General features: G+C 34.3%; 3 protein-coding genes across 3 annotated transcripts; 2 read left to right on the top strand and 1 right to left on the bottom strand.

The window, feature by feature from the left end:
• The first annotated feature begins 28,552 nt into the window (after window positions 1-28,552).
• Window positions 28,553-29,650, top strand: LOC110699777. Its single transcript, XM_021877293.1, has one exon. It carries the CDS (start codon window positions 28,553-28,555, stop codon window positions 29,648-29,650), a length of 1,098 nt encoding a protein of 365 aa, XP_021732985.1.
• Window positions 29,651-31,004: 1,354 nt separating this feature from the next.
• On the top strand, window positions 31,005-31,672 carry LOC110699776. Its single transcript, XM_021877292.1, has 2 exons — window positions 31,005-31,539; window positions 31,659-31,672. The coding sequence occupies exons 1-2, from the start codon at window positions 31,005-31,007 to the stop codon at window positions 31,670-31,672; spliced, it is 549 nt and encodes a 182-aa protein (XP_021732984.1).
• A 22,471-nt stretch (window positions 31,673-54,143) lies between these two features.
• Window positions 54,144-59,417, bottom strand: LOC110699592 (inorganic pyrophosphatase 1-like). The gene is made up of 4 exons (XM_021877094.1): window positions 59,161-59,417; window positions 58,597-58,718; window positions 56,568-56,775; window positions 54,144-54,893 (listed from the first exon to the last, which is right to left on the bottom strand). Exons 1-4 carry the CDS (start codon window positions 59,314-59,316, stop codon window positions 54,525-54,527), a joined length of 855 nt encoding a protein of 284 aa, XP_021732786.1. The 5' UTR covers window positions 59,317-59,417; the 3' UTR covers window positions 54,144-54,524.
• Between the last annotated feature and the right edge of the window lie 9,106 nt (window positions 59,418-68,523).

Here is a 68,523-nt window from a genome sequence, read left to right as displayed (position 1 = left end):
GTTGAATGGGGTTTGAAAAGATCTTTCCAACGATACATTATAAGCCCGAATTCAACTTAAAACGAATAAGTCATGGCCAAAATACTAAACCAAGGCCAAACTGAGCCTAGGTCCACCTTGCCTACGACCTAATGATCATGTGAGGGTCCAAATACCTTAATCCCAATCCTAAACCAATTAGGATTCATTAGGAACTTCTAGAAGCTTCTAGAAGGTTCTAATCTATCCTTTTTGAAAGATAAAGATCAAAGAGTTTGAAATTGAATAAAACTCCTTTTTTTGAAAGTCCTTGTTCTATTCGAATTCAAAGATGTTCAGATAAGATTTTTGTGCCTCATAATTTTTATCCAAGTATTAGATGGTTGGATAGCCCTTGAAATTATCTTTCCAATGATATATCATAATCCCAATTCTGAGCTATAAAAAAAAGTATGATTAAAATACCAAACTCTATCCAAAACTGACACCGTTCCACTATTTCGGCCATATCTTTTAATCTACAAAAGATATCAATCTGATTCCAATTGAGTTGGAAAGTAGACTTTTGAGCTTTTCAACGATATATATTATTTATCTTTTCCGATTTCTGGATCAAAAGATATGATAAAAACAAAAACCGCAAAAACTGTTGTCCATCGAAAGAGTTTTATTCCGATTCAAATTCGGATCTTTTTCCAATCTCTCGACCCTCTTTTTTCTTATAAATAGTGATCGTTTCACCCTGTTTTCAATCATCAACAAGTTTGATCACCAACAATCATCATTTAATCCCCTCTCTCTTTAAGCTAAAAGCTTTTCTCTCTCTCTCTCTCTCTCTCTCTCTTTCTTAGCCTACCCTAAACACATCACAACACCTTTTTGACATCACACACCATACCTCCTTCACGAGCTTTGAATACTCCAAACCAAGCTCAAATTTGCCTTCGACCTCGACGTGAAAGGTTGATAGTTCTGAGGGTTTGGTCTCTAATCTATATTTCAATAATTATTTGATTTATTTGGTTTGTTTGATTTAATCTTTCTTGAAGTTACTAACGTGTGTATTGTTTTGATAGAAAGAGATACGAGGCATCAAAGTGAGTAAATCTACTATCCTTATTCTTCGATTTTGATTTTTAGTATCATGTTAGGATGCTTTTGTGATTCCTAGTATCATGCTTAGGGTGTTAGTTAATATTTTAAATATTCCTAATGTCATGCTTTTTAGTATCATGTTTAGGCTAAAGCTTTGATCTTTATTATTAGTGACATGCTAGGATTTGTTATTAATCTGTTTAGTATCATGCCTATGATCTTGCTATTAATCATGTTTGATTTGATAATGATGATGATTGTTGTGTCAATTAATTATAATGTTGCTTGATTTATTACTATTGCTTGGTCACATCCTCTTTATGCAGGTTTAAAGGGAATTTATACTTGAAATCACGCCTAATAAGATAACTAATAATTTGATTTAGGGTTAATATGATTTTAATTCAAGTGATCACCAATAATAGATCTACTTGATAATCAACCAACGTAGATTAAACAGGTTTAAGATTAATTTATTGTATGTATGTTGATCGGAAAGAGCACATGAATATCATAAGAATTAAGTAGAGGCCGATTTAGGGCGAGTTCAATCTCTTTTAGATTGGATTTGTACCATCATCCCCGAATATCCAGTCATGGTTTCGGACCGCTATGAAGTTAGCAATCTCTGATCCGTGATCGTGAATGGGGTGTAACCTTCACACCGGTGAACGATTTACAAGTTCCTAAAACTTGTTGGAGACTCTTTTATTTCTAGTTTCCTTCCCTTTGAACGCCACCATGCTTAAAAGCATGATCACAATAGGGCTCAAAGTTGGGTTTGAAATATTCCCTACGATAGTATAGTGATTTTAACATGTCTAATCGCTGTAAATTAGTAGTATATCAAACTAAATGTAGATCGCAGACATACTCTATAAAGTTAGTTGCTCACAAGTCACGAGGCACAAGCAAGTGATAAAATTGGACAATCGTCTAACTTCTAAGATAGAGAAATTAAAGTACTCTTTTTTTTTTATTTTTTTTTTAAAGAAGAGACAAAACCAGTACATTTTCGTCTAGACAAACTTTTAAACATGCTATTTTGGATAGTATACCTTTAATTAATGATCCATGAGTGATAAACCAAGCTTCTTCCTATTAAGTTAGGCTATCTTTACAAAAGTTGATAATTGCAACAAAAACAAAAACAAAAAAGTGGCAAGTTTTGAACCATGCATTTGGACATCAATTAAAACATACTCTAAATTTATTACACAATTGTTATAAAATATTGCACAAATCTCAAACATCATCAAGTGTAATTCGTGTTGAAAATTAATTTATTTATATTAGCGACAACTCAAAAGTTAAAAACAAACCATAAAAACAAATTTGGGGGAGTGTTAGATGAAGAACGACTATTTTTTATCCACCATGACATTATCTTCAACTCCTTTACCCGCTAGTGTTTTAGCCATTTTGGATCATTAGAGAACTCTGTGTGGAAATCTAAGCAATGAGACCCTTAAATAAGAAACAACATAAATTTTATTAAAAAGCAGAGGAAATAATTGGATAAATGTAGAGAATTTTTCACTAAAATAAATTAATTAATTTTTATTAGCGTATTAGACTTGTGTTGTAAAAATGAAAATTGCCAACAAGAATACCTTTTTTGTTGTCAAAGCAAGCCACCACGAATATCGAAAGATCTTCTAAGATTATATAATTCAACCAAAAATAATCAATGAGTTAAACAAGGAGATTATGACTTATATATATATATTATATTTCAATTAAGAACACCTTAAAATACATAGTTCGTATAAAATCATGACCGTAGATTAAAAATTTCAGTACCACTTGAGAATTTCCATCCTCGTATAAACTTGAGAAATTTCTATATATGTAGATGTATTTAGACTGAATAGACTACCAATCGTATTAAAATCCATAAAGTATTCTAAGTTAAGACATGGTGATCCACTATTAATAGAACGAGCTACCCATGCTAAAATGTCATCATCGGTGGCTCAAACTATCTTGTCGCAAATCGAATTAATTTGGTTATTGTAGTGACCGTTATATTGTGTGGCATATGAAAAAGTATCGGCTAAGGTTGCCTTTAGCTCCTCAACCGATAGTAATGGACCGCAAAAAACAACCATATGCATAATTAATATATATATACATATCATATTTACAATGACTTAGATTATACAAAGTTTATGGGTTAAAACAAGAAAAAAAAATCTAATAAAAATATTAAATATAAAATTAACTTACTTTCGGAGTAAGAACAGTCAATGACTATAATCGGTGTATGTTGATGTAATAACCTCTTCTTCGAGTCAGTAATTATATCGACAAAATCCGTAAGCGCTTGTTCGGAGGTAAGACACCCCTAAACTTCTATGTCTCCTAAGACAATGTCTATAAATTCAAAAGGTATAGACATTTACAAGATCTAGTCGTATTAACTAATCAAAAGAATTACCCGAGTCCACTAACTAAAGTAGATAGGGAAGTAGGGTCGAATCCACATGGAAACAATGTTCTTTTACTCCTAATTAATTAATATAATCTAAATTACCTTGTAACTAGTGTGATTTTATATGAATTAAACTAAGAGAAATAACTAAATTAAACAATTAAAACTAGGAGAATATCAATAAAATAAAGCGTAGGGCATAGGTTCACCAATAAATAATATTTCGGGATGAAGGACAACAATCAATTATCAATGCATAAATTAACCAGATTATAAAGGGCTTTCGCTACGTATTACAATCACAGAATTAACTTAGCGGTATCAAATCGCATCTCTCGAATCTTGATTTAACCATTTATAAATTAACCTGCCTATTGAAACTAAGCCTTAACAACAATTCTCATCTGTCGAATCTCGAATCAATATTGCATAAGTCATACAACTAAACCAGGCCTAATCTAATTGCATAGTATTAAATCAATCAATAGGAAATTAATTTAAAACACCAACAATCAATAATAATAAATCATCCCTTCATATTATTTACGAATCCCCAAGATCCCTATAAATAAACTACTCACACATAATTAAATCTAGACTAAGCAAAGCAATTAAAGGAAACATAATTAAATTAAAGCAATATAATTACTAGAAATAAAAGGGAAGAAATTCGTTATCGAAATAAAGGAAAAATATGAATTGCATTAACCAAAGAGTAATAATCTCGAGAGAACAAATTGCAAGGAAACTTAAACTCAAAAATTTGAAAATAACTAATGAATGACATCCTAAACTTGCTTAAAAAAAGAGTATTTAAACATAACAATGATTTCCTAAAGTAAACGAAGATAAAATCAGCTTCTAATCTCTTGAAGAAACATGCGCCTGGCAGGGCGCCTGACTGCCTGGTCGGGCGTGCCTCCGGATGCTGGTGCTTCTCCCTCGCCTGGTCGGGCGAGCCTTTAGGTGTATACTCTTCCTCTTTCTCTCGCCCGGTCGGGCGAGTCTCCGGACCTACATAAATGCTCCGGACTTGGGCCTTTCTTCAATAAAATTATTTGGCCCAATTCTCAATTCCAACCCAACTTGCTAGAGATGATTGTAAGTAATTGGTTCTTCTTCCTCGCCGAGCCCTTAATCACCGGGCTCGATTACTCTAACACGGTTCTGGGCTTCGGAAAGTGTTCATATGAATGTGCTCCATAGCTAATGCTCGTGGTGGCTCAATAATCCTCGGAAATGCCTCAAAAATCCGCAATTTCTTATAAAGTAATACTAAAGCTACGAAAACACTAGAAAACGTATATTAGTAATAAAAATAGCTCCGAAGAGCCAAAAATACTCCTGAATACGATTAAGGGATGGGGGTAAATCACTATATAAATTAGACATATCAAACTCCCCCAAGCCAAACCTTTGCTTGTCTCTAAGCAAAGTTCCCATCAATGAACAAATGAAACATACCTCACCCCAAAATCATTTAAAATCAAGTATATACGATTCAAGGCAATTCCAACAAATATGCATCAAAATCAACCAATTAAATCCATCCGACTACTAATCTTCCCTAACAATAGTCAAACAAAGTAAACCACAAGTGTATATAGAATTCATGACTAGTGCTCACACACTCTTCACTCATCTTTGTGGCGGATATAAAAGTGTATCCGATCTTTCTCCATCCAACCCCTTTTATGTGAACAATGCCCTCCCAAACTCACAACACTCATTTGTTTAAAAAGACAAGCACTTAACCTAATAGTCAACTAGGAATATGTCAAATCATTCTTCGCATTGATAAACAACTAATTTCACATCCATACAACTCTATACACAAAGGTCGGAAGGTCTTTAAAGATTGTAATATAAGGCTAGGGTGAAGGGTTGATGGATGCTAGAATGGTCGCATATTCCACACTCATTCAAACACATTTATAAACAAACATCTCACAAACCAAGAACAATGATAAGTAAGAGTTTGGTCCACAAGGAACGGGATATAATTGCTAAGGATCTTAACACACAAGCTAGTTTGAAGATTTGAGTTGATTAGGGTTCGTCGATTAGACAAACAAGCTATTGTTTCTAAATCAAGTAGTTAAAAGCACTAAGGAATGGAATCAACTGAACCATAGTAACCAAGCATATTGGGAGCAAATAAAGATAATAGATAGTAAGGACTACATGTAAGACCAACTTCATGCAATTAAGAATACAACTCAAACTCCTAAATTTAGATCCGTTATTAGTTTAGCAATAGGAGACAACAGGGAGGAGCGCCCGCTCCAACAGTGGTGCACGCTCGCTCCTCCTGCTTCAAAATGAAGGCAAATTGTTGCAGAGCAACTAGGAGCGCCTGCTCCTTACATTGTGCGCGCCCGCTCCTAGTAAAATCAGTTAATGCAGAATATGATGAGAGATGCATGAGCACCCGTTCCTTCTGGGATGCACACCCGCTCTAGGTAAGGTGAAGGAAAGGCAGGAACTCTGTCAGCTTTTGGAGCGCCCACTCCTCAAGAGGTGCACTCCCGCTCCTCCAAGAGCGGGCTTTCCCTTTTGCTTTGCTTCCTCTAAAGTCCTTCATGGTGCTCTTTTCTCTTGTCCAAACTTCACATAAACTTACAAGCATGAACATATACATACACAAAAAAGCGGCATTGCCAAAATGCATCATATACACACAAAAAGGGTTAGAAAGAGGGAAAAAGTAGGAGGAATGATAACAAAATCGGGTTAAAATCACCACAATAACTGGTCAAATAAACCACTTATCAAATCCCCCCAAGCTAGCTAATTGCTTGTCTCTAAGAAATTCACATAGCACTAAACAAGCGATAAATTAGTTCGCTCAAAGAAAAACACAGGCATAGATAAAAGAATCCTTAAGCAATAAAACTCAAGCATGAGGTGTATGCCTAAGATCAACCACGGTCAAGACTAGTTAAGGCCTATTCAAAAAATCTTACCGCATCCCCATCACAAAGTTCAAATTCCCCTTAATGGTAGTGTCTCATGACTCCTCGAAGGAGCTGGAAAAACATAGATAAAGCGAGTTTTAAACACTCGACATCTAAATGAAAAGTACCTTCTCCATATGCTTGTGAACCAACTCCCTCCACTGACAGTGACTTCAACTACTCTTATTAACAAACACAAAATTGGAAGTTTTTGACACCAAGTTAAGGCATAGAGGAAAACTACAAGAGGGCTTGCATTTGATGCCAAGTTATGAAGTAAAACATTAATAAAAAAAACCCTAAGTGCCTTAACTTGCGATTATGCATATACACCTTATGAAACAACCTTCATTAATAATAAGTGTAGTTTAGGCCGCGATCTTGGGAGTTGGAGCTCAAGTTCTCGATCTAGGTACTAATTTAAGGAGGATCCTTTGACACTCACTCAAAATGTAGATGGCTTGAAAAATATAAAACCTCACTTTTTAGGACAATGTGGGATCAAATACTACTTTTCGAGGTTCAATTTCCTTTAAGACGGGCGACACCTTCTTACCACAAACCTAGACTTTATGACTCGTACATTCGGTAAAATTATTCTCACACTAGCCTAAACTAAGCTAGCCAATTCTATGTTCAACCAAGGGCATCCAAACCATGCTCGAAATTTTATTACCAAAAGAAAGCGAGTTTTTACCACATGTAATCCAATATCATCATTGCGAACCAATCAAAAGCAAAAACAAATTTTCATTTTTCAATTTTTTTTTAAAACTAGTTAAAGAATTTTGATATTAGGGTTTTGGATTTTCAAGGGAAAAGAAAAGGGGAGATAGAAAAGGATTTGGATATTAGGGCTTTGGATTTTCAAGGGAAAAGAATCATCAACTCATCATTATCAACATCATCATCATATAAAAAAGACCAAGAGCAAACCAACCATGCATTGCACTCAACCATCAAGACAACCAACCTCAAATAGACCAAAGCTATCATAGAAAAAAGATGCTCTAATGCACACATATGATAGAGAAATAAGACAAACACATCAACATGCAATCTTTCTAGTCTAGGCGTGCCATATAATCATGAAAAGAACAACAACCAACCTAAAATAGGCACGCAATCTAGAACATATTACAACATAAAACCAACCACAAGTCCCAAAGGCTAAACTAAGCCTCACATGCCCAACACTCCACATCTAGGCTTAAACTTCTCAATACATGCACAAAAATAGCGTCACAAATAAGCACATACACTATCAAAAACCGAAAACTACCCCTATGCAAAAGGACCACAAGATCCCCCAAGCTAGACATTTGCTTACCGTTTCCAAACTAAATTATACACAATGAGAAACATCATCCCCCCAAGCTAGAAATCAACACCGGCCTCGGTGTTACAAATGATGGGAAGGGAGAAAAGGGAATAGTAAATACAAATGTCTATATATTACCCCCATCATCCCTTCTTGGAGGTGATGGAATGTAGTTATAATTCGGGTCTACATTGCCGGAATAAGAAGGGTGATCGACATAAGGAGGAAGATCATAGTTGAGACAATTTCGGTAGTGGCCGAAATTCGGCGCATTACCCTCACCCCAACCACCATCATACCCGGGTGGAGACCCGAGTATCCCTTTAAGGGGTGGTTATCAATGTCCTTGGGAGTCATATTACCACAAGTCTCGGGGACGTGGTAATAAGAAGGGCTTACCCTATAGTCACAACCCCTGGGTTGTAAATAATCATTGGGTGGATAGGATTGTAACTCCGAAATGGAGCTACGAGGCCCTTGTCAACAGGAGTAGGTGGGTTGATTATTATTCCAAGCCGGCCCTTCCTGAACGGGGCGGTTAGGATAGTTGACATAGGGAAGAAAGTCTCCCCTTTCAACTTTGTTTTGATAGGTCATTTCAGAAACATAGCTTTGGTATTCATTTTGGTTGAATGCAGTTTCTAGGTCAATGGAAGAAGAGGAAGAAGAGGTACCGGCTATGAATTGGGGGATGGTGGAAATGCTATAGCGGCAGGGCTAAGATGGTTGGTCAAGGTCGGGAACTCCTGCGGGGAGTGGTTCAATTGGCACTTGTCAAGTGTTCCCCACGGTGTTCATTACCGTGGCATTTAGAAGCATGCAATGGTGCTTACTCTTGACCAACCAACTGTATCGGGTGACACGGCCAAGGACTTCAACAAGGAAATGCATTGATGAAAGTCCACTAATATCAAGCACATTGGAGCCGTTTACCGGGACCATTTGGTCAAGGTAGTTGGTGTACCCTAACACCTTAGCAATAATCGTAATCATACCCCCACATTTTATCTCTCCTTTCAACTCCGCACTCTTCCTGCTCTGTACTCTTCCTAATTTCTATACGTCTCTTTATAAATAAATATCCCGTATTTACATTACCCTCAAGATCCCCCTCAAATCGGAAAGCTACAAAAAGGCATTTAATCTCCTTTTTAGTGAGCTTCCCTAGGTCTTGCTTCGAAAAGCAAGCATACCCCATAATTCTCATGAATATACGGAGTACGGGGTGGATAATGTGGCTAGCATAGCTAGACCGGGTAGTAAAGTTGGGATATCTTGCTATAGTGTTCTACCAAACTTGCTCTTCATAACTTGAGATGTGGAAACTGTCGGGATCATAGATTTGGTTGATGGTACGCCATGTAAATATTTCATTGATTCATGTTAAAGTTTTTACGGAGTTGAAAAGCCTAAATTTAATTTCGCACTCAAGTGGTTCCTCTTCACCATTAATTCGGCGCATAAAAATTGATGAAAGGAATTCAAGTGTGATCTATTCGTAGGTTTGTTCCCGTTTTTCAAGTAATTGTAACAATCCGAAATTGTCTGCCACACGTCGAACCCCTTCATCAACCCCTAATTTACGGCATGCATGTTGGTCATAGAAACGGGTTGGAAGAATTTTTCTTTTTAAGAGCTCGCTATGTGTTTTCTTGTGTTTGTCTGGGATTCAATTGGGGGGTGGAGGTGGATTTTGGTTTTGGCTTTGGCTTTGGTTTTCATTTGATTGGTTTTCGTTAATGCAAACGGGGGTTTCTTGTGCCTTTCTTTTCTTCGCTCCTCCAAATGATCTCAACACCATTTTAACAAATGAAGGGGATAGGCAAAGAAGATTTACACTACACCACAATCACCAAATCACACTACAAACACCTTTACTTCAAACCCCCAAATTAATCCAAGTACCTGTTTTAAGTAAGCAAATATATTCCAACGCATAAATTCCACAACCAACAAAAAAATTTCAACCAACACACAACAATATTCAATCCACAAAAATCATAATTCTCATTCGCTATACCAAGTAATCCAAATATAATTCACCACAAGCACAACTAAAATTTTCACTTAAGCATATCAACCACAATAATTCTCAAATTTTCAACAAATCATGAAGTAAATAACACAATTCATAAAAAATAAACAAGAATAAAGAAGTTGGGAGAAAAACCCTAAGGTTTGAGAGGGAATGTGAAGTAAGGAAGGAAGATTATACCAAAAAGACTATGAAAATACTTTCAATTACCCAAGTATTGCTCAAACCTTTCTTCCTTTGCTCCAATTTCTTCAAAAATTCAAGCTTTCCTAGCTTCAACAATGGTGGTGACTTAGGGTTTTGAATTTTTATGCTCAAATTTGGATGAATTTGGTATTTTTAGAAAAGGAATTTGATGTAGAGTGAGGATTTGTGAATTTTGATTGAGAGATTTGATTAGAAGATTAAGATTTTGAAGAGAGAAGTTAGAGAAAAATGGGGTTTTTAGAGTGAAAAAGTAGATGGAAAGAGGAGAGAGTATGAAATGGGGAAATGAGTGTTGAGGAGAGGAAGATAGGGTAAAAAAGGGTAAGAGAAATCTCCTTTTTTTTTACTAGATCCAGTAGGAGCAGGCGTGCAGGCTTGTAGGAGCGCCCGCTCCTACTTTTGAAGAGACTCCTAATTTCGCAACCCAGTTTAGGAGCGGGCGTGCAGGCACCTTGGAGCGCCCATTCTTATTTTTATTTTAGCTACGGAATTTTGAAGGAGCGAGAGTGCAGATCACTTGGAGCGCCCGCTCCAAATCTTGGAATAAGTTTCCGAAATTCTTTCCCAGAAATGGAGCGGGCGTGCAACTTGGTAGGAGCGCCCGCTCAAGCCTTTGAACACTATCTTGATTTCATAGCCCAGATAAGGAGCGGGCGTGCAAGCAAGCTGGAGCGCCCGCTCCAATTTCATTCACACTTCCTGTTAACTTCATTCAAAACAAAGAGCGGGCGTACAAGGCTTTTGGATCACCCGCTCTTGACCTGAGCTTTGTATTCTGGTTTCTTCTGTGTAGCTCGGAGCGGGCATGCATTACTTGAGGAGCGCCTGCTCCTACCTTTGAGAGTGTTTCGATTGTTTTGTAAAAACATGGAGCGGGTGTGCATTTGGCGAGGAGCGCCTGCTCCTTTCTGGACCTGTAGGTTCTGTTTTGGCTTTTTAGATCGGAGCGGGCGTGCATGTGTTGAGGAGCGCCCACTAGCTCCTAAGGTTTTAGGAAGTGTTTGTTTGGAGATTCTTGCTGGAGCGGGCGCGCGATGTTTTTAGAGCGTCCGCTTCTCTCTGTTTTCAACTTCCTGCTTTCTTTATTTATCTCCAAAATCCTACATTAGAAACCACAAAAACACATCTTCAACTAAAATGTTAGCAAAATCAGATCAAGCACACTCACCTCTATTTATTTTTCCACTCACTTATTTTTGTATTCTCTCTCTTTTTTTTTTTTCTTTTTTTTTTAATACTCGGGTTGCCTCCTGGAAGCGCTTCTTTAACATCAATAGCTTGACGTCCTCCACACTTAGGATGTAAGATTACATTGTTGTAACTCAATCAACCCAACATGAGCACCCTTATAGTAAAGCTTGAGGCGGTGCCCATTGACCTTGAACGGTCTCGATCCATCTAAATCTGAAATTTCAACAGCTCCATGAGGGAACACTTCTTTGACAACAAAAGGACCACTCCACCTTGACAAGAGTTTCTCGGGAAACAATTTCATTCCGGAGTTGTAGAGAAGTACCTTTTTACCTATAAGAAATGTTTTCTTTTCAATCTTTCGATCATGTCATTCCTTTGAGCGAGCCTTGTAGATGATAGCACACTCATAAGCTTCCAATCAAAGCTCTTCAAGTTCATGAAGAGCATGCCATCGTTGTTCACCCGCACTAGCCAAGTCAAAATTAATCTTCTTAATGGCCCATTGAGTACGGTGTTCAAGCTCCATTGGAAGATGACAAGACTTACCATAAACAAGTCGACATGGAGTTGTGCCTATTAGGGTCTTAAATGCCATCTATATGCCCAAAAATCATCATCAAGCTTTTTCGACCAATCTTTCCTACTTCTAGAAACCGTCTTCTCAAGGATCAACTAGATTTGACGATTAGACACTTCGACTTGTCCACTAGTTCGTGGATGATAGGTTAGACCAAACCTTTGATGAACAACATGTTTTCTCAACATCTTTTGAAAAGCATTATACACAAAATATGAACCATTATCACTAATCACCGCCCTTAGAATTCCAAATCTTGGAAATATGCTTTTCTTGAACAATTTCAATACTACCTTTTCATCATTAGTTAGTTAGGGAGGCAATGACTTTAACCCATTTTGAGACATAATCAACCGCAACAAGGATGTATTGATTCCCATGAGAAGAAGGGAATGGTCCCATAAAGTTTATACCCCATACATCAAATACCTCTAGCTCAAGGATTGGTTGTTGAGGCATCTTGTTTCGCTTGGAAATGTTGCTGGTTCGTTGACAACGGTCACAAGTCTTCGCAAACCTCCATGCATCTCTAAAGATGTGAGGCCACCAGAAACCACTTTGCAAGATTTTGTTGGTTCCCATGTGGCCTCCACAAGGGTCGAAATGACACATTTTCAACACATTTTATTTGCACCTCTTCATTCGGGACACACTTTCGAAGCAAACCATCTATTCCTCTCTGGTATAGAATGGGGTCATCCCACACATAGTATCTTGCCTCTGTTTTTAGTTTCTTCCTTTGATTGTTGGAGAAATCGAGAGGAAACTCCTCACGTGCCAAGTAGCTCACCAAGTCGGCGAACCAAAGAAGCTTTTTCTCATTTATGACATAAAACACATCATCTTTCAATTCATCACAAATGGGTACCTCAGCATCACTTACATGCACATTTTCCAAACGGGAGAGATAATCCGCCACGTACTACATTCTTGGCCCCTTTCTTATCACGAATTTCAACATCAAGTTGTTGAAGTGAAAGGACCCAACGAAGAAGTCCAGGCTTAGACTCTTTCTTAGCCACTAAGTACTTGATGGCCGCATGATCGGTTTAGACAATAGTTTTGGAACCAATGAGGTAGTTCCAAAACTTCTCAAAAGCATGTACCACACCAAGAAATTCTTTCTCCGTTGTTGTGTAGTTCCGTTGAGTTTCATTCAAGGTCTTAGACATGTAATAGACCACATGAAACTTCTTTTCAACCCTTATTCCCAAAACACCTCCAATTGCAACATCACTAACATCACACATGAGTTCAAATGCAAATCCCATCTTGGCCCTTGCACAATTAGAGAAGTGATCAAAGCCTTCTTTAGTTTGTTGAAAGCATTAAGACACTTGTCATAAAAAATAAAGTCGGCCTCCTTTTGAAGAAGAGCATTAAGAGGTCTAGCAATGAGGGAGAAATTCTTTGATAAATCTCCTATGGAAACCAGTATGCCCCAAAAAGGATCTCACTCCTCTCACATTGATTGGTGGTGGCAATTTTCGATCACTTCAACCTTTGCCTTATCAACTTCGATCCTTTTTCTTGAAATTTTGTGACCAAGGACAATTTCTTCTTCTACCATGAAGTGGAATTATTTCTCCCAATTTAGAACCAAATTGACCTTCTCACATCTTGCCAAACATTTGCCCAAATTGGACAAACAATCCTCAAATGAGAGCCCTCCAACCGAGAAATCATCCATGAATACTTTCATCTCGGCTTCAAGCATATCTCCAAATATACTCATCATACACCTTTGAAAGGTTTTTGGTGCATTATAAAGTCCGAAAGGCATCCTCCTATATGAAAAAGACCATATGGACAAGTAAAAGTTGTCTTCTCTTGGTCATCCGTGTTTATGAGGATTTGAAAAAACCCGAATAACAATCTAGAAAACAATAATACTTGTGCCTCATTAGTCTTTCAAGCATTTGGTCAATAAAAGGAAGGGGAAAATGATCACTGTCAGTGGATGTATTTAAATGTCTATAATCTATACACATCCTCAAACCAGTCACCGTTCTAGTTAGAATGAATTGACCATTCTCATTCTCAACTACAGTTATTCCCCCCTTTTTAGGGACCACATTAACGGGAGAAACCCATTTAGAACTCGAAATGGAGAAGATGATGCCCGCATCAAGGAGTTTGGTGATTTCTTTCTTCACCACCTCTCCCATTTGAGGATTAAGCTTCCTTTGCCTTTCAATGGAAGGCTTAACACCCTCCTCAAGTGCTATGTGGTGCATACATAAAGCGGGACTAATACCTTTGAGGTTATCAATGATATAGCCTAAAGCACCTTGGTGGTTTCTCAATACACCACATAACATTTGAGTTTGGCTTTCATTCAAGGAAGAATTCACAATTACCAGATAAGTTGAGTTGGGGCCTAAGAATACATACCTTAGGTGTGATGGTAGAGGTTTGATTTCTACCATTGGAACACCCTTACCTTCTCTTGTTGTAGCTACTTCTAGTGCATCATGGCTTATGATTCCCATGCAAACTTGCTCAATGCTTCCCTCCGTACTTCCTTTAAGCCTTTCTTCATACAATGCCATCTCCTTGCTTTGTTCACCTTTTTTTTTTCAATAAAACATTCTCAAGGGCATCGTTAGATGTTAGCAAGTGCTCATGCATAGAATTCACAATAGAATCTATAGAATCAATCATCATGTAGTTTTGCAAAGTTGAACATGGATATTTTATGCTTTCATTCAAATCAAATTCTATTACCTCATCTCCTACTTAAAGTGTTATCTTAGCACTTTTCACATCAATCAAAGCACTCGAAGTAGCAAGAAAAGGTCTACCAAGAATTATAGTAATGTTAACATCTTCATCCATTTCTAGAACTACAAAGTCCACCGGAATGACAAACTTCCCCACCCTTAAAGGAACATCCTCTACCTTACCCTTTGGAAATTTAATCAATCGATCAGCCAATTATAGGGTAATGTTAGTAAGCAGAAGTTCCCCTATTTCAAGTCTTTGATTAACCGAATATGTCATAACTCTAACACTATCCCCAAGATCACACAAGGCATTATCAGTTTGCATCTTATAAATAGCACAAGGGATAGAAAAGTTACCAGGATCTTTCAACTTTGGTGGCACTTTGTTCATGATTATAGCACTACAATTTTCATTGAGATTCACCGTTTCCACCAAATCACACTTTCTCCTCCCACTCAAAATATCTTTTAGGAACCTAGCATAGTTGGGCATTTGCTTAATAGCATTGGTGAAAGGAATTGAAAGGTGAAGTTGTTTCAATGTTTCAAGAAATTTTCCAAATTTTACATCAATTTTGTTTCTCACAAACTTATGGGGATATGGAAGTCTTTGCAATTTTGTAGTTTCTCTTTCTTCTTTTTTTTTTACACTCTCTTTTTATTTCTCGTTATCTTTTTTTTTTTCTCATTCTCAAAAGCTCTCTCTTCTTCATGCACAAACTCACTCTCATATGGAGGTTCACTCATGATTTCTCATGATTTATCTTGGGGACACTCTCTTCCAAAACCTTCCTACTCCTACTTGCTATAGCATTTACGGGTCTCTTTGGGTCTATCCTTTGGGGTGGAAGTTTAGAAGTGCTAGCCCCTTCCTTTAAAGCATTAGCCAATTAAGAAATTTGTGTTTCAAGCATTTTATAGGAGTCATTACTTCACTAAATTTTTTGTCACTATGGCCATGAAAGTGTTGAACATCTTTGTTTGTCTTTCTATCATTTCCTCTAAATTAGGCCTATGTGGAGGTGCTTGTGCATAATAGGTATCTTGGGGAGCTCTAGTACCTCTCACATTGGAATTAGAAGCATTTTGATTAGAGTACCCTCTATTGTTGTTATTGTTCCAATTGTTCCTAGCATTAGTGTTCCCTCCTTGGTGATATTGATTTTGATTCCCATAGTTCCCTTGACTATTATGTTTATGGTTACCATAAACACCTTGTTGGTTGTAGTTACCTTGGGAATTTTGGTCCCTTTGGTTTCCATTACCCCCTTAGTTTTGATTATGGTAATCATAATAATTATTTCTTTAATTATAGGAATTTCCCCCTTGTCCTCTTTGATTAGGTGGTAGATACCTTTGATTGTCATATCTAGGTCTATTATCATCAGAAAAAGCATTGACATATTCATTTTCAAGTTCATTACCATCCTCATATTGGGGTTGGGGTTGGGAATCATAAGTGCAAGAAGAAGTATCATGATCATAAGAGCCACAATTATCACAAAAGAGACACCCACTAGGCATGTTGTTAGAAGTAGAAGGATTAAAATTCATACCTCTCCCTTTAGATTGGGAGGGATGTTCATGGTGTGGAGAGGAAGATTCAAGCTTGGCTTTGATTGACGTCATCTCCTTGCCAAGGTTGGCGATTTGGGATGTCAAATTGTTGATAGCATTGAGGTGATCGACGGATTAAACTACATTCCCTCCTTTTCTTGAGGTATCTCTTTCTCCTTCTTGCCAATCTATATGGTGTCTCACAACATCCTCTATGATCTCTACCACTTTCTCCTCCGTTTTGTTCATTATCAGTCCACCGGCTCCCGCATCCAAACTAGACTTACCTTGGGGGCTCAAACCTCCATAGAAAATTTGAAGCACTTGGTAGGTTGGAATACCATGATGAGGACACTCCCTTTGATATTCCTTGTACCTTTTCCATGCCTCATACAAGGTTTCGCTAGCTCTTTGCTAAAGCCTTGGATCAATGTTCTTACCTCGGCCATTTTCTTTTGAGAGTAGAACCTCCCTAGAAAAGCCATGGTTACTTCATCCCAAGTTCTCAAAGAATTGGGTCTTCTTAAGCCACTCAAGTGCTCTTCCTATTAGGAGAAAGGAAAAAGCTTTAATCTCATAAACTTTTGAGAGACTCCATTCACCTTAATTGTGTTACAATACTTCTCAAACTCGTTCAAGTGTGCAAGGGGGATCTCGTGCTTTTCTCCACTAAATTGCCTCCTTTTAATCAAATTTATCATCGCAGGGTGAATCTCAAAATCATTGGTCGGGATTGTTGGAGGAACAATCCCACTTAAAGCTTTATAAGCTCCCGGAGTTCCCAACTCCTTCAAAGGTCTTTGTGGTGGTGGTGGTGGTTGGTTCACCCATTTGTTCTTGTTGTTCCCCGAAATTGAACTCCCTAGTTGGGGAAGTAGTCAAGGGCCTAGAGTCGACTCTCCTTCTTCTTCTATAAGTTCGTTCAATCTTTGGATTGTAAGGAACCAAAATCCTGTTATGGGAACTGCGCATAAACACTCAACAATTTCAATTAGTAACAAGGCTACAAGTGTAGCCAAAAAGAAACAAACTATTTTTGTTTTTTTTAAATGGTTAACTAGACTCAAGCAATCAATCAGCAATTAACAACACCGCTCCCCGGCAACGGCGTCATTTCAATAGGTTCTAAAACGGTCGCACATTCCACACTCATTCAAATACATTTATAAACAAATATCTCACAAACCAAGCACAATGATAAGTAAGAGTTTGGTCCACTAGGAAAGGATATAATTGCTAAGGATCTTAACACGCAAGCTAGTTTGAAGACTTGAGTTGATTAGGGTTCGTCGATTAGACAAACAAGCTATTGTTTCTAAATCAAGTAATTAAAAGCACTAGGGAATGAGATCCACTCAACCATAGTAACCAAGCATATTGGGAGAAAATAAATTAAAGATAATAGATAGTAAGGACTACATGTAAGACCAACTTCATGCAATTAAGAATACAACTCAAACTCCTAAACTTAGATCCCTCATTAGTTTAGCAATAGGAGATAAATAATCAAAGTTGCAATAAGAAATGACGTAATTCACATTCCCATGTCAAACTAAGGATATCATGCCATCAAGCCCAAGATTAAGGGTAGCTACTCCTATCAAGATGAACTAACAAGCAATCTCATATAATCAATTTAATCACAAATCAATCACCATTACTTCTCCCAAATTTAGTTACTTAACCATTAGGTTGAGTTTCACCCAACCCTTAGCAAAGAGGACTACTCACAACTCATTGTGAGTAACATGCAAAGTACGAAGTTAAGGTTCTAAGTAGCTCTAAAATTGGAGAAAAGTGATTTTCTAGAGATAGAACTAACATGAAACAACTAATTAACAAGATCAAGAAAGATTCAAAAAATTGCAATATGAAAATAAAAATCAGAAAATTAGCTAGAGAAAAGTGAAGAAATTACTAAGTTGAAGCTTCAATGTTGATTACAATTGCTGAAAATATGAGAATAATCCTTGAAATTTGCTTCTAAACTAAAATATGATTAATTTGAGAGTTTATAAACTAAATATGATCAATTTGAGAGTTTCTAAACTAAAATTGCCAACTAAATTAATGAACTAAGTTGCTAACTAAGAGGAAGTTGCTAAAAACTATTCTAAAACTGTTGTCTTTAAAATGAACAAAAGGGGTAGTATTTATACTCCCCGAATTACATAGGTTACTCCGTCAAAAGAAATTCGAGTTCCCAGTTAAGAGCGCCCGCTCCAGATAAACTGCGCCCGCTCCTTTGTCTTCAAATGGTGGCAGATTCAGCACAACATGGAGGAGCGCCCGCTCCAACGGTGGTGTACGCTCGCTCCTCTTGCTTCAAAATGAAGACAGATTGTAGCAAATCAACTATGAGCACCCGCTCCTTACAGAGTGCGCGTCCGCTCCTAGTAAAATCAATTAATGCAGAATGTGATGAAAGATGCAGGAGCGCCCGCTCCTTCTAGGATCCACGCCAGCTCCAGGTGAGGTGAAGGAGAGGCAGGAACTCTGTCAGCTCTTGGAGCGCGCGCTTCTCAGGAGGTGCACGCCCGCTCCTCCATGAACGGGTTATCCCTTTTGCTTTGCTTTCTCTAAAGTCCTTTATGGTGCTCTTTTCTCTTGTCCAAACTTCACCTAAACTTACAAGCATGAACATATACATACACGAAAAAGCGGCATTGCCAAAATGTATCATATACACACAAAAGAGGGGTTAGAAAGAGGGAAAAAGTAGGAGGTATGATAACAAAATCGGGTTGAAATCACCACAATATGTGGTCAAATAAACCACTTATCAAAGGTAGGACAAAATTTTGGGAAAAATGGGGGAATAAAGCTATGCCTAAGGGAGCCAAAATCTTAACAAATAAAACCAAGGTCAAAAATAAATAATGACCAAATCATCTCCAACACAACTCAACTCCACCAAAATTCACCATAACAACCAATCCAATATTTCACAAATTTTTCAACATTTACAATTTCACTCATACAAATATGATATTGTAGAACTTGAGTGAACCAAACAAACTTTGAACTTTTTTTTTATATTTTTTTTTTCAACTTGAATTTTTCTTTGAAACTTAATTTTTTATTTTCTTTTTTTTCTTGAGCACCCTTCATTTAGAACACTTAAGCTTTGACAATTTTTTTCTTTTGCTCTTTTTTCTTTTCTTTAGAAGTTCACTTTTTTTTTTCTCTTTTTTTTTTTGAACTTCTCTTTTATTTTTCACACTTTATTTTTTCAAGAATTTTTTTTTTCAACCTTCAAACTCATTAATAATAATCCACAATCATGAACCAAACAATTTCTCAAAACCCACCCACATTGTGCAATAATATAGCACCCTACAAACTCCCTCACCTCACTCACTAATAGCTTCCTCAAGCCAAGCTTAGGACTAGTAACCAATGGGGCAAGATTGGGCATGTAATGTGGCTAATAACAATAAAAAGGACACAAGCAACAACATGGGTAGCAAGAAGGGAACAAATGTATCTAAAATCGTCTGAAGGCCACCTAAAAGAATAAACGCCTTCGTCCTCCTCAATGTGCACAATATTGAGTCATACAAACATTACTCAAAGTTAAAAACCATTACTCAACTTCATTTACATACCAGGAAACTAATACACACATTTCCTCACCAAATCAACTAGTCAAGCACCAAATCCACAAACTGTTGGAAAAAGTTGACTCATATTAAGGCATCAAAGCAATCAAAGATCAAGTCATGGCTAACCTATCCACAATATCCATCATCATATACCAAGAACCAAAAAAATTTCAAAAAAGTGAATATGCATGGGGCACAAGGAAAGCATGATTTATCATTCATTGGAGCGCATTTTTGTATTTTTTATATTTTTCAATTTTTTTGTATTTTTTTTCTTTTTCCCAAAAGCAATAAAACTACACTACAAAGTAATAAAACTAATCTAAACACACCAAAAATCAAAAAGGGAGAGAAGAAATAAAAATTCGTTAACCAAAAATCTCCCCAAGCCAAAATCAGACAATGTCACAATGGAAAACTCACTTTATCTGTAGGGGATGATAATATCACCTTAATTTAGGGAGAGTTTTGACATCAATGGTTGCTCCTGCAGTTTGAAGGAAAGGTCTACCTAATATTATAGAAATTTGTGTATCTTCATCCATGTCAAGAACAACAAATCTACAAGGATAAAACAATTTACCAACTTTGATAGGGACATCCTCTAGAATACCTAAGGGGTATTTGACAGAACGGTCGGCCATTTGTAGAGTAATGTTAGTAACTTTTAAATCACCCATATTAAGCTTTGAACACATAGACGATGACATTACACTAACACTAGCACCTAAATCACATAATGCTTTATCAATGAAAAGATTACCAATATGACAAGGTATAGGAAAACTACCGGGATCCTTTAATTTTGGTGAAGATTTATTTTGTATTAATGCACTACATTCCTCAGTAAAAACTACAGTCTCTACCTCATTAAAGGCTCTCTTCCTAGTCAATATATCTTTCATAAATTTAGCATATGCGGGAACTTGTGTAATTAATTCTGTGAAAGGAACTGTTACTTACAAATTTTTGACAACCTCCAGGAACTTACCAAACTGCTTATCCAACTAACACTTGAGATGTCGATTTGGGAATGGTAATTTAATTGCAGGGCTCTGCACTTCTCCGAACTTATCTTGATTTTTACCCTGTAATTTATCATCAGAAGAGTTAGTTTTACCCTGGGGCCCTGCAGTTTTAGGAACAACAATATCTGTAATAATAAGTTCATCATCTTTAGGCATAAAAGGCCCATCGTATTTTGAACCACTTCTCAGAGTGATTGCATTCGCCTAATCTTTAGGTTGTACTGGTAGTGCTAGAAGGGCTCCCTGTTGCCGAGTTTGCAGAGTAGAGGAAATCTGCACAATTTGATTATCTATAATTTTATTATGAGCAATCAATGAGTCAATTTGCGCATCCTTACCCTGCATCTGCTTCTGCATATTGGCTAACATAGTTTTAATTTCAGATAGGGCAGGTTCAGTAGGTGGGGTTGGAGTTTGTTGTGGGGGTCTTTGATTAAGGTGTTGATAGTATTTATGTTGTTGTAGCTGTTGTCGAGCTTGTTGTTGTGTTTGTGGAGGTGGAGGGTTTAGCACATTGGTACTCCGGCAGGAAAGGTTTGGGTGGTTCTAGACCAGGATTATAAGTGTTGGAGTATGGGTTATTTTGCCTATAAGCTTGAAAGGCATTAACTTGCTCCACGGGACTCCTACAATCTTGTGCCCAATGACCTACAATACCACAATTTTCACAAAAAGTGTCAGAATTAGTAATGCTAACAGCAGAAACATTAGCAACAGAAGATGAATTAGAAGTACTGAGATTATCTAATTTCTGGCTAATAGAAGTCAATTGAGCTTGGAAATAGGATATAGAGTGGACGTGATGTTTTCCCTTATTTGCAAATCCTCTTGGATTCCCATATTGGGAATTATGTGTAGCCATGTCTTTGACAACTATGCTTGCTAAATTCTCATCCAAATTCATAAATTTTATGTTTGTTGTAGAGTCCAAAATTATTCTTAAATTATTTATAAGTCCGTTGTAGAAGGCTTGGACCAATTGCCACTGTGGTATCCCATGATGGGGGCATTCTCTCTGCATATCCTTAAACCTTTCCCAAGACTTATATAAAGACTCGTCAACATCTTGGGAAAAATTAAGGATTGAGCTTCGTAATAAAACGGTCTTCTTTGGGGGATAGTACTTATTGTAGAAAGCTAAAGCAAGAGAATTCCAATTAGTAATACCAAGTGCAGTTTTATTCAATCCATTATACCATAATTTAGCTGTAACACATATAGAAAAAGGAAAAAGAATCTCTCTGATTTGGTTATGTGTGACCCCAGCTTGTCTAATGGTGTTGTAATATTGGCAATAATCTAGAATATGAAGATTAGGATCCTCATTTTTAGTGCCACCAAATTACTTCCTCTATATCATGCTAATAAACTGGGGTTTGATCTCAAATTGCACTCCTTCGAGATAGGGTGGAGGAGCAAGGTGTGGGAAATCTGCCAAGGAAGGCTGCGAATAATCGCTGAGCTTGCGAGATGTGGTGGTGGTGGATTCTTGTCTGATTCTTGATCTGTAAATGTATATGTGTTGCTAGAATCAGATGGAGGTTCCAAAGGTATGTTACCTCCGGAATCTGGGCATACTTGTCTGTAGAGGTTCCTCTGTATATGAAAAGAGTGTTCGATTTCAGGATCAAATGAAATGTAACCTAATCTAGAACCCCTGAGCATAAGCACATAACTGAACAAACAAATATGAGAAAATGTCCCAAAGAACTTGCGTTTTCTAAGACGAAAGAAAATAATCTAGACTACAAAAATAATCAGAAATAGAAAATAAAAAAGCTTCCCAGGCAACGGTGCCAAATTTTGACAGGATCTAGTCGTATCACCTAATCAAAAGAATTACTCAAGTCCTTTAACTAAAGTAAATAGGGAAGTAGGGTCGAATCCATAGGGAAACAATATTCTTTTACTCCTAATTAATTAATATAATCTAAATTACCAAGTAACTAGTGTGATTTTATATGAATTAAACTAAGAGAAATAACTAAATTAAACAATTAAAACTAGGAGAATATCAATAAAATAAAGCTTAGAAATAAACTACTCACACGTAATTAAATCTAGACTAAGCAAAGCAATTAAAGAAAACATAATTAAATTAAAGCAATAAAATTACTAGAAATAAAAGGGAAGAAATTCATTACCGAAATAAAGGGAAAATATTAATTGCATAAACCAAAGAGTAATAATCTTGAGAGAACAAATTGCAAGGAAACTTAAACTAAAAAAATCTAAAAATAAAATTAACTAATGAATGACGTCCTAAAATTTCTTAACAAAAGAGTATTTATACTTAACAAAGATTTCCTAAAGTAAACGAAGATAAAAAAACAGCTTATAATCTCTTGAAGCAACACGCGCTCGGCAGGGCGCCTGACTGGCAGACCGGGCATGCCTCTAGATGCTAGTGCTACTCCCTCGCTCAGTCGAGCGAGCCTCCAGGTGTATACTCTTCCTCTTTCTCTCGCGCAATCGGGCGAGTCGCCGAGCCTACATAAATGCTCCGGACTTAGGCCTTTCTTCAATATAATTGCTTGGTCAATTCTCAATTCCAACCCAACTTGTTAGAGATGGTTGCAAGTAATGGGTTCTTCTTCCTCGCAGAGCCCTTAATCACCGGGCTCAATTACTCTAACACAGTCTTGGGCTTCGAAAAGTGGTCATATGAATGTGCTCCATATCCAATGCTAATGGTGGTTCAATAATCTCACGAAATGCCTAAAAAATCCGCAACTTCCTATAAAGTAATTCCAAAGCTAAAAAAACACTAGAAAACGCATATAAGTAATAAAAATAGCTCCGTACAGCCAAAAATACTCTGAAATATAACCAAGAGATGGGGGGTAAATTACTATATAAAATAGACATATCAGACATGCAATAGAATAAAACAATAAGGGGTTTTTCGGATTCTAGGCCAACCCAATGAGTACGGTCCAAAAAATATCATTGTCTATATGTGACCGTACTCAAATTGCCACTACCAAAGTGGTCTAATGTTTGTTGATAATAAAATTCTTGCAGTTGATCGGGTTGTAGGATAGATGCCACAAACCCACTTATGATGAAAAAAAAAAAGAAATTTTACTTGCGCTTCCTCCACCACTTAGTGGGAAAAAATTTGGAATTTGTAATTCAATAAAAAATAAAAATTAAAAAAAAAAACCACTACACTATGTTATCATACAGAGTATGATAGAAAGGCTAGAGATGGGGCTGTCTTTGGGATAATGCGTGTTAAAGAGATTATGTTGCTTGTATATCGTATAATGCTTGGTAGTTGAAAGTGTTTCTTTTGGTCTTGTTTAAAGGAATGTGGGCTATTAGCCTATTACGTAGGTATATATAGAGATGGATGTGTGTGTCATTATTTTATTTTTTTTACTTATATCTTAGAATTGAATGATCAATAAATTAAAAGTAACATTATTTACACAAAATAAATAAAGTAGAAATTTTTCAAGAGCATTCGGCGCACCACATAAGCAATGGTATCAATGCTACCAATTATAAATTAGATTTGTAATTTATTTTAGAATTAAAAAATTCACTCGCCACACACCAAAATGACGAATGAGATTTAAGAATTTTGCCACATAGGTAAAAACAACGAATAGTAATTTATTAGGATTTAAATTATTTAAGAAAACTAAATATTATTTTTTTTAAAAGAACTAAAAGTTATCTATGTATATTAGGATTTAAATTATTTTAAAAACTAAATATTATCACAAACGTATATATGTGGCTGGCCACACCGTGTGGCCAACCATTATGGGGGTTACTTTGTTAGTGCTATAGGGTTACTCACTCGGTCAGGGATTACTTGGTCAGGGGTTACTTGATCGATTAGGGGTTACTTGGTCTATCAAAGGTTACTAAGTCAGCCAGGGGTTACTCATTCGTCCAGAGGTTACTAAGTCGTTCAGGGGTTACTCGCTTAGGGGTAACTCGGTTGGTCAAGGGTAACTCGGTCGGCTAAGGGTTACTCGTCGGTTAGGGGTTACTTGGTCTGTGTGTCAATTGGCCACACGGTGTGGCCAACCGCACACAAAAGTTGCTGAAATATTATATTTTTGATATTAGGATTTAAATTATTTAGAAAATAAAAATTAGGCCAAATTAGAAAATAACACCCATTAAAACCCCAGATTTTGATTATAACACCAAAACATTTCGAAATTTTATTATAACACCACTTAAAATCCCAAAATTTTGGTTTCACCACCCACTAACGGATTTTTGGATGAAAACCGTTAGTGGGACCCGCCATGTACACGTGTCAGTTGTTTATTGGTTTAAAAAAAATTAAAAAAAAAAAGAAAAACCCCTAAACCCTAACCCAGCCACCAGCCCCACCGACGGCCGTCACTCCACCGCCGGAGACCCCTAGTGCCGCCGGAATCCTTTCCTTCACCGGCGAAATCACTGGCCATCAACCCCACCCACCACATCCCCTCCTTTACCGTCGAAACCACGGGGAGTTGCGGTTTAGTGTGGCGGAATTGCAGAAGGGTTGAGATGCGAGGGGTGTGCGGTGATGATGGGAGTTGCGCAGGGGAGTTGCGGTGGCAGCGACGAATTGATGTCATTGCTGGCCGACGGTCTGGAGGAGATGAAGGATGGTTTTGGTGGTTTTGTGTGTCGAATGGGCTGCGAAGGTTGTAAGTGGAGCTAGTTGTTGCGGTGGTTGAGGAAAGGTGGAGATGCGGGTTGCTCTGTTTGAACTGGGGTTGTTGCTGTGGTGATGGGGCGACGGTGGTGGTGATGTTGCGCCGGTGAAGGAAGGTGTTCCGGCGGCAGTAGGGGTCTCCGGCGGTGGAGTGACGGCCGCCGGTGGGGCTAGTGGCTGGGTTAGGGTTTAGGGGTTTTTCTCTTTTTTTTTTTAAATTTTTTTTTTAATTTTTTTTAAACCAATCAACAACTGACACGTGTACATGGCGGGCCCCACTAACGATTTTCATCCAAAAATCCGTTAGTGGGTGGTGAAACCAAAATTTTGGGATTTTAAGTGGTGTTATAATAAAATTTCGAAATGTTTTGGTGTTATAATCAAAATCGGGGGTTTTAATGGGTGTTATTTTCTAATTTGGCCTAAAAATTATCTTTTGATATTAATGATTTTATCTAAATATCCGATGAATGAGATGATATTTTCATTAAAAAATAATGCAAGAAAAAAACTTTACCTTCTTTAATTACTAGATGGAAGCCCGTACGATGCACGATTTTATATACATAACTCTCATGAAAAGATTATTTTCTTAAATTAACCCTATAATTTTTTTATTATTTTTCTTGTTAGAAAACGGATAATTTGTTTTATTTTTATGCAACTTATAATGCGACCGTAATTTACTTAATAGTTATATGAAAATTATAAGTATGATAAATATTAGAATAAAATCATAATCCTATTCGTATTTTTTTTAACCTATGATTCGTTTAACGAAAACACGTTGTTCCACTATACATATATAGTTATAAAATCACTATCTTTCTTTCACAAACAATAACTTAGACCACCATTATTCTTTTACTCCGTATCAACTTTATACAATGAAAAATTAATAAAGTAAACCCAAAACTACAAGGTTAAAATAAAGACGGTGGGAGTAATAGTAAAAGATATGACTTTATAAATTTTTAAATAGTTAAATGAAATATATATATATACTACCAAGAAAGTTGCATTACTAAAATTAATCTAATTGAATAAAATTAAATCTTTATAATGAAATTTCACTATCATATGTCCTTAATAATAGAGTTATATGTATACACTACTACAATGATTTTTACAATAATAATATAGATATTCTACCAGAAACTATAATACATAAAAAATCAAAATTATCAGAGACATCCCTTACAATCTTTAATTTTTTTCCCTACTATTGTAACATTATAGTTGACTTAGGGCCTGTTCTGATTTACTGAACTGAACTGAACTTATTGAAGTTGATGAACTGAATATTTTATGCTAGAAGGAAATTAGGAACTAAACTGAACTGAACTGAAAATAAGCTGAAGAGAACAGGCCCTTACTTTTCCAATCTACACATTTCTCTTTTAGATTTATAAGTGCTTGAAGAAATTTCTTTCAATTGGCGCGTGGACATAATCCCTTCAAATACAGAATAATTAATATTAAGTTACAATTAAGTTGTTTAACAAAATTTAATACGATAAGTAATATAATTAGATTAGGTAAAATAACACAAAATATACATCTTATAAAATAATGAATAACAATCAATTTATTTTGTTTACCATTCGAAAGCCTTGATATACTTACATTATTTTCAATATTTTTTGTTAATCAACGAATTAGACCTGAAAAAAATTCACACCATGAAAAAGTGTAGAATGTTAGAAGATAAGTCTAATAAGTGAATGCCAATTATTGATTTGATTACACAATGTTCATATAGGTCCAAACACTTGTGAACTCATATGGCTCTATGTGAGTAATTATTGTATTATTAGTGTAAATCATGGCTATAAATACAATGCCATAGAAGTAAGAATACAATGATAACACTACAACAATTTCACCCATCTTCTTTCACTCTTTTACTCCTTTTATTAATCAAAACTTTTCTATCGGAAAATTCTTTAACACGTTATCAGCACCAGTTTTCAGTCAGGTATATTTATACCTACTTCTAAAAATTTATAACAAATAATACTATCTACTTCTAAATGTTTCGAGGAGTATGCTCTATAGTTGCCCATATTTGGGATCCTCTATAACAGAAACTCAAACATTTACTATATATACCTCAAAAACAACGGTGAAAGTTCTCTTACTTGTGAATTTACTACTATCATCTTTTGTTTATTCATGTTGATGTTTCTTTGTTTGATCCATGTTGATATTACATACTCATTTTACGTAAAAATTTTCTTAGTTATTATAATTGCTAAGTAGTAGCTTTGCATGCATATTATTATTAACTAGATTAACAAAAAGATGCAGCCTTTTATACTTATTATTTTTCTTACTTTTACATACTTTTTGTGTTTCTTTCCGTTTTCGAACCCATGATCTTTTATAGATATTAGGGCTCTCGGACCACTATGGCTTGCATTCCCAGTGTGATAACCTTTTACAATTATAAATATATATATATGGACCATAATTTTATGCCAGTACGTTAGACTATTATATGATATTTTTACAGTTGTACAGAACAGTAACGGATAAACCTACCTCTATAAAAGACGGATTTTTCCCCCAATTTCACCACAAATCCCTTATCCCTTCCCACTTTTTATCCAAAAATCACCTAAAAAAAAATTTCACCCCCTTCTTCTCCGATATGTTCCCCGACGACGGCAACCAAAACACCCACAACTTCACTTTTGAGGAAGATTTAATGAAGATAAAACAATATTTCCTTCTAATTACGGTGCTTGTAATTTTATTAGTAGCAATATTAATTTTTGTCATTATGTATAAGTAAAACTCACTTATTTTGTCGTTTTAGTATATTAAAAGCTTGTTTTTGTTTTATTATGTATGTTTGTTGTTATTAATCATCATTGTATAATATTACCGTTATCATTATAATTATTGTTACTACTGTCATTGTTGTCGTTTTGCTGTTTTTTTTGCAACTAACATGATTAATTTTTGTCTAATCATATAATTACTCACAATAATAAACCAAGGGGGAGAAAAGACTATATTATTTATGGTTTATTATTATTATTAAATTTAATTATCACGTGTCTTATTAACTTAATTATAAATATGGAAGAACTAAACATGTGAGTTGTACATATAATTTGTTATTATAAACTAATTATCACGAAATTTGTTGTAGCTAAAATGGGAGACCTTATGAAAAGACAGTTCAGCATCTTAGATTTATCTAGAAAGAAATTTCTGGAATGGAAAGTGGACGCAATGATGAATTTGAAAGCTCAAGGCTTGGAGCACACTGTTAAAGAAAATAAAAGTCCCTCTGGTCAAACAACTGATACTACCACTTCTGCAATGACTGTTGCAAAACCTGTTACTGAACAAGATAAGGCAAAAGCCTTAGTGTTGTTAAGGCATCATTTACATGAAGGCCTTAAAACTGAGTACATGATGGTTGAAGATCCCAAAGAATTATGGGATTGCCTTAATGAAAGATTTGGACACCACAAAAGGGTGCTCCTTCCTAAGGCATTATTTGACTGGACAAATTTACGGTTCCAGGATTTCAAATCTGTAATTGATTATAATTCAACCATACATGAGATAGTGTCTATATTGAGATACTGTGATCATCCAGTTTCGGACGAACAGATGATTGAAAAAACACTCACTACCTTTCATGCAAGTAACATACTGTTGCAAGAACAGTATTGTGAAAGAGGTTTTAAAAAGTTCAATGAATTAATGAGTGCATTGCTTGTTGCGGAACAAAATAGTGAACTTTTGTTGAAAAATCATAACCTGAGACCAACTGGGTCTTTGGCCACTCATCATGAGGCAAATGCAACAAATTCCTATCCACCCGAGTCAAATGCTACAAGAAGAGGTGGACGTGGAAATTACAATGGCCGTGGAAAAGGCCGTGGAAATTATCGCGGACGAGGCCGAGGACGTGGTAGAAACAATTTTCAAAGAAACAGTAATTTCAAAAATTTTGAAAAACAGAAGAGACAGTCATCTGGAAGCCACAAACAAACTCTTTCAAAAGGAAAAGACACATGTTACAGATGTGGCATGACAGGACATTGGGGACGTACTTGTCGTACGGCCAAACATTTGGTAGACCTTTACCAGGCTTCTGTAAAAGGCAAAGAGAAAAATGCAGAAGCAAATTATGTTAATGAAGAAAATGCTCCATGTCCTACCCTTGATGTGTCCGATTTCTTCATGGACAATGCTGAAACTGGGAATGATTTCATTCTTGGAGAAAACAACAATGCTTAGGTTCCCCATCTACTAATGTAACATATGCTATGTTTTAATGTATTTTCTTAGTTCCCTGTATTTTAAATTTCTAGTCATGTACTTTAAATCTTTATCATCAATAAAAGTTTGTATGCTATTATTCTAAACTAATCTTAAATTTATTTTATGAAGATATGGATCTACCTGAAGTTAGTTCCGAATATCAATGCCTTTTGGACAGTGGAACAACACATACTATCTTAAAAGATAGAAAATATTTTTCACAACTAAAGTTGTTTCAAGCAAATGTAAACACCATTTCCGGGTCAGCTAAATTAATTGAAGGATCTGGAAAGGCTTGTATAATGCTTCCAAATGGAACAAAATTAATAATCAATAATGCTTTATATTCGAGTAAATCTCGAAGAAATCTCATAAGCTTTAAAGATGTACGCCAAAATGGCTATCATCTAGAAACAATGACGACAGATCAAAAAGAGTATATATGCCTCACGGCAGAAAAACATGGCAAGAAACATATATATGAGAAATTGCTAGCATACTCTTCGGGGTTATACCGTATAAACATACGACCCGTGGAAATCAATATGATATCTAACCAGAAGTTAGATGACAAACATTTGATTATTTTATGGCATGATCGTTTGGGACATCCAACAACTGGGATGATGCAAAGAATAATAGCACATTCAGTTGGACATTCAATAAGAAATGTCAAAATTCCCCGATCAGATGAATTAACATGCTCTGCATGTTCACTTGGCAAATTAATAATAAGGCCATCTATGAACAAAATTGCTACTGAATCTCCAAAATTCTTGGAAATAATTCAGGGAGATATATGTGGGCCAATTAATCCAGCATGTGGACCATTTCGATATTTCATGGTTTTAATTGATGCCTCTACACGATGGTCACATGTTAGTCTACTTTCAAGTAGAAATGTTGCCTTAGCAAAATTACTTGCCCAAATCATAAATTAAGAGCACAATTCCCAGATCATACAATAAAGAAAATAAGACTTGACAATGTTGGGGAATTTACATCCCAAACATTTAATGATTATTGTATGTCAATTGGAATTGATGTTGAACACCCAGTAGCTCATGTTCATACACAAAATGGTCTAGCTGAATCACTAATTAAGAGATTACAATTGATTGCAAGACTATTATTAACGAGGTCAAGATTGCCATCATCTGCTTGGGGACATGCTATAATACATGCAGCAGCGCTAATTAGATTGAGACCTACAACTTATCATAAATTCTCACCACTACAACTTGTTTGTGGTCGAGAACCAAGTATCTCACATCTAAAAATCTTTGGTTGTGCTGTATATGTTCCCATTGCTCCACCCCAACGAACAAAAATGGGTCCACAAAGAAGGCTGGGAATTTATGTCGGGTTTGAATCCCCCTCTATAATTAAATACCTTGAACCATTGACTGGTGACTTATTTACGGCTAGATTTGCGGACTGTCACTTTAATGAAACAGTATTCCCAGCCTTAGGGGGAGAGAAAGTGGACCCACATAAGAAAGAAATTGAACTCATTTGGAATGCAACACAACTGTTGATGTTAGACCCACGAACAAATATGTGTGAACAAGAAGTTAAGAAAATTGTTCATTTACAAAGTGTTGCAAATCAATTGCCCGATGCATTTGTAGACACAAAGAAGGTGACAAAATCACATATACCAGCAGAAAATGCCCCTGCACGTATTGAAATCCCAACTGGTAATAAGGCCATAGAAAATGAATCTCAGGCACGTAGAAAGCGTGGAAGACCACTTGGTTCAAAAGATTCTAAGCCAAGGAAACTAAAAAGATTGGATGGAATAGAAAATGAGACTAATAATGTTCCCCCGTCAGAAGGTCAAGAAAGATCAAATGTGGATGAAAGTAAAGAAAATGATGATAATCCAAAAGGGGACGAACAAGAAGACAACCCTACGGGGAATGAACAAGATGTTCAAAACATCGATAACAATGAAATTTCAATGAATTACGTCTCTACAAAGACTCAGTGGAATAGGAAAGATGTTATCGTTAATGAAACATTTGCAAATTCCATCGCAATCGACATCGTGTCTGATGAAAATGATGTTGAACCAAGAACTGTAGAAGAATGTCGACGTAGGAGTGATTGGCCAAAGTGGAAGGAGGCAATGCTAGCTGAGTTAAAGTCACTTGAAAAACAAGAAGTTTTTGGGAAAATAACCCTTACACCAGCAGGTGTAAAACCCGTTGGATACAAATGGGTATTTGTAAGAAAACGTAATGAGAAAAATGAAATAGTTAGATACAAGGCAAGACTTGTAGCCCAAGGATTTTCTCAAATTCCAGGGATTGATTATGAAGAAACATATTCTCCAGTGGTTGATGCAACTACATTAAGATTTCTGGTAAGTTTGACAGTCACAAAAGGACTGCAAATGAGATTAATGGATGTAGTGACTGCGTATTTGTATGGGTCACTCGATACGGACATTTACATGAAAGTCCCCGAAGGACTAAAACTACCAGAAAACCACAAGCCTAGACAACTGCTTTCCATAAAACTAAAAAGGTCACTTTATGGATTGAAACAATCTGGAAGGATGTGGTACAACCGTCTGAGTGAATACCTTATGAGAGAAGGATTCAAAAACAACCAAGTTAGTCCCTGTGTTTTCATAAAGCGATCACAATCAGGATTCGCTATCATTGCAGTTTATGTTGATGATTTAAATATCATCGGAACCCCAAATGAACTCGAGAAAACTGCAAAATACTTGATGAAAGAATTTGAGATGAAAGACCTTGGGAAAACTAAATTTTGCCTTGGACTACAAATTGAGCACTTGAGTCATGGCATTTTTGTCCATCAATCAAACTATACAGAAAGAGTGTTGAAACGTTTCTTCATGGACAAAGCAACCCCAACCAACTTCCCAATGGTTGTTCGTTCTTTGAATATGAAAAATGATCCATTCAGACCCCGAGAAGAAAATGAAGAGATTATGGGTCCAGAAGTACCATACTTAAGTGCAATTGGAGCCTTAATGTACTTAGCTAACAATACTAGACCCGACATAGCTTTCTCTGTGAATTTGTTAGCCAGGCACAGCAATGCACCAACATATAGGCATTGGAAGGGAGTTCGACACTTACTCCGGTACCTACGAGGGACACAAGACCTTGGTTTATATTACCAACCAAAACAAGATGCTGCTCTCATTGGGTATGCAGACGCTGGATACTTATCAGATCCTCAAAATGCCAAGTCACAAAATGGATATGTATTCACTTATGGCGGCATTGCAATATCATGGAAATCAACAAAGCAGACATTGACCGCGACATCATCAAATCATGCAGAGTTGATAGCCCTCTATGAAGCAGGACGGGAATGTGTGTGGCTGAGGTCGATGATCAGTAATATCCAAAAGGAGTGTGGAATGAATGCAATAACAGAAGACCCAACCATCATCTTTGAAGACAATACAACATGTATCGCTCAAGTAACTGAAGGATATATTAAAGGAGATAAAACGAAACATATTGCCCCAAAACTGTTCTTCACACATGATCTGCAAAAGGACGAGGAAATAAATATCCAGCAAATTCAGTCTTGTGAAAATCTTGCCGACCTTTTCACCAAATCACTTCCTTCGAAGAAATTTGAACAGTTAGTTCACAAAATCGGAATGCGACATCTTCGTGAACTATGCTGAGATCAAGGGGATTATTATATGTATTGCACTCTTTTTCTCTTCGATCAGGTTTTTATCCCACCGGGTTTTTCCTGACAAGGTTTTTAACGAGGCAGTATACCAAAGCATATAATACAATAATATTGGTGTACTCTTTGGCTATGGGTCTTATCCCATAAAGTTTTACCTAACAAGATTTTTAGTGACATTCAAGGGGGAGTGTTAGAAGATAAGTCTAATAAGTGAATGCCAATTATTGATTTGATTACACAATGCTCATATAGGTCCAAACACTTGTGAACTCATATGGCTCTATGTGAGTAATTATTGTATTATTAGTGTAACTCATGGCTATAAATACAATGCCATAGAAGTAAGAATACAATGATAACACTACAACAATTTCACCCATCTTCTTTCACTCTTTTACTCCTTTTATTAATCAAAACTTTACTATCGGTAAATTCTTTAACATAGAAAAATAATATTCACATGTTTGTGTTTTTTGTATAGTATATATATATTGTCTATTTATAATTGAAAAAAAAAATCAAAATTATATTTTTGAGAGGATGTATACAAATCAATAATATCATCCTATCTTATATATTTGTGGATTAGCAAATAAATATCTTATGAAATTTTTTATCTAATCATGAAATGGGTTGCTAGATAAGATAAAAATTGAAAATTATTGTTTTTTTTTTTTGAATAATATTGATAAAGACTGAATGTTATTGCTATTTTTTTTTGTGTGAAGAATACTGATTTTTTTTTAAAAAAAAAAATTGAAGAATATTAGTTACTTATTAATAATTTATATTTCTTATAAAATGTTTTTTTAAAAAAAAAATTGATTGAACGTTTTCTTAAAAACAAAATGAACATATATTTTCCTTTTTCAAATATTTAATTTTAAAGTGTTTGTATATAATAATTGTATAATTTATAGTTTTTTTAAAATTAAATCCTAATATCAAAAGGTCATCTTTTATAAAAGATAATTTTTAGTTTTAAAATAATTTAAATCTTAATAAATCATTATTCGTCATTTATACCTACGTGGCAAAATTTTTAAATTTCATTCATCACTTTTGCTTATGTGGCGAGTGAATTTTTTAATTCTAAAATAAAATACAAATCTAATTTTAAATTGGTTGAAATAATACCTTTGCTTATGTGGCGTGCCAAATGCTCTCGAAAAATGCCTACTTTATTTATATATATTAGATTTATGTAAAATTTATGTCAAAAAATTTAAATAACCAAAATAAATGTTAGAGATTAAGAGATCACAAGAAATATAAAAAATAATATATAAAATAAAACGTACATCCCACGAGGTTAAATCTCACCAACTAATAAAAGGAGGCAATTTTCAAGAGTTTTGAGAGCTCCACATAGCAAAAGGTATTATTTTAGCCAATGAAAAAAAAAAGTTACATTTTATTTTATAATTTAAAATTCAATAGATGTTTAATTCAATTGCACATAGATAAAAAAAAATTATAATAATAATTGTTTAAGATTTAAATATTTTTCAAAATAAAAATTACCTGACAAATTCTAAATAAATACTAATTCTTTTTTTATTGAAGAAAAAGTAAATAGTAATTCTATTCATTCAAAAAATCAAAAATATTTTACGTACAAAACAAAGAAAAAAATTAGTATTAATGATTTAAATTTATATAAATAAAAAATTATTATTATTTAAATTTAATAGTATTTATCAATAACCATACAATAATTATTTAAATGTTACCTACATAAGAAAGATTGAAAAAGAATAAACGCAAAATATGTTCAATGTTTAAAAAAAAGTTATTAAAATGAAAACTGAGAAGAAAAAAAACGTTCAATGTAAACAAATATATGTTTATCTATATAAAAAGTTAACATTAAAATTTAAAGAAATTTATCAATAAACCATACAATAATCATATAAGTTTTATCTATCTATAAAAAAAATGTTGAAAAATGTTAAACGTAAATTACTTCTTTTTTTGTAGACAAGAAGGTTAACCTAAAATTTATTTTAATTAAAAAAATCCATTGAAAAAGGAAAGAGAAGATAAAATTTAAAGAGTGGTAAAAATGCTATGATTGGTCATAAATCTAAATCTATATAGAAAAGAGATTTGCAATTTAAAACTTAAAAAATAAATATCATGTTATCAACGAAAATAATAAAATGTTCAATTTTTGATTAGATAAAAATAGTAATATAATGTGTGAAATGTGATATAATAATAATATAAATTAAAAATAAACAAATGAAAAAAATATGAAACCATATTCAATTAAAAAGTGTTCAATTTCGGAGTAAATGAAAAATGGAAAAAAAAAAATCTTTAACACTTTTTTTATAAAAAATCCTTTCTCTTTTTATCTTGAAAAAACAAAAGTATCTGCTAATCATTTATCATTTATTAGATTAAAATGTTTAAATACTACATCAACAAAGTTTATCATATTCAATGTCAAAAATTTATCACCACTTTAAGTCTAGCATTTTTTTTCAATCCTATATAACTCATCTATTGTCAATCAACACAAATAAACATACAATTTTATGAGAATATTATCCCAAGTGCCAATAACCTTTATAGACAATTGATCGCAAGAAGTGTATTTCAGAAATTGAAAAATGTTAGTTTTGCAAGAAGGCGGGGTTAGATATGTGACTCAATGACCGGCTATATCTTTATGCTTATACCTTCAATGACTTCATATGTAAATACCTTATTAGCTTGACATAAAAAATGAAAAACAAAAACTAAATAATGAGAAAAGTTTGAAATAAAAAAAACACATATAACTTTTTTTCGGAGCATTCTATGTGCCACATAAGCAAAAACTTTATTTTAACTAATGAAAAAAGTGAAAGGAATGGTGTCCTTCGAACAAGTGTATTATTCTGATAGAGGGCTCAGAATTAATTAGAAAGCTAATTATTTAATGAGGTCAAGCGATCCGAATGTCTAGCTGGAGGCTGCTTCCGATCAGTAATATTAATGAATAATTAATATTACAGCTTAATCTTGACTAAACCCTTTGGGTCACACCCAATCGTGTAAACGAACCGAAGCGACGAATTAATTCAAAGGATTAAATGAGTCGATAGAGATTTTACGAACTAAGACGTCGGACTTCAAGCTTAGAGCGTCGAACATCGAGTCGTTTCAAGGAATCGACGAGACGAGAAAATAATTCAAATGACAAGTCATCGAACCTAGCTTCGGATTGGCCGAGTCAATCGAGGACGAGGCCACGCTAGCTAGCATAGCTGCTAGCCATGGACTAGCCTCGGCAGCAGGCCCAGCAGCCACGCGTGTGCGCTGGCCGGGCATACTAGCCGAGCAAGCTAGCTAGCAGTGCTAGCATTAGCCCGCAAGCATACGAGCAGGCCAATGCTAGCAGCGCTAACACCAGCCCGCAAGCATGCGAGCAGGCCTAGCGGCAGCCCGCTAGCTCGCGTGGGCTTGCGGCAAGGTAGCAGGCCCAGCCAAGGGCAAGGCTGCCAGCTAGGCGAAGCCTTGAGGCCCAAGGCATGTGGCCGGTCTTCCTTATGTTGACCAAGTATGTGAGTTGGTGGGTTTATGCTTGCTCTCCAAGGATGGGTTTGTGGTCCTTACCTACTCCTTCCCTCATGTTGACACTTGTCATTTGACTATTGCATAACTTATTTAATTTAATTTGAATTAAATTAATTGCTTATTTTCACATTTTTACCAACTATTCCACATTGAAAGATGATGGGAATTCTTGGGGAATTTTCCCTATAAATACCCATCATTAGGCATTGGGAAATTCACTTGAGTTGGTGAACTCTAAGGGATCTCCAAAAGCGAGAAAACCTTTGTTTGTAAACTCTAAGTTATTTTTTGTCTAGCCCGGACTAAGCTTCGGGAAAGGGACCGGTTACAGTTCGGTAGCGAGGGTGTGAGCCGTTGGAGGTTCTCGCACTTGCTGAACTTGAAGCTTTCAAATCCGAGCTCAACAGTTGAGCGAAGCACGCTACAAGGGTGAGCATTATTTCTCTTTCTTCTCTTATGTTTATGTTTATTTGCATGCTTTTATTTATGTTGTAATTATTAAGCATGCGATCCGGTTATCGGGTTTTGTTTCCGCGCGGTGTTGGACACCGCAAAACCCAACAGCGGCGGTATAAGAGCCTCTTGCACTTAATTTTTACAACTAAAAATTAATTAAGGTGATTTAAAATGGATTTAAATTTCTGGTTTTGCTTCCTAATTAGATTAGGAACTTGTTTTTAATTGGATTAAAAGCATACTTATGCTATTTTTGGCTTACGAACTCCGATTTTGACTCAAAATTAGTGAATTTTTGATGGAATCGATGTTCTAAATTATTCTTCGCCCACCATGTATTTAAAAGTGGCCTTCCAAAAGCCAAAATCCACCTAGAAAGTGGTTTTTTGTTTTTGACGAAACGTTTTAAATCTTTAAATCTTGATTAATTATGGCATGCAATTGTTGGATTATGTGTTTGATTATACCATTAATCTTCTACAATTTTAACCCTCATTAAGCATGTTTATGAAGTCATAATTAGTGTTTAATTTGGTTAGCTCTTATTTTCACATAAACTTGTTATTTCACATTTTTGCAAATTTCATTGCTTGGAGTGTGAATGTTTATGGTGAAAATGTATTTTTAAAGCCCCTAAAATGTAAAAGATTCAATCTTTAATTGTTTATTTGGTTGGATATTAACTTTTTAAAATCCACAATGAACTAATTTTTGGTTTTGATTATTTTTGAGTTGATTAAAATCTTAAATGTTCAAACTTGTGCTTGAAGTATTGTTGTTCTTCATATTGGAAGATATAACAATATTCAAATGTGCACAAGTGAGTGTTGGATAAAAAAATTTCATTAGATGAATAATTATTTATTCAACTATTTTTGTCAAATCTCATAATTTATTTATGTTGGTTAAATTAATTGTGAGAATAACCCTTAATTTTGTAGCATCAAGTTGAGCCAAAAATAATTTAAAGAATGGTTCTTGAATTAATTTTGGTTTGTGCACTAAAATTGAATTTAATTAAGTTGGGCTTGTTTTGTTTTCATTTTACTCATAATTGGTTCTAAAAATAATTTAGAATTAATTTTTGTGTCACACAAAAAAAATCGGAATGAAATTTCGAGGCACTAGCACGTAAAACAAGGCACCAAGCCTCGAGCACAAACTCTCTGCCAGCTGGGTTGCTTGCGCAGCCCGCATGTGGCTGCCGAGAGTGTGTGCCGTGCTGGTGAGTTGGTGTGTGCGAGCAGCTCCCTTGGTGCAGCAGCTTAGAGCGGCATGGGCTTGCGTGTGGTGCGGTGTACGGCTGCTAGGCAGAACGAGCCCGCACAGCAGCATGGCCTGCGCAGCCAGCACTAGCGTGCGTTGCAAGCACACTGCTAGGGCTAGCATAACGCGCGAGCGATGCTAGCAGCCACTAGCAGGTGGCTTGGCGCAGCAGTGGCTGTGCGGGGCAGCACCCACGCATGGCAACCCGGGACTTGATGCCTAGCATGCCAAGCCTCGTGGCTTGGATGCTAGGCACTCGACCGTAAGGGGCTATTAATTTTGCGATTTTGAGGTTTTTCGTTTTTAATTAAAACGAGGCTACGCCTCGATTTTTCCCGACTCATGCAAAATAATTTGGCAAAATTTTGGGTTAACTGGCTTAATTAATTTTAATTGGATTAATTTTAATTAATTTGGATGTGGAATTTAGTGAGAGCTTCATTAATCTTTTTGAACTATTATTATTGCGTTAATTCACATAATCGGATAAAAACTTTGACTAGTTTTAATTAGGCGCGTTAATTGGATTAACCACCTAAGTTAGTAACTAGTTTTGCGCTCGTTTTGAACTGTTGCTTGAATTATTTGTAAAATGCATGAGCCATTCACGTTGGTGAATGGATGAATGAAATAGATATTCTAATGTAGGTTTTACAAAATGGCAACTAGTGGGGCCCCACTAGCATAGTAAATACGGAATGTGTTCCGTTTCGTATTTTTGTAAATCTAAATACGGATTGCGTGCCGTTAAGTATTTTTGTTTTTAAATAAATAAATAAAAACAAAAAAGACTTTGTTTTTAAATAAATAAATAAAAACAAAAAAGACTTTGTTTTTAAATAAATAAATAAAAACAAAAAAGACTCTTCTTTTGTTTTTAAATTATTCTCGCTTTGATTCAATTATTATTTTTGGATTTTGTGATGATTTTTATGATGTTTGATTATAATTATTATGTATATGATTTTCAGATTTGGTTTTTGAATTAAAAACCCCCAAATTGAAAACACTAGGTTTCCAAATTAATGTATATTGATGGGAATTGATTTTAGGTAATTGAAACTATTAAATTAGATGTTTTTAAACATAATTACAGCAATTTTACATGATTTTATAAAGCTTGGACTTTTATATAAAGGCTATAATTATGTTTCTTGAAGGGATTTTTAATTACCCATTAATTGGGAATAAAAGTAAGGGTTTTTAATTAATTTTCAGCTTGTTTTATGAGTGATTTAAAGAGTGTATATATTGCTAGAAATTTATATTGAATAGGCATTAATGTCTCTTTGTAATTTTGGGTTGTAGGAGATTTCCAAGTGAGTGATTTTGTGTAGTCGTGGCAATTTTGAGATCATATTCAAGGTACGTTCGCATACTTGGTAATTATATAAGTGTATAGAAGCATGCTAGGCTTTGTTTGATTAATTCCAAGGTAGTATCATGATAGGTATTGGTTGGAATTGTTGATTGGATTGAGGTTGGTGATTGAATTGTGAAGTATGAATTATTTGTGGTGAATTGATGATTGGAATTAATTATGTTGGCATGTTGAGTATGAACTACACTTTTATTATTGGCATGATTGAGAGCCTATTTAATTAAACTAAATGCTTAACTTGGTTTGGAATGTAAAAGGGAATTTTATTGTGGTTCATATAATTTTTATTGATACTTTAAGCATGGGAATTGAGCTATTAAGTGTCTTAGTACACAGGGATAAATTATATTACGGTGCCTACATGCACTTAATGTGTTAGAAACACCGAGGGATAGGATTTGCGGTGCTTTATGCACATAAGGTGTTATTTAACACCGATGTAGTTTAAAAAGGATTCAACATTAAATTATGTGGTCAACAATTATTCAAGAATTAAATTGGTATGTTTGATTGCTTGAATGATTTATTATGATTGATTGTGTTATGGGTTAAGAGTCGTCACCAAGTCTACAAATATGTAAACAACGTAAAGTAAAAGAGATTATGCACCAAAACTCTTGGAACGTGTATACCTTGAGTATGAACATATGGGGGGGAGTTATGGGGTTTTATATTTAACCATGACTTCTACTGGGAGTACAGGACACTGTACCTTTTTATTATATATTATGCGCAAAACGCCCAGTCACTTCATGTGGCATTTGCCTACCCAGTTAGCTCCCGACGTAGTTTACCTTAATTTATTTGGGGCACGGATTTTTGGTGGGAAACTCGTTCGATGCGTAATCAAATTAAATAAGCAATTTAGTGGTCTATTTATTTGTTGGTTGTGTTGCGTGCTTGAAAACAAGTGCAACAAGCTAAGTTGTGTGTTGTTAGGATTAAAGCATGTTAGTGTGTACTATTTATGCTTATGTACTCAGCATTGTTGATTGTGTGTTGTATGTTTGTTTGGCCATGTCTTTTTCTTGGACCTACGATGACCCATTTCTAATGGCGCGTAGTGGGGACAAAGTAAAGAGGAGCTTTTCAGGTGTGGAAGCATATTCATGATGGGCATGAGTGAAGAACGAATCATGTTTAGTTTTCATAATAATATGATGTGGTTTTGTTGCTTTAATTATTATATATTTGCTTGTGAGACTAACGCAAAGGTTTTCAAATGTTTTATTCTCGATTTTTATTATGGGCCTATGTTGGTTCCAAGTTGTAGGTTGACTTTATTTGACTTTGGTTGACTTTACTTTCATTTGGTTTGACTTTTTAAGTTGACTTGTTTTGAATGGTTTTTAAAGAGAGTCTTCCACTGTGTGTCTTTGATAATTGCCTTAGCCGTTTTCACGGTGGCAATAATGTCTTAAAATTTCCTATTTCGTATTTTAAAAGGGCAAAATAGGTATTTTAAAAGGAAGGAATTTCTAGGGTGTTACACGAATACTGCTTGAGTGTTCCACTTTTAAAGTGACCTCAAACCATTGAAGTTAAGCTAAGTTATTGACTTACAAGCTTGGAACGAAGCAAGTAGTGCTACATCAGTTGTAAGGTCATTTTCTTTGTTTAAAGACCTTTTAAAGCTAAGGCTGGAACAAATAAATGGTTATTGTGTTCCATAATCAACAAACGATCCGTTTACACACAAAAATACTTACATTCAAAGTAAAAGAGCAATAGTTGTTGGTTTTATTTGAATGGCATGGTTGTTTAAGCCATGAGTCAGGGATTCTTGATTATAAACAAACATTTCTCTAACATAAAAACTCACAAGGTCTAAGTCATGGACATGATTTGTGTTCCAAATATCTTTAGCAATGTCACATCGACAAGACATACTCAAGGCTCAATCAAATAGACTCTTGAAAGTTGATCGATTTAGAATCGTTCTAAGGCAAGCAAGTCTTACTTGTTGAAATCGATAAAGAAAGGAGCTATTGTGCTTGGCATAGACAATTGACTCCGAAAGCAAAAGAGGATTAAATTACTTCAACGTTTTCACAAGAATTTGAATGAATATGACTATATTCATCAAATGTGAACAAACTGGATCTTGAGTAGCTCAAAAGTTCAGTGAAGTATAGAATCGAATTGGCAAGATATCAAAACGTCTAGATTAGATCGAGCGATGTTTGCTTGAGCCAAGAGTGATCATATCAAGGTTATGAAACTGGAATTTCATAATTAGCTCCACAAAGAATATAGTGTGTCTTGACGGAGACCTCGATGCCATTTGGAAATGACTCGAATGACGATGGATCACATCCCTTCCTATAAAGTTCTTAAAGATTTGCACAAATGAATAATGTTACACTAAATAAAATGTCAAAGCTAAGAAAGGAAACAATATTCAGTTATGGATAGAAATAATTTCTAGCGTCTTTTCAAGTATATGTCTAGGGCTTTTAGCTTAGTGGGAATTCATTGGCTCAGTGGGAGCTAAGTGGCTCAATAATGCTAAGGTAGCTCGAGTGGGAGCTAACTATTTGTTTTACAACGATTTTTTACCCAAAGACAATATACACGTCTCTTTGTAAGCATTGAAGTAAGACTACGGGCATTACTTCCACAACCTGATTGAGAACATAGTATTTGTTGCTTTAAGTGATGTCTTTCTGAAAAATAACACATTTCCAAAACGACAAGTAGGAGAAAAATGAACTCGATGACCATCAAGATTAGCAACAAACTAGAATTGAGAATCTCGGAAGACTTTAGAAGGGCTTCATAAGAATGACTGATCAAGAATACTCAAAGGACTTTACAAGTGCCTTAAGAGAGAATTCATTACTCACAAAACTTTAAATGTATTGGAGTAAGATCAATATAATCAAAGGGCTTTAAAAGCACCATGAAACTCAGTGTTTGATGCAATTATTGCATATAGGTATAGAATTCACCAAAAGCTTGGATTGAATCCTATAAATTTCTATTAAGTTAGAAATAACCCTAAGACTTACAAGCATACTATTTACTATTGGATGGTAAGGGAATAGTGTCTTGTAAATTAACTACGACAAATCCAAATTCCGAATAATGGTTAGAGGCCATAAAATCCGAAAAAGACTCCATGTTTGAAAATCATGTTTAAAACTTGATTAATTTGCATGAAGGGTAAAATCCCATCAAATGCAAATAAGTTTTCAAGGAGAAAACTAACAAATATGGAAATATATATGCATACATAGCTAGATTGGTTGAAAAAGGTTACAATAAAATTCACGGCGTTGATTTAATAAAACCTATTTACTAATCGGAATGCTTAAGTCTTTTCATGATTATTCTAGCAAAATTGCGCATATGAAATATGGCAAAATAGATATCGAAACCGCCTTCCTAAAAATGGTATTTTGGAAGAGATTATGGATATAGTCTAAGGGTTTTGTAAATCTAAATAATGCTAGATTTGAAAGAAATCTCAAGAAATAATGCTAGAGAAACATTGCATGTAGGAACTGGAATGTGTTTTCTCATAAAGTTAGAAAAAGGTTTGGCTTATGGAGAAACATAGAAATTCTTATAGATAAGAAGTTTAGTGGGAGCAAAAGTCAATTTTGTAAGGTCCAATAAGAAGTTTACGAACTCAATTGTAAAATAACTATCAAATGCTAAATGCTTAGATTTGAAAGAATTTTTCAACGATGGACCAAGCTAAAGGCGATACTTCATAGTGGGAATTAAGATCTATTGGATAGACTTAATAAAATGTTTGAACGAGTAAAGGAAATTACTCTGTTAAACATGAAGGACCTGAAAAGGCTTTCGACCCATATGTATAAAACTAAGCAAAGGTTTTGAACTAAATAAAAGCTAGGCAAATACTAAGTCAAACAAGAAAGAATCTAGTAGAGACTTTCAACCGTATCATATAGCAAACAATTTATCACGACTCAGTGAAACTGGATGAGCTAAAAGTCACATGAGTGGAATGAAATTGGGAATATTTTAGCAATTGAATCCATCATGTATGCTACGATATGGAATCGTCACATGACCTTCACGCTTAGAGCATGACAAGTATAAAATACCAATCGACTTGAATATAAGCAATGGATCGTTAAATTATGATTAAGAACATCCGAAGTACTTGGTTAAGTAAAAGGATGAGTTCTTGATACATGGAAACAAATATAATTTGAGTATTGATGTTGCAAGCACAACCTCAGCAAGGATTAGATCCTTGATGAGGAATCCATATATAAGCACGAGGTTAAGACGCGCCGTGGCTTAAGAATGGCAACATGAACTTATGTCCATGTATATTGTGCGGAAATTTAAGGTAAATTCCATAATCACGAATGATTAGGGTATCCAAACCATTGTGAGCCAGTTGGAGTAAAATCCCAGCAAAGCATCATTAGGAAATCTGCTAAAGTATATGTTGAGAATATTGTAGCCTTAGAGGCAATAATAAGGAAGTTGTTAAATGGATAGTTCGTTGTCAAACTTTGATGATTGTAGGTTGTCAAGTTGAAGATCTCAAATCATGAAAAAGAGTGGGAGCCATCACTTGGACAATAAATCATAAATCGCATATAATCCATAACTCTCAAATCTTATCATCTTATTATGAGAGTTTTTGATAATGAAGATGCTAAGTTTTGCAAAGTAATCATAACTAAACCTATGCAATAAGTGAACCACAACATTCGCAATTGCATAAAAGTAATCAAGAATATTACATATGGGTGTGATTTCTATAAATGTTTTGTGAAGAGTATTACTCTTAAAAAATTTGGGGAAAACCATTTATCATAACATGAAACGTTGAAAAGTTTCATAGTGGAATAAATTTTTTACTAATAACTCCACAAACTATTTAATTGTGGATTAGAATTAAATAATGAGTACATTCGATTTGACAATATTCAAAATAGGGTATCAAGACCATGTCTTGGATAAAGAAAACCTACTAAGTGAACATTGAATATCATATCGTAATTATCCCTAATCGAGGTCATTTGAAAGTTGGACGACTAATGACCGCGTGAGATTAGTGTGTAGTATGATTTATAGCACCGTTTCTTGTGCTACAAGGACAAGATTGTCATAAATTATTTGCACAGGTATTAGTTTGGAACAATACCGGATCGACCTATGAGAATACTTTAAGAGATTTAACAATTGTCATAAGTATATTACTCATTATGGCTATCGGAACCTCTTTTCTCGACCATGAGTATTGTTAGTTCTCTTGTTTGAGTACTAGTATGCTTTGATCTTGTCAAATGTTTGCAGTACAAGGGGATTATAAAGGCAATAGTTGGGCGGCTAGGGCCTCTTAGTAAGGGAAGCTGACAATGCAAGACTGGGAATGTCCCCCTATTAACAGTAGGGAACATGTCTTTGTTGTTAACAAGGCCTCTTGAAGAGCGAGACTGTGAAAATGCATGGCCGTGCTTAGATGGATTTTAAAAATCATCTACTTAATTATTGTCAGTCGAACTCGGAAATCGAGAAACACTTTTGGACGTAATAAGGATGACGAAAAATCTTACCTTATAGTTCACGAAGAGACATTAAGTGACATAGGAAACAGGTTATACACATACAGCACACTTGTCCGGAAGGACAAGTGGGAGATTGAAAGGAATGGTGTCCTTTGAACAAGTGTATTATTCCGATAGAGGGTTCGGAATTAATAAGAAAGCTAATTATTCAGTGAGGTCAAGTGATTGGAATGCCTAGCTGGAGGCCGCTTCTGATCAGTAATATTAATGAATAATTAATATTACAGCTTAATCTTGATTAAATCCTTCGGGTCACACCCAATCGTGTAACCGAACCAAAGCGACGAATTAATCTGAAGGATTAAATGAGTCGATAGAGATTTTACGAACTAAGATGTCTGTAATACCCCGTATTTTTATACATATTTTTATTTAAATAAGTATTTCTTTAAATATTTAAATAATTCGAAATGAATTATTTAAGGTTTTTATTAATTTAAAAAGAATTATTTTAATTAAAAAGTTTATTTTTAATTATTTAATAATCTCTAGTATATTTTATTTTATGATTGAAAATATTGGGGCATATTATTTTATAAAAAGATAATTTTTGAAGTCAATGGTATTTAAGGAAAGTCAAAATACTAGTTTGACTAGGAAAGGGATCATTAAGGGTAGTAAAAGAATTTTAAGTAGGAGGGATATTGAGAAGGGGTATAAATACCCATCATATGCCTAAGGTGGAGTGCACCCAAAGGTAAACTCTCTCTCTCCTCTTATTTTCTTTTCCCCTTAATTTTCACCCTTCCCCTTTATTTTATTTTATTTTATTTTATTTTCAATTACCACCCACACACCACTACACACGGTCGGCGCCACCACCGGCGCACACCAGCAGCGGCGGCCACCAGGCGGGCGCGCGACAATCGCCAGCCGTGGTGGTTCGTGCGCCATATTAATTTTCTTTTTGATTTTAATTAAATCTAAGCCTTAATCTAATTATTGTTTTTGGGTTTTGTGATGATTTTAGTATGTTTGATAATAAGTATTTTGTATAAATTTTCAGATTTGGTTTTGAATTAAAAAGCCCCAAATTGAAAACCCTAGGTTTCTAAATTAATGTTTAAAGATGGAATTTGATTGTCGTAGATTAAAACTATGGAAATTAATGTTTTTGAACTAAATTACAGCAAGTTTATAAGTTTTAATAATGCTGGAATTTTATATACAAGCTATAATTATGTTTCTTGAAAGGATTTTTAATTACCCATTAATTGGGAATAAAAATAAGGGTTTTAAATTAAATTTCAGCTTGTTTTAGAGGGTTTATGAGTGATTTAAAGAGTGTATATATTGCTGAAAATTTGTGTAGAAGAGGTATTAATACTTCTATGTAATTTTGGTTTGTAGGAGACTTTTAAATGAGTGATCTTATTTAGTCGTGGTGATTTTGAGATCATATTCAAGGTACGTTCGCGTACTTAGTAATTATTTGAAAATATAGAAGCATGCTAGGCTTTGCTTAATTAATTCCAAGTAGTACCATGATAGATGTTGGTTAGAATTTGTTGATTGGATTGATGTTAGTAAATAATTTGTGATGTGTGAATGATTTATGATGATTTGGTGATTGGAATTAATTTTGTTGGCATGTTGGTTATGAACCACACTTTTATTATTAGCATGTTAGAGAGCATATTTAATTAAACTAAATGTTTAATTTGGTTTGGAATATGAAAAGGGAATTTTATTATGGTTCATATAATTTTTATTGATGCTTTAAGTATGGGAATTGAGCTATCAAGTGTCTTAGTACACAGGAATAATTTTATTGTGGTGCTTAAGTGAATTTAAGGTGTTTCTAACACCGAGGGATAGGATTTGAGACGCATTATGCGTTTAAGGTGTCTTTGACACCGAGGTAGAACTAAAAGGGTTCAACTATTAAATTTGTGTGGTCACTAATTATTCAAGAATTAAATTGGTATGTTTGATTGCTTGAATGAATTATAATGTTTGGTTTTGTTATGGTCTGAGAGTTGTAACCAAGTAATAATATGTAAACAACGTAAAGTGAAAGAGATTACACATCAAAACTCTTGGAACGCATATACCTTGAATATGAACATATAGGGGGAGTTATGGGGTTTTATATTTAACCATGACTTCTACTAGGAGTACAGGACGCTATATTTTCCTTTTTATTTATCTTATGCGCAGAACGTCCAGTCACTTTATATGACATTTGCCTACCCGGTTAGCTCCCGGTGTAGTTTACCTCCATTTATTTGAGGCAGGGATTTGGTTGGAACCCCGTTCATGTGTAATCAAAATTAAGTGAACGTTGGTCTTTGTCTAGTTAAGTGTTGAGTGTTTTGTATGCTTGTAAACAGGTGCTACACGGTAAGTTGTGTGATGCGCACGACGGTAGTGTGTTTTTATTACGCTTATGTACTCAACATTGCTGATTGTGTATTTGTATGTTTGTTTGGCCTTGTCTTTATCTTGGCCCTACGACAACCCATTTCTAATGGCGAGTAGTGGGGACGAGTAGAAAGAAGCTTTTCAGGTGATGAAGCATTTTCATGAAGGGCATGAGTGAAGAGTGAGTCATACTTAGTTCTCATAGGGATATGATGAGTTTTATTTGCTTTGAATATTATTTATTTTATTCTGCTCATGAGACTAACACAAAGGGTTTTAATATCATTTGGTTTTAAGGGTCTACAATGGTTCCAAGTTGTAGGTTGACTTTGTTTGACTTAGTTTGACTTTTACTTTCATTTGGTTTGACTATTTAAGTTGACTTGTTTTTAAATGGTTTCAAAGATAGTCTTCCTCTGTGTGTGTCTTTGATATTTTCCTTAGCCGTTTTCACGGTGGCGGTAATGTCTCAGATTTTCCTATTTCGTATTTTTAAAAGGGAAAAATAGGTATTTTAAAGGAAAGGAATTTCTAGGGTGTTACAATGTCGGACTCCAAGCTTAGAGCTTCAATCGTCGAGTTGTTTCAAGGAATCGACGAGACGAGAAAATAAGTCAATTGACAAGTCATCGGACCTAGCCTCGGATTGGCCGAGCCAACCAAGGACTAGGTAGCGCTAGCTAGCATGGCTGCTAGCCATGGACTAGCCTCGGCAGCAGGCCAAGCAGCCACGCGTGTGCGCTGGCCGGGCATGCTAGTCGAGCTAGCTAGCTAGTAGCGAAAAGGGGCCATGCGCCCATCGCCATGTGGGCGAGCTGGAAGCGCTAGCATCAGCCCGCAAGCATGCGAGCAGGCCAATGCTAGCAGCGCTAGCACCAGCCTGCAAGCACACGAGCAGGCCTAGCAGCAGCATACTGGCTCGCGTGGGCTTGCGGCAAGCTAGCAGGCCCAGCCGAGGGCAAGGCCGCCAGCTAGGCAAAGCCTTGAGGCCCAAGGCATTTGGCTGGTCTTCCTTGTGTTGACCAAGTATGTGAGTTGGTGGGTTTATGCTTTCTCTCCTAGGATGTGTTTGTGGTCCTTACCAACTCCCTCCCTTATGTTGACACTTGTCAATTGACTATTGCATGCCTTATTTAATTTAAATTGGAATTAAATTAATTGCTTATTTTCACATTTTACCAACTATTCCACATTGAAAGATGATGGGAATTCTTGGGGGACATTTCCCTATAAATACCCATCATTGGGCATTGGGAAATTCACTTGAGTTGGTGAACTCTAAGGGATCTCCAAAAGCGAGAAAACCTTTGTTTGTAAACTCTAAGTTTTTTTTGGTCTAGCCCCGACTAAGCTTCGGGAAAGGGACCGGTTACAGTTCGGTAGCGAGGGTGTGAGCCGTTGGAGGTTCTTGCACTTGCAAAACTTGAAGCTTTCAAGTCCGAGCTCAACAGTTGAGCGAAGCACGCTACAAGGGTGAGCATTCTTTCTCTCTCTTCTCTTATGTTTATGTTTATTTGCATGCTTTTATTTATATTGTAATTATTATGCATGCGATCCGCTTATCGGGTTTTGTTTCCGCGCAATGTCGTACACCGCAAAACCCAACAAAAAGAGGTTTACATTTTATTTTAGAATTAAAAAAATTCAATAGAGTCAATTGCCACATAATTTAACTAACGTCAATCGATACGGTGCTTTTTATGAGTGGCTGGCCACACCATGTGCCTGGGTTACTAATTTATGAGTTACTTATTTAGGGGTTACTCAGTCGGTCAAGGATTACTTATCCTGGAGTTACTCAGTCGGTTAGCGCATTTAAGCCAAGGTTACTTATTCAAGGGTTACTTATTTTGGGGTTACTCAGTCGGTCAAGGGTTGCTTATTCTAGGGTTACTCATTCGGCTAGCGTGTTTTCTGTGTGGGAGTAACCTTTGGTCGACCAAGTAACCCCTGACCAATTAAGTTACCCCTGATCGACTGAGTAACCCCTGGCCGAGTAAGCCCTGGTCGACCGAGTAACCCCTGAATAAGTAACTCCAGAATAAGTAACCCCTGTATAAGTGACCCCGACCACATATAAAAATTAGTGCAACCGATAAGGTCACATTATAAATTACATAAAATAATAAAAATTATCTTTTATAAAATTATATGGTTTAACTACGAAAATTATCATTTCTTATGATCAACCGATAAAGTCACATATTAAAAATTACATAAAAATTATTTTTTTAATATATTATAGTAATATAATTAAAATATTATATGATTTAAATAACAAAATTATCATTTCTTGAGATTTATGTATATAAAAAACCCTGCAATGCACGGGCTTACATCCAGTAAGACAATATATAATGATGCAAATGAAAGAAGAAAAAAAAAAGAAAAAGGAAGCCTTGAAGTGGGATATAATCAATCTCAAGTTACACACTTACACATGGGTACAAAAATGCAGGTTTCACCCCCGCGACATGTATGGGTACAACTTTGACGGGTATGGGTATGAAAGTAATCTCCATGGATAGCAGGTATGTGGTGGATTTAAAGTCATATTCACCTATTCAACCCTGCATTTACTCGCCCGACTTAGCCCTTACAACTATGGAGTATTATAGTACTACAAGTTTACATTATTGAACTTGAATTTTGGCAGCCCATAGCTCAATAAGCCAATTTTACCAACTTAATCATACGGTAGGTGGTTAGTTTACCCATTAAGTCAACCCAATGTAAACTAGACCGGGTAATCTAAACCCAAAATGATTTGCACACGACTCAATCAAATACGGCTGATCTGTAATGAACATAACCCAAGGGAGACCTCACTCGTTAACAACCTGACAAGTATATGACTAATATGATAACAATTTTAACCAGATCCAACTAGTTGGTTAGAAAACAATGTAACCTATATCGTCAACCCAACTTGCTAGTAATCGTGACCCAATAATCAACTTTTCTGACCCGATGATTACTCGACTTGAGCTGACCTAATCTAGTGGGGTTAAATTGACTTGTTTTAATATGAATTGAAAACTATTGAATCATTGTGAGTTAGTCCAAAATCAATCTGATCCGACCCATATTCACACATCTAGGTGATGACTCTTTACATTGCTCCCAACTTGTGTTTCTTGCCCATACTAAAACATTGAGATAGATTTCACTTTGTTCTTTAAATCCTAGTTCATGAATTTTGTGCTACTTGTGTTTAAACACAATTGCTACTTGCCGACATCCCCTCGAACACCTTAGGAGCACAAGGTTGTCCTTCAATTTTTCCAAGTTGGACTTTCTTGATGATTGGCAATCTTACTTGAGGAGATCAGAATATTATTGGTGATACAAGAATCAAGAGAAAGGGATATAATCCTGCATGACTGTGCCTCACTTGCATGATGTACATTTGTCTTAGGGTTTTTTTTTTTTTTTTTTTGGGCAAAGCTTAGTTTCTTCTTTACAAAGTAGTGTAACTGTACAACACAAATTCTTATATGTGGCTGGTCACGCTGTGTGGCCAGCTATAATAGGTCGGGGGTTACTTCGTTAGTGCTATAGGGGTTACTCGGTCAGTGTTACAGGGGTTACTTTGTTAGTGTTATAGGGGTTACTTGATCAGTATTACAGGTGCTACTCGGTCAATATTATAGAGATTGCTTTGTTTTTACAACCGGCCACATAAAGTGGCCAACCGCACGCTGTACAACACAATATGTTATTAAAAGCAAGGAATATAATAATATATCATTTTGTCCATTTTTTTTAATCAATAACATAATACTAAAACATACACTAGGAATGACACGTGTCAGTTTCTGGTGCTGGTTTTTCCCTCCAAAACCCTTTTTTCTTCCTTTTTTTCGTCATAGTATTATAATATAACCTTCCTATTTGAACAACATATTTTTCATATAATAAAAATGATTCATGCCATTTATATTATAGAAATATTTCAGAATTTTCATATTCTTATATAAAATATTTTCAATACCTATTATTTCATATTTCATATATTATATATTATGTCATATCTTTAAATATGAAAATACATCATATGTTATTCCTTCAAATCTTCAATTTGTCTACACTAAAAGTGAATCAGAAATTACATGTGTTTTGACTTTTTTTTTTTTTTTTTTTTTTTTGTCAAATATTCATTCCATTATAATAGATCTATAACATTCGGTAACTATTAATTAAAACGATTGATTATAATTATAACTAAGTAATATAAAAAATTAATTAATTTGTATTAAATGTTTTATCAGGCAATGGGTGTCAATAAAAATTAGGGATAAAAAGATATGTGAGTATATCGTACAAGTATTAACCTCATAATCCCTATTTTTTTTAATTATTTTTTTTTTGTATAAAGTCTAATGCATTAATAAATTAAAGTCTTTGTTATGGGAACAAATTTATTTAAATTGAAGTTTTTTTTCTGCTTAATTTTTTTTTTGGGCAAGTTAAAAATTACGTAAAATAGATTAACATTTTTCATTACATAATTTGTAAAAATCGTGCGTGGCACGGGATTTAAGCTAGTTAACTAATATTTTGAAGATGGAAATGATTTAATGAACCATGTAATTATTCATCTTATATTACTTTCATCTATGTAAGTTCTACCATATCACTTTGTATTTTTGTTCATTTTAGAAGGTTTTAAATATTTAATTTTAATTTTTAGGAAAATTTGAAGAATACCACCACCTATTATACTCATTTTAGTATACTACTAAGAGTTTTTTTTTTTTTTTTTTTTTTTTAACTTTACCACAAACAATTCTTAAAAACATCAAAATTCACCACCTCTTTGCCCAAACCCTCTATAGTGACGTCATGTGGGCCCTATTAACTATCTTCCTCCTCTATTTCCCTCTCTCCTCTCTCGATTCTCACCTCTGTTCTTCCTTCTTCTTCATCTTTCTTCTCAATTTCGCAAAAAAATATGCAATCAATGAGGTAATTATGGTTTTAATTCGCTACTCCAGCAAACAACAATGCAATACTAAGTGCATAATCATCTTATCAAAATGGTATGTTTAACTAGGGTTTTTGAAATCAATTTGGGGGTTTTTGCATTAGAATTAGGGTTTGAAATCAATTTGGGGTTTTTGAATTGAAATTAGGGTTTATATGAAATCAAGTTGGGGGTTTTTGAATTGAAATTAGGGTTTATATGCTAATTAGGAACAAATTAAGGTTGCAATTTGTGTGTTTTTTTTTTTTTTTTTTTTTTACCATTTACCTAAAAATGTGATTGTTTCTTGTTGAATTTCAAAACAATATCCAAAGCCTAATCCCCCTCCAATGTTGTAGTTGTGCTTCGTTGTTGCCCTCCCCCCCCCCCCCCTTGAGCTCCTTTTCAGACAACAATGATGAATACTCAATTTTGAGAAGGAAAGAGGAGAGAGAGAAAACAAGGAAGAATGTATCTGTTCGGGGGAATACTTTTGGTGGGTGAGCATAGTAATGAAGGTTCAAGAAGAGAAGAAGAAAAGAAGGCTGAGAAGAGATGGAGAAATGGAGGGAAATTGAAGAGGGTGACGTCACTATAGAGGGTTTGGCTAAAGAGGTGGTGATATTTGAGGCTTTTAAGAATTGTTGGTGGTAAAATTTAGAAAAAAAACAAAAAAAACACTCTTAGTAGTAATTACTAAAATGAGTATGTTATGTGGTGGTATTTTTCAAATTTCAAATCTATTTAACCATTCTTACTCCACGTACAATTTATGCTTTTCTAATCATTGTTTCTTAACTTTATCAAATCTCTCTATAACTTTTTTATTTTATTTTATATATTTCTCTCATCATCCACTTACCACATTAACCTTTTATCTCCAACATCTTTAATTTGTTTTTTTAGGGTATTTTTCATTTGATATGTACCTTGGTATCTAGCTAGCCAAAATTTTAGGGTATTTTATCACTTGGAATTTTTTTTTCCCAAGGCATATGCAGTAACGATGATTAATTTAAATAATGGAGTTGGAGAATTTGAAGCTAAGTATGGTTCAAAATAAATTTAGCTTAAACAAATTCAAATATTGAATTTATTAATTTTTACTTAAAATTTTCTTTGAAGTGTCAATTGTCTTAGGTCATAATTGGTATAATAATACAATGACCCACTCGTGTTAAATGATTAGATAATAAAGGAAGAAGCACTCACATTATGTAAAAAAGAAATGGCTATTTTGCCTTTACTTCTTATTGAGATTACATCATTACAACAAAGTACACACTATTATGATGCCTAATTTAGCTTAATTTGGCTAAAATAAACTAGCTCAAACTCAAAGCTTATATATACTTCATACGACCACATCCTAAGCTCACTCATAGTCTCGTAACATATGAAGGCAGGCTATGTGGGTTTGAATCACCATTTTTTTTTTCAAATATAATTTTGATGGGGTAATGGTAACCACGATCGATACTATATCTAGATATCTCCTCTGTCTAAAAATAATTATCAGATGATAACATAATATAAAATAACACGTGACAACTAAATTCCAACGGAGGCCGGAGGGTGTTTTATTAATCAATGTCGTTACTACTGAGACACTGAAAGTGCTGGCGGTAGAACTTCACGTGAAGGCCTTGGCACGTTATTCTTAAGCTTGAAATCAACCTTAGCCAAGCTTTGATGCCCACCTTTCTTCTCTTGCTTATTAGATAACAAGTCATGGATGAGGGAGAGCAGGACACGTTCGAGATCGCCCCCGTCGGACCATCCATGGATCTTAGCATTGATGAGCTTTGGGTTACTTGAAATTACACCCCAAAGTGGGTAGTTCTTCCTAGGCATGCAACAATCACCTTCTCTTAGCTTTAAGCTAGGACAATGATCTCCATTTCCATCACCTAAATAGATGAATGTGTTGTCCCCTTCATTAGCTAATAGCTTTTCCATCACTACACCCTGTTGTTTAGTAGAAGAAATCAAATTATTAGTGGATTTAGAAAGAAAATTAAAAGAAGATAAATTATTTCTTCCACTAAATGATGAAAAAAAATGATTAATGTACCTTTCCATTTTTTTTGGAAATATCTTTCATACCCTTTGTAACCTAGCTTATTTTGATAGTGACATATTTTGTCTACCTTCATTGATTCTACTATTCTTTAGTTTTATTACTTAGACACAAATATTATTTATGCCTCATATTTATAAAGTAACACATTTGTTTTATGTGATCGTGGATGAATTTAATACACAAATAACATAATCATATAAGAATATCAATTATCATATATATATGGTATATTGGTATGGACTACAAAATCAACAACACTAATAATTCTTCATTGATTATAGTTTTAAAAGCTTTTGGGTCTGTTTGACATCAATGTGATTTTCTATTTTTTGGTTTTTAAAGTCATCTGATATATGTCATATAATGAATCAAAAAGTAGTCAAACTTATTAAAATCATGATAATTTTGAAAACTGAGAACAGAAAAGTGGAATCTACTTTCTTTGATTTCTTGTTTTAAAAAAAAACGATTATAAACAAGCCTATTTCGACTATATTTGATTTTACCTTTCTCATAATACCGAGGCCAAACCTTTAATTATTACCCCAAATTTATTTTATTTTATTATTTTTTTTTATGAGGCCAAAAATTTCTCTAGGAAATTGATTTGTAATTATATAATTATATTTATTATTTGTTTGTTTTCATATAATCTAAAAATGTTAATTTAGTACAAGAACAAAACAAAAGTACTTTTAAAAGGGGTTGGCCCTCTAAGACTAGAGCACATGATGGTCTAAAATGTGAAAGGAGTCAGGAGAATGTGGATGGGGCCGTCCTTCTCTTCCTCTCATAGTCGACTACATAGGGCTTAGGCCCAATTCATCTGATTACTTCTTACACATTTTTATCTCTACATAGTACAGATTTTTATGGTTAATTTTTATTTATTTATTTATCATTTTCTAAATGAGTAATTTTCTTTTAAAGTATTTTTCTTTCCTCAAATTAATTAATCTTTTTGCTATTATAGATTTTTTTTTTCTTTGCAAAGTCCAAATTAATCAACGCTTTTTCCTTGTGCCTCATTAAATCAAATTAAATACTCAATTTGTTAGTCAAAATATAACTTTGTCCAATAAATTTTTTTATTTGTATAAAATATAAAAATTTAGTTTCATCACTAAATTTTTTTCTATTCAGAATTGTCTTATAAAAAAATCTCGAAATAAGAGAAATTTTAGAGACAGATTCGTATTAGAAGTAGATATTGAGATGAATATTTATTTTTAACGGGAATTGAGATGAATATTACAAAATCACACATGGTTATGATTTTATTTACATTTAAACCATAGATAACGGCCAAATGTGTGTGTATGTGTGAACAAAGTTGTCAAAATAAACCCTAAATAAACTAGACATCAAAGGTAGTATTTGTTTGTTATTTTCAAGGTTAGAATCTTGAATATAAAATCCAGGCATAAGGGTAATCTTATTTTACATTCTCCACTGTGAAACACATGTCAAAATAAATAAATCTTATCCTAATTAAAGTACAGTACATGAATAAAATTGAAAAAAAATTTGACTATATTACTATGTAAGAAAATATATACCTTACACATGTTAGGAGGGCAAAGAATGTTGTCGCAGTTATGAGGAGCAGTAGTGAAATCATGGTGAGGAAATATTCTAACTCTTCCATTTTCATCCACATAACCAGGATTAGTGTGAATCTCAGTAAAATAATTCTTGATACCATGATGATCCAATATTGTTTCTATAAAGAACCTGTTTGCATCACTAAGGATCCTCAAATCACACCTGACAATCATAGTCCCACACAAATATAAGTCAATTCACTTATAATATTCTTCTATAAAAAAGATTGCAACTTTGATTTTCCTAGCAAAAATAATATTCTACAAAAATCATTTTAATCAGTAAAAATAATTTAAATGCAGTAATCAATTTTAGTCGGTATTATATTAGTATTCCGTAACTCTAAACGACAAGTTACAAAGAAAATCACTATAAACATGTTTAAGTTAGTAATGATTAGTTTTAATTAGTAAAATTAAGTTTTCATCATAAATATAAATAATTAAAGTTTCAAAAATCAATTTTAATAAGTAAATATAATTTAAGTTCCAAAAACCAATTTTAATTGGTAAAAATAAATGAAGTTCATTAAAAGTTTTAGTCAATTATAATTAATAATTTTGAAGGACAAGTTAAAAAAAAAATCTTTAAAACAAGTTAAGTTGGTACAAAAATAGAATATAATTAATTAGTAAACATCAATTTTAGTGGGTAAAATTTAGTTTTATATAAAAAAAACTAATCACTGAGTATATTTATAAATCGAATAGGGTCTTGGTAGATGAATTGTTACCGTACAAAAAAAAAATAATTTATATATTGTAGTGCATATGAATATGAATTTGAATATATAAGGGTGTGACTGACAATAACTTTAAAATAATAATTTTTAAAAATTATTTATTTTCATTGTTTCAAGCTTCCTTTAAAGTTGGGAAGACAACTAGACAAGTACTAAGGTAGTAAGGTGTAACCTTGAGAAGAATCTTTGATTTTGCGTTTTTTTTTCCTTACAAAAATTATTTTATTAAAAAGACAGTTAGAAGGAAGTGTGGGATCCCAACTGCGAAGAAAAATTCTGGTTTAAATCAATAGATTTTAAAGGCAGAAATTCTCAACCTCAAAAATTTAAGGAGCCTAACGATTAAACTCGCACTATATAAATTTTTTTATAACCCTAACTTTCATTCCAAGGTTTATCATTTCCATTCTTCTTTTCATATTTTGGAGCGATTTCAATTTACCACATCTTTTTATAAAGCAACTTTAACTTATCAAATGGGTGAATTATTATAATTTTTTTTTGGCACATAATTATTATAATTTGTGACGCCACATACAAAAAAACATCGTGTATTTTGTATGGAATTTTTGAATTAAACAAATTTATTTCGCATTAATATATGATACATCTTGTTTTTAATCATCAAATAGAGAGTTTAATCCCAATAAATATTTCATTTCAATATGTTTAAAGTATAGTAATTGTTTTAAAGCAAGAGCTAGATGATAGTGTATATATTTATTTGATTGAGTTTCTTGGAATTTTTTATTACTGTATCTAAGTGATACAAATTACAATTTTATTGACTATCACAATACATTGTGAAAAAAGGTTAATTTAGCCAAATACTCAGTAGGTTTTTTGTGGCACAATTTGAGCTCATGTATTATGAAATGTATTCCCCTTATTCTAATTTGTCACAACCTTTAAAGCTCATAAAATAATTCATAAAAAAGGTTCCCCATGCCATGACACTACAAAACGCGCTACAATCCGTATTAATTATTTTCCTTATTTCTGCACATAAATTTTGTAGTCGAAAGCTGCAAGTAGAGGGATCATAAAATAAAATAAATTTTACGACAACACAATTTGTGTAAATTAACTTACTGATGTTACTTATCTTTATACATCATAAAATTTACTCCGTACTCGGTAAACATGAAAAAAAACAGTAAAAAAAATGAATGAAAATATCATGTTCTAAATGATTTGTGACCAATCATCCATTAATAGAGAAAAAAAAGCAAGAAAAATACCCAGCATCATAAGCAGATTTAATGGCGGGAATGATACGATCATGCATAGGAGTTCTGTTTAAGACCTCTACTATATCATCCTTTGTCACTCCTTTCTCATGCATCGTCTTCATCATCAAATCCTGTCATTCACAAATCCAATTTTTCAGTAATATAATTAGTAAGCTTATTATCTTTTTAACATTTTTGAGAAGTAATTAAAGCTTGTTAGTTCTTCCATATTGATTAGTAAAAAAAAATGTGTGTTTTTTCGATTTTTTGACTAGAATTTAATGCCTGTTTTCATTAGAAATAGTAGCATTTTTATAGTTTTCCATTTTAATTTTCACAAGTTTATAGTCCATAATAAATCTCCAATAATGCAACATGTACTGCATCAGTTGTATAGGAAAGTCCATATTTTTTTCTATTAGTGCATTTTTTTCAATTTTAATTATAGCAAGGAAATTTTGAGTTAAAAAGTGAGTATTTATTTCTGCATTATAATAAATAAATATATAAATAAATAAATATCATAATAAAAACAGAGAAAAAAACAGATGAAACAGAGAAAAAAAAAGAGACCATAAGAGGATTCCAAGGCATGGTAGGAAGAAGCTTTTCGAACATTTCAGTGAAACCAAGATTATCTATAACCCAATTATCAGTATCACAATCAACAATGGTTTTATCGAAATCGAAAACCACCATGATATCAACCATTGGAGTTTGGGAACCCATGGGAAATAGAATAGAGGAATTAAAAAAAAAACTTGTTTTTTGGTTTTCAACAAGAGCAAAAACTCTTTGTGTTTATGTTTAGAGGTGGGAAATTTGGAGGAGGAGTAAGGGGGTATTTATAGAAATTAATGGCCTAATTTAAGATGAAAAAAAAACAAAACTAAAAAAATAAAAATTAATGGGTAAAATTTTTGATACCATGGAATATTACACCCATTCGTGTATTAGGGAGTTAGGAAAAGTCATAAAGTGTATCTCTTTTTGGTGGTTATACACTTTGAAGGGGAAAAGGATAACAGAAATTAAATGGGTTTTAAAAGCAACGTATAGTATGTAGGACAATCATGATAGTGGTAGTTATTAGTGTATGGAGTATGTGTGGTTTTTTCATACGAAAAAAAAAAAAAAAAGTGAACGTTGCTTGAACAACTTGAGTTTTATGCATGGTTTGATACGACATACAAGTATGTACAGGACTTAGCACTATGAACCCGGGTGAGTTGATGGTTTGGTCTTGGGTCAGGTGAAGCGCGATTATAATTTAAGTTGGATTAGTTAGGTTCATTATATTTTACAGTTTTTTTCATCAAATACCCCTGAGTTTTAATTTTATTCACCAAATATTTCAAATTCACCATATAACCATAAGTTTCACAAAAATGTCACCACATGCCTTTTCCGTTAACCCTATTAGTCATTGACGTTAATTGTGCCATGTGACAACTAGTATTTGGTTCTTATTATTATTATTTGTTTAATTAATTAACTTTAAAAAAATATTTAAAAAAATTAAAACAAAAAACCACCAACCCAGCCACCGCCGCCCCCAGCCCAGCCTGACCCCCACCCTGGTTGGCCAACGCCTGGCTTACTTCCCGGCTGGCCAGCGCCCATCCTCCCTCCCTCGCCAACGACAACCCCTACCCCAGCCCTCTCCTTTCCCCTGACACCCCCTCCCCAATTTCCCCCACCCCGACGCCAACCTCCTCCCATTTTTCCCACCTCGAAAACAACCCTCCCTTCCTGGAACGACCCCCTATTCGCCGGCCCCAAAACCCAAAACCCCACCCGAAACCGCTGAGAAAAAACCGGTTTGGTTTTAGAGTGGTTTCGGGTGGTATGGTTTCAGGGGCTGGCGAAAAGGGGAGGGGGTTGTTTTGGGGAGGGAGGGCCATTTTCGGGGTAGGGGAAATGGTTGGAGGGTGGCGTTAGGGTTTGGGAAATCGGGTAGGGGGTATTTAGGGGAAAAAGAGATGGGTGGGGGTTGTCACCAACGGGGTAGGGGGATAGGCTCTAGCCATTCAGGGTAGGGGTCAGGGATGGGCTTGGGGCGGCGGTGGATAGGTTGGTGGTTTTTTTTAAAAAAATAATTTTTTAATTAATTATTTAGATAATTAATGAAATAATATTAATAAAAACCAATTAATGACTGCCACATGGCACAATAATTTTAATGACTAACGGAGTTAACGTCATTAGTCATTAAGGGAATGTAGTGACATTTTCGTGAAACTGAATGGTATATGGTGAGTTTGAATAATTTCTTGGGTATTTGGTAAATTAAGTTAAAACTCAGGAGTACTTGGTGAAAAAAGCCTTAATTTTATAAGTGGGTTGATTCTAAAAGTTAGCAAGTCGATTGGTTCGGTTATTATTAATATGATTTTAAATTGGATTAAGTCATAACTAGGGCTAGTTGTAATTAGGGAAGGCTATATCCGATTTCAATTGATACATGTTTGATTGGGTTGGAGACAAATCAAGTCAAATTATAACCAAATTATTTTATTGGCGAGTTAATTCTAAAAGTTAGCGAGTTGATTGGTTCGGTTGTTATTCATGTGATTTCAAATCGAATTCGGTCATAACCGAGGCTAGTTGTAATCAATATATGCAGGTTATGTCCGCTTTCAATTGATACATGTTAGATTATCTTGGAGATAGGTTAAGCCACGTTAAAACAGTTTGGGTTCATATCAAATTAGGTCATAAATAGGTCAAATTGTAACCGAAGTGAATCACTTTCAATTCTAGTTGAAACACTTCAGGTTGAAAACAGTTTTATGTGTTAAAGCGTGTTCACATTCATATTGGGTCGTGTTATACTCGAATCAGGTTTTAAATGATTTTGGTTAATCTAGTAATGGTGGGGGTGGAAATGAGTTGAAATATGTTTGGGAACACGTGTGAATAAGCTTAAAAAACAATTGTACATTTAGAAATTGAACAAACTTGAACACATTGTTAAGGCCTGTTTATTACTAAATAAGCTTCACATGAACAATTTCGTTTCAACTTATTATTGTCCACAAACATCTTGTTTACTACTCGATAATAACTTGTTTATAACTCTATGTTATTTTTGTTTATTTTGTTATTGGTAAAAGTATTTATTTGAGTTTTCTTTAGGTTAAAACAATTGTAGATTATAAACGATTTCAGTTAAATAGGTCATAAGTTGTACGAGTAAACAATTTACGTATAACGAGTTACAAGTTGAAATATATCGGGTTGTTTAGGTTTTTCTTGGGTTTAAATGGTTTTCAATTGTAAATGGTTTAAGTTAAATGAGTCACAAGTTGTATACCATTCAGGTTTAATGGATTATAGATTGAAATGGGGCAGTTCATTATTAGGCATGGGTCATAAATCTCATAATTATTGGTTTAACAAAATTTGGGTTGTTTTGGTTAGGATTGAAAAAAAAATTTGACCTCATGTGTAAAGTACCATGCACTCTAACTTTTCAACTTACAAGACTAGTTGGCATTCATATGTATATATTCAAATTATTAACTTTCTATAAATTTATTAGTGCTTTTTAAAAAAAAATATTAGTCAAAGTTTTGCAGTAGTATATACATGTACACACTAGTAAATGAAAGCAATTGTTTGTATTTCTACCTTTTAAAAAGTTAGAGAACTATTATTAATAGTGTTTGGACAATAATATTCTCTAATATTTGTTATTGAATGCATTATTGATTGAGGGAAAATATATAAACAAATATTTTTAGGGATAAAAATATTATCCGTACACTATTTTTAAGAGTTCAAAAAAGAGGCAATTAATATTAATGAGAATAATTAAGTAAATAAACATTTTAGAGGGTATAAATGTCCAAACACTATTCATAAGAGTTATCTCAACTTTTTAAACGGTAGGGTTGTAGTTATTAGGCTAACATCTCTCATCTATATCTATATACTCCCTCCGTTTTTTAAGTGCATCATTATCCATTTTCAGCTGGCGTTTTGCATCATTACCCATTTTCAGCCTTTTTTTTCAAAGTGCATCATTTCCTTTTTTTTTTTTTAGACATCTTTTCTTTACTTTTATGGTTTATCTCTCCTCACATAAACCCCATTTTTAATTTTTTTTTAATTATTATTTCTCTCCTTTCAGATCCCTTACTTTTCTATAAACTATTGCCCAACAAACTCTAGCCACTTACCCAATATTTTATTCTAGTCAGCTCCATCTCCTAAACCTTCATGATAGTCAAAGCGATGCACTGGAAAAAAAAAAGATGGAGTATGAATTACTTCCTCTATTTCTTAGTAATTGCATCATTTTCTCTTTTTACATTTTTATTAAACTAACTTTAACTTTTTATACTATTATATTCTAACTTTGACAATTTTATTAACTAATATATAATGATTAATGTTATTATTTAAATTCTTATTGGGTCAATTTTGATGTATCTCTGCCTTTTGAGAATTATGACTAAATACTTATGAATAGTATTGAGACAATTATGTCCATTAAAATGTTTATTTACATATTTACCCTTATATTATATTTACTCCCTCCGTATTTTATTACTTACTCCATTTCTCCATATGCGGAGTTTTAAGAGAATTGGTATAAATTAATAAAATATGAAAAAAGTGGAGTTGGTAGAAGAATAAAGTATGATAGTTAGGAGAAGAGAGAATATGGAAATATTAAAGAATGATAGTTAGAGGACCCACTAGGAGAGAAGAAATTAGTAAAAAATATTGTGAAAGGTTTCAAAAAAAAGGAAATGGAGCATCGCAAGTAATGAAATACGGCTGCAAAAGGAAAGTAAAACAAGTAATAAAATACGAAGGGAATACTTCATTTTTATGAATAGTGTTCGTTGAGACAATTATGCCCCTTAAAATATTTATTTACATATCTACCTTTAAATATATTTGTTCTATTTTCTATGAATAGTGTTAAGATAATTATGCTTCTTGTTATGTTTATTTTCTTATTTGCACATGCCCTCATTAATGTTAATTGCCTCTTTATTTTTTTTTTTAACTTTCAAGAATTGTGTGTGAACATTTAAATGCTAAAAATATTTGTTTATGTATATTCCCTTATTAATGCTGGCAACAACTAAACTTATGACATAAGGCCAAACCAAAAAAAGCTCTTCTAATATATATGGCTAGATATGGCGTGCGCATCGCAGGCGTTAGCCTCCTTGGTATTATCAAAATTTCAATCTTTCATAATATATACTAATAAATAATCAAAGTAAGCTAAAAAATAATGTAAAAAGTCAAACAGATGCATTTATTAAGAGAAGGAGGCATATAAATAAAATTCTTATGCTTAGGGCTTGTTCGTGATCGTTTATTATTTTTAGTTTTTTTGTTTTTTGAAAACAAAAAAAATTATCGAAAAAGCGTTTTTCAATTTTCTATTATCAGTTTTATATATAATCTTGATTTTAGTGACTATGAATAATTATTAATTTTTCATATGACATGCATCATATGACTTTAAAAAACAAAATACCAAAAAACTGAAAACTACAATACTGTCGTATTGATACAGAATGATCCCTTATTGTTGCCGAGTCAATCTCTACATATATTTTCAAAATATATTTTTTAATAAATTGTACTAAAGCGCAATTAAAGATATCGGTGGGCTATACAGTGTGTTGACAAACATGTTTGGTTAAAATGATGTAAATATTAAGAAACAAAGAAAAAGGGATGTTATATTTGTTTTATTTTTTTTCAACATGGGTTTTCCAATTTATAATTTCATGTCTCTTCAATTTGAATAGTTATTACCATGCCCGTTAAATCAAATAGTTGACTATATATGCCCCTTTGTCCTCGAGTTTCACATTATTCCTTAAACCCATTCCTTTTTCCTTTTAGCTAGATTTCTATTATCTAAGCACAAATTCAAATAAAAAAGATTTTTTTTACTTTAAAGACTCTAAATTCTTAAATATGGATGGCCAAACCATGGGGTTACTTTGTAGTATTATAGTGGTACTTGGTCAGTGTTATAAAGGTTACTTCGTCAGTGTTATAGGGGTTAATTGGTCAGTGTTATAAAGGTTACTCAGTCATTATTTACAGGGGTTACTTGGTTAGTGTTATAAGGGTTACTTTGTTCTTTAAAAAGCATCTACATGGTGTGGCTAACCGCACACAAAATGAGCTGTTTAAAGATTGTTTGTGGTTTTTTTTTTTTTTTTTTTTTTTTAAAAAAAAAGACCTACCTACTATTGCTCTTATAGTAGTGTTAACAAAATAAAAAATAAAAAAAATTGTCATTTCTATCCTTCCTTATCTCACCATGCGGTCTACATTAAAAATGGCTTTGAGTTAGGTTGGGTCAGGCAGGTCCGTCCAGGCCACGGTCTCACCCTAAAGGCCTAAACGCTTCCTAGGACTTATTTATGGCCTAATTCAATTTAGGGAATTTTGTCAACAATTAGCATTTAAAATTTTAAATGATCACTTTTGAAAACAACTATCTTTTAATTTTTTTTTTGAAATAACTACCATAAAAACACAAAAACTTTTAGTAGAACTACCACATTTAGTTTTTCCTGCAAGAATCTCCGTTTGGAGGCCTATTTTGTAAAACTTCTCTCCAAAAAACCTATACAAAATGACAACATTGATTTACATTAACCCTAAATCAGGTGATACACTTCAATTGCCCCAAATCCCCCAATTTCTTAAAACCCTAAATTCATTTTTTGACCAAGAGTCCTAATTTTGAGATTTAATTGAGAAATTAAATCTACTACAATGAGACATTAAAGACAATTTACCTATACTTGTGTTCGGCTACCGAATTCCCTTATTTTCTCTATCGCAAATTCGCAATTGATTGAAATTTTATATAATAGGCTCCCTCAACTGGTGATGCTTGCCGGAAAATAAAATGTGGTAATGCTACTCAAAGTTTTTGTGTTTTTGAGGTAATTTTTTCAAAAAAAAAAAAAAATTTAAAAGTAGTTGTTTTCAAAAGTGGTCATTCAAATGGTAGTTGTTGACAAAATTTCCTTCAATTTAAGTGTGCCATGCCAGGCTTTAAATTGCAAAACTATGGCCAAGGCACGACACAAGCCCATAGGCCTTGTGCCCTTGCTGGTAGGTAGGCTCAAGCCCGCTTGCTCATGATAAAGCCCATGTACCCACGGGTAGAGGTGTCAAAATCACACCCAACCCGATTCAAAAACGACCTAAAAAATATCTGATTTAGATTTTGACTCCCATTGACACAATAAATTATCATGTCTCAAGTTTAAAAATTGACCTGATCCAACCCGATCTCAGCGAACCCGACCCGGACAAGATACCCGAATTGACACCTCTACCCACGGGTTATCCTCAACACATTCAATGATTCTAACGCTTTGTAAATTTGACATTCACATTGTTAGTTATTCCTCGTTATGATTAACTAGTATCCCTTTGATTTATAATGATTAACACACTTTAACTTTTATTATTATTATTCATATATCTTGTTTGACTGTAGTTTTACACTAATGTGCTAAAACCAAATGCTAGTATTTAATTATGTAATATGTTATATGATAGGTGTTAATGTTAGTTTTATAATATCGACTTTTTTTTAAAAAAATTATTTGTTAACAAATAATTATTATCTCCGTTAAGTATTAGTTACAACTCTAGAATATTTTATATCTCATAAATAATACCTTAAATTTGCAACTAATATTTAATGGAGGTAGTATTATATTTAGAGTTACTACAAAAAAGAAAAAAAAATAAAAATTAAACGAGATTACCAATGGCTTGCCCACCTACGGCCATGTTAAAGCATCGGTAAATTTGCAATAGCTAACAATTTTTAAAGCCTTCAGAAATGAATGACGACCATAATACTATACCAATGGCTTAATTAATAATACAAAAAAAATTATCTGTTGGTTAAACAAAAAAGACATCAATAGGAGTTTGGACGGCCATCGATACTATACCCATGGCTGTTAAAACCGTTAGTAATCCTAGTATCATACCTAGCAATCGGTAACGTATCTTTAAAAAAAATTTAAAAATTATTACAAATTTTTTTTAAAAAATATTTAATCCGATGGTTTATTTTATTAATTTTTATAAATAAAAATCAATGTTTTTGAACGATATAGAGCCATCGAAAACAGTGTTACCGATGGTTTTTGCGCTTTTTACTGACAAGTTTTGGCCATCGATATTACCTGTTTTCTTGTTGTGACTCAAACTAGCGCATTGGCAAATGTACCAAGTTTGACTATATCAATTATTAGTTCAAATAGGTTAGCACCCGTGCGATGCACGGGTTTGGCTAAAATTTGCGTATAATATAAAAAGTCCTACGATTTTCATTGGAATTATTAAGAAATTTGAAATTTAAAAATCATTTACAACATAGCGGTGCATAAACAAAGAGGGAGCAATTAGATGAAATTAGTTAAACCATTCTAAAGCCTTATATATAACAAAAAATATTAAGCCTTCTAAAAAACCTATCTTCGCAAATCACAATTTCCTCTCAATCGTTTTGCATTGGTGTACCTATAAAATTAAAACAACAAAATTAAAATCAGACAAGTGAACTAATAGCAGTATATAGAGTACGTTTTAGAGGTGCAAGAACTTATATATTCCATTTCAAACAAAAAGCTACTGGGTATTAGGTGGTTTAGATCATTGATTTCAAGGTAAAACAAACTTAAAGTTTATTGTACTCCATACAACCTGTTTCGGGGTTTTCTGATGTCCTGCGGGAGAGTTACAATTCCGAGACTGGAACCGGACGCCTGTACCTGCAAAATAACGGAGACTCCTGAGAGCTCCGCCTCCAACGGTCAAGTTAGTACCTGATTAAGGAGTAATTAATACGGAAATTAAAGTAATAAGATCTCTAGGTGAGAGTGTTTAATGTTGGTAATCTGCGTTGTTAGCGAGATTAGCCGGTTATTAGTGTTCCGTAATGTTTCTGTTCTTCTCTGTTCTTCAGGTGAGATTAATTGCTTGATGTTTGCTTGATGTTTGCTTGATGTTTTTCTCTTCCCCTTTAATGAGGATTAATTAAGTATTTATAGTCTTGAGAAGCGTGCCACTCTCTAGGTTTAGGGTAAACCTAGGGCTGACCGGGCCTCTAGACAGGATTGGGCCTTGTTGGCCGGTTTTCCCATTTGGCATGGGTGGACACGTGGCGTGTCTCAATTGGTCCGTAGAGGACGTATCTGTGATTGACACGTGGCAGGCTCCTATTGGCCTACGTGAAGGACACGTGGCGGAACCTGGTTGGTCCACTTGTCAGACGGTGATTGGTGGTTAAAAATCCCCTAATCATTTGCCCCTCACAGGTGGCACGTGACTGGTCACGTGTCGCCTGTGACAGGTGTCGCACGGTGACAGGCGACGGCCTGCTACAGGTGTCACCTTGCAAACGGCCGAGAGATTTTCCCGCCCAAATTTTGAATTTGGAAGCGACCCTTCGCCTTCTCACTTTGCCTATATAAGGAAGTGCTGACTTCGGTCATTTTCACATTTGAGAACTTTGCGAGAACATTCGGACCCCTGAACTTGCTCTGACATTTCGGACCTTTTCTGCCTACCGCCTGTTCTGACAAGCCGACTGCACCGGATTTCCAGAACTTCATCAACCGTCACTCGTTCAGGTAACTCAGTTCTCTTACTCTTAATTTTCTTTTTGTTTTTTGAAATGGCACCACGGAAGCACACGACACGACCTAAGTTAGTGATCAGCCGGTCACCGGGGACGGTTGAATCTAGGACTAGGAGTGCCGCCTGCCCTTTTCTGGACCCATCTTTGCCCTTTATACAAAGTCCGACTGTATCTGTGTCTATGCAGAACGTAATGGCCAGAACAAAAAAGACTGCTATGATCTCAAACTCGGACGGCTCCTCCCAAAGAGTGCTCATTAGTGAAACATCTGA

The sequence above is a fragment of the Chenopodium quinoa genome, unplaced genomic scaffold (genome assembly GCF_001683475.1).
Source record: "Chenopodium quinoa cultivar QQ74 unplaced genomic scaffold, ASM168347v1, whole genome shotgun sequence".
NCBI classification, from domain to species: Eukaryota; Viridiplantae; Streptophyta; class Magnoliopsida; order Caryophyllales; family Amaranthaceae; genus Chenopodium; species Chenopodium quinoa.
This window is presented reverse-complemented; position numbering and strand designations above follow the sequence as displayed.

Bases quoted from the DNA above. Each gene is read 5' to 3' on its own strand.
- LOC110699592 (XM_021877094.1), bottom strand. From the start codon at position 59,316: ATGGGTTCCCAAACTCCAATGGTTGATATCATGGTGGTTTTCGATTTC. The intron at 58,719-59,160 runs GTCTCTTTTTTT...TGTGAATGACAG, and splicing joins TGCCTTGGAATCCTCTTATG to GATTTGATGATGAAGACGAT. The intron at 56,776-58,596 runs GTATTTTTCTTG...TATGATTGTCAG, and splicing joins AAATCTGCTTATGATGCTGG to GTGTGATTTGAGGATCCTTA.
- LOC110699777 (XM_021877293.1), top strand. From the start codon at position 28,553: ATGGGAGACCTTATGAAAAGACAGTTCAGCATCTTAGATTTATCTAGA.
- LOC110699776 (XM_021877292.1), top strand. From the start codon at position 31,005: ATGGGTCCACAAAGAAGGCTGGGAATTTATGTCGGGTTTGAATCCCCC.